The 72,089-nt window shown below is 38.7% G+C and overlaps 1 long non-coding RNA gene across 1 annotated transcript; it reads left to right on the top strand.

Moving 5' to 3' along the window:
• Positions 1-26,613: 26,613 nt before the first annotated feature.
• On the top strand, positions 26,614-61,394 carry LOC118239398. The gene is made up of 3 exons (XR_004771378.1): positions 26,614-26,773; positions 51,594-51,691; positions 61,300-61,394. It is a non-coding gene; the product is annotated as an uncharacterized LOC118239398 (long non-coding RNA).
• The last annotated feature ends 10,695 nt before the right edge of the window (positions 61,395-72,089 follow it).

Here is a 72,089-nt window from a genome sequence, read left to right as displayed (position 1 = left end):
AGAGCTAATACCAATACTCCTCAAATTTTTCCACAATAGAAGCAGAAGGGACATTGCCAAACTCATTTTACTAGGCTAAAATCACTTTGATACCCGAGCCACACAAAGATTCAACTAAAACAGAGAACTACAGACCCATATCCCTCATGAACATCAACGCACAAGTACTCAACAAAATATTGGCCAATCTAATCCAAGAACACATCAGAGAAATCATCCACTATGATCAAGTAGGCTTCATCCCAGGGATGCAAGGATGGTTTAACACATGAAAGTCCATCAATGTAATCCACCATATGAACAAACTGAAAAAGAAAAACCACAAGATCATCTCACTCGATTCTGAAAAAGCCTTTGGCAAAATCCAACATCCCTTCATGATAAAGATCTTGTCGAGAACAGGAATAACAGGAACATATCTAAACATGATAAAAGCAATATACACTAAACCAACAGCCACCATCAACCTAAATGGAGAGAACCCCAAAGCAATTCCTCTAAAACCAGGAACAAGACAAGGCTGTCCACTCTCTCATTATCACTTCAATATTGTACTTAAATTCCTAGCTAGAGCAATAAGACAAGAAAAGGAGGTTAAAGGGATACAAATTGGAAAGGAAGAAGTCAACTTTCACTATTCGCAGATGACATGATAGTCTACATTAGTGACCCAAAAAAACTCTACCAGGGAAGACCTATGTCTGATAAACACCTTCAGCAAGGTAGCAGGATGCAAAATTAACTCAAAAAAATCTGTAGCCCTACTGTATACAGATGATAAACCCAATGAGAAAGAAATCATGGAAACATCACCTTTCACAATATCCACAAGCAACATAAAATATCTGGGGGTAACACTAACCAAAAAAGTGAAAGACCTGTACAATAAGAACTTTGAGACTTTAAAGAAAGAAATTAAAGAAGATTCCAGAAAATGGAAAGATCTCCCATTCTCTTGGATAGGTAGAATCAACATAGTAAAAATGGAAATGTTGCCAAAAGTAATCTACAGATTCAACACAATCCCCATCAAAATCCCAACACAGTTCTTCACAGACCTTGAACGAACAATATTCAACTTTATATGGAAAAACAAAAAACCCAGGATAGCCAAAACAACTCTGTACAATAAAGGATCTTCTAGAGGCATCACCATTCATGACTTCAAGTGCTATTATAGAGTCATAGTTCTGAAAACAGCTTGGTATTGGCACAAAAATAGACAGATAGACAAATGGAATCGAATTGAAAACCCTGATATTAACCCACACAACTATGAACACCTTATTTTTGACAAAGATGCTAAATCTATACAATGGAAGAAAGATAGCATCTTTAACAAATGGTGCTGAAACAACTGGATTTGGACATGCAGAAGATTGCAGATAGATCCATATCTGTCACCATGCACAAAACTTAATTGGAAGTGGATCAAAGATCACAACATAAATCCAGCCACAACGAACCTTCTAGAAGAGAAAGTGGGAGATACCCTTGAACGAATTGGCACAGGAGACTACTTCCTGAACACCACAGCAGTAGCACAGACATTGAGATCTGCTTAATTAATAAATGGGACCTCCTGAAACTGAGAAGTTTCTGTAAGGCAAAGGAAACAGTCAGTAAGACAAAACGACCACCCACAGATCCCACATCTGAGAGAGGGCTGATTTCCAAAATATACAAGAAGCTAGCCACCAAAACACCAAACAATGAAAATAAAAAGTGAGGTGCAGAACTAAATACAGAATTATCAACAGAGGAATCTGAAATGGCTGAAAGACACTTAAAAAAGTGCTCAAAATCCTTGGCCATCAGAGAAAGACTCCAGGAAATAATCAAATTGAGGGCAGAAATCAATAAAATGGAAACTAGGAGAACAATACAAAGAATCAATATAACAAAATGTTGGTTCTTCGAGAAAATCAACAAGACAGACAAAACTTTATCCAAACTTGCCAAACAACCAAGAGTGAACCTGCAAATTAATAAAATCAGGAATGAAAAGGAGGACATAACAACAAACACAGAGGAAATCCAGAGACTCATCAAGTCATACTTTAAAAACATATATTCCTCAAAATTTGAAAATCTAAAGGAAATGGACAATTTTCTGGACATATTTCACTTACCAAAATTAAATCGAGAACAGATAAGCAACTTAAATGACCTATAACCTCTAATGAAATTGAAGCAGTCATTAGAAGTCTCCCAACCAAAAAAGGCCCAGGGCCAAATGGCTTCAATGCAGAATTCTACCAGAAATTCAAGGTACATCTAATACCAAATCTCCTCAAAGTATTCCACACAATAGAAGCAGAAGGGTCATTACCAAACTCTTTTTATGAGGCTTCAATAACCTTGATAACCTAACCACACAAAGACACAACTAAGAAAGAGAACTACAGACCAATATCCCTCATGAACATTGATGAAAAAATTCTCAATAAAATATTGGCAAATCGAATCCAAGAACACATCAGGAAATCATCCACTATGGTCAAGTAGGCTTCATCCCAGGGATGCAAGGATGGTTCAACATACAAAAATCCATCAATGTATTCCACCATATAAAGAGACCAAGGAAAAAAATTACATGATCATCCACTAGATTCGGAAAAAGGCTTTGACAAAATCCAACACCCCTTCATGATAAAGGTCCTGGAGAAATCAGGGATAACAGGAACATACCTCAACATAATAAAAGCAATATACAGCAAGCCTACAGACAACATCAAATTAAATGGAGAGAAACTCAAGGTGATTCCTCTAAAATCAGGAACAAGACAAGGATGTCCTCTCTCTCCATACCTCTTAAATATTGTCCTTGAAATTTTGGCTATAGTAACAAGACAACAAAAGGAGAACAGGGGGATACAAATCAGAAAGGAAGAAATCCAACTCTCACTATTTGGAGATGATATGATAGTCTACATAAGTGACCCGAAAAACTCAACCAGGGAAAGTGGCAGGATACAAGATTACCTCAAAAAAATCTGTAGCCCTACCATATATGGATGACACATTGGTGGAGAAAGAAATCAGAGAAGCATCACCCTTTACAATTGCCACAAACAATATAAAATACCTTGGGGTAACACTAACCAAAAAAGTGAAAGACCTGTACCGTAAGGATTTTGAGTCTCTAAAGAAGGAAATTAAAGGAGATAACCGAAATGGAAAGATATCCCATTCTCTAGGATCAACATAGTAAAAATGGCAATCTTGTCAAAAGCAATCTACAGATTCAATGCAATCCTCATCAAAATCCCAACAAAATTCTTCACTGACCTTGAAAGAACAATTCTCAACTTTATATGGAGAAACAAAAGACCCAGGATAGCCAAAACAACCCTGTACAACAAAGGAACTTCTGGAGGCATCACCATCCCTAACTTTAAGCTCTATTACAGAGTTATAGTCCTGAAAACATCTTGGTATTGGCACAAAAATAGACAGGTAGACCAATGGAATAGAGTTGAAAACCCTGATATTAACCCACACACCTATGAATACCTGATTTTTGACAAACAATCCAAATATATACGCTGGAACAAAGAGAACATCATCAACAAATGGTGCTGGCATAACTGGATGCAAACATGGAGAAGACTACAGATAGACCCAAGCCTTTCGCCCTGCACAAAACTTAAGTCAAAATGGATCAAAGACCTCAACATAAACCCAGCCACACTGAACCTACTAGAATATAAAGTGGGAAATACCCTTGGATTAATCGGTACAGGAGACAGCTTCCTGAACATAACACCAGTAGCACAGACACTGAGATCAACAATTAATAAATGGGACCTCCTGAAACTGAGAAGCTTCTGTAAGGCAAAGGACATAGTCAGCAAGACAAAACAACAGCCCACAGACTGGGAAAAGATATTCACCAACCCCACATCTGACAGAGGGCTGATCTCCAAAATATACAAAGAACTCAAGAAGCTTTCTCCAAAACACCAAATAATCCAATTAAAAAATGGGGTACAGAACTAAATAGACAATTCTCAATAGAGGAATCTAAAATGGCTGAAAGACACATAAGAAAGTGTTCAACATCCTTAGCCATCAGGGAAATGCAAATCAAAACAACTCTGAGATACCATCTTACTCCTGTCAGAATGGCTAAAATAAAAATGCCAATGACAGTTTATGCTGGAGAGGATGCAGAGAAAGAGGAACACTCCTCCACTGCTGGTGGGAGTGCCAACTTGTACAGCCACTTTGGAAATCAGTATGGCGACTCCTCAAGAAAATGGGAATGAGCCTACCACAAGATCCAGCAGTTCTACTCCTAGGCATATACCCAAAAGAAGCACATCCATACAACAAGGACATCTGTTCAACGATGTTCATAGCAGCATAATTTGTAATAGCCAGCAACTGGAAGCAGCCTAGATGCCCCTCAACCAAAGAATGGATAGAGAAAATGTGGTACATTTACACAATGGAGTACAACTCTGCAGAAAAAAATAATAGAATCTTGAAATTTGCAGGAAAATGGTTGGAACTCAAAAAAAGACAAACTGATATGTACTTACTCATATGTGGATTTTAGACATAGAGTAAGGGATTACCATCCTACAATCAACACTGCCAGAGATACTAGTAAACAAAGAAGACTCTAAAAGAGACAAACTTTGTTTCTTGGAGAAGGGAAAAGGGTCAACATCCCCTGAGCAAATTGAGAGCATGGGAAGAGGGGGAGGAAGCTACGAGAGTGAGAAGGGAAGAAAAGGAAGGATGCAGAGGTCATGAGGAAGCACCAATTTTGATTCAGGTATAGAATAGAAGAAAGGACATATAACAGGTAGGAGTTTAGTTGGGGGGGTGGTAGAGGAGGAAGGGAGAGGGAAGGGAACTGGAATCATCATGTAATTCAATATTGTTTGTAATTCAAATATAAAAATAGAAATATAGTCAACACATTAAAATTGTATAAATTCATTTGTAAAGTAAACAAAATTGTATATATATATAAAACAAAAACAAAACAACTTGAGATACCATCTTACACTAGGAAGAATTGCTAAAATAATAAACACCAATGATAATCTATGCTGGAGAGGTTGTGGAGAAAAAGGAACACTTCCATTGCTTGTGGGAGTTCAAACTTCTAAGACCACTTTGAAAATCAGTATGGAGGTTGCACAGAAAAATGGGAATCAGTCTAGCTCAAGATCTAGCAATTCCTGTCCTGGGAATATACCCAAATAATGCACGTCCATACAACAAGGACATTTGTTCAACCATGTTCATAGCAGCATTGTTTGTAATAGCCAGAATCTGGAAGCAAACCAGATGCCCCTCAACTGAAGAATGGATAGAGAAAATGTGGTACATTTTTACAGTGGAATACTACTCAGCAGAAAAAAAGCAATGAAATCTTGAAATTCGCAGGCAAATGGATGGAACTAGAAGAAACCATCCTGAGTGAGGTAACCCAGTCACAAAAAGACAAACATGGTATGTACTCACTCATATATGAATTTTAGACCTAGAGCAAAGGATTACCAGCCTACAGTCCTATTCACAAAAGAAACTAGGAATTAAGAAGGACTCTAAGGGAAAATGCATGTATCCCAGGAATGGGAAGGGGCAGGAAGTCCTGAGCTAATTGGGAGCATGTGGGTAGGGGAGAGGGAGCTGCCAGAATGAGAGGAGGAGAAGAGGAGGGGAGAAAATGGAGGAGCAGAAATATTGAGTTGGGGGAAGAATAGGGGAGAGCAGGATGAGAGATATCACATTAGAGGGAGCCATCATAGTTCCGAGGAGAGATCTATCTGGCACTAGGGAGATTTCCAGAGACTTACAAGGATGACATGAATTGACAATCTAGGCAATTGTGGAGAGGCTACCCTATATGCCCTTCACCTATAATGAGACTGATGACTACTTTATATGCCATCCTAGAGCCCTCATCCAGTGGCTGATGTAATCAGAGGCAGACACCCACAGATATACACTGAACTGAACTCTGGAACCTAGATGCAGAGAGGGAGGAATGAAGATCAAATGGGTCGGTACCAGGCTAATGATACCCACAGAAACAGCTGGCCTCTAAAAGGGGGAGCACATGGACCTAAGACTGCTGTCTGGGAGGCCAGTACAGGCCTGATCCAGACCCCTGAACATGGATGTCAATTAAGAGGCCTCCACACTCTAGAGGATCCCTGGTAGTGGATTAGTATTTTTCCCTGGTTTAAGAAGGGACTTTGAGAGCCCACCCCACGTGAAGGGATGCACTCTCCAACTGGACACAATGGTGAGAAACTAGGCCCTGCCCAGGATGATGTGGTGGACTTTGGGGAGCCCCTGTGGAGGGCCCTACCCTGCCTGGGGAGTGGATTGTGTATGGGATGGGGGATAGGTAGGGGGTAAGGGTCGATGGGTGGGGGAAAGGGGAGGGAGAGGAGAAGGGATTGCCATGTGAAGCAAGTCTGTTCCTAATTTGAACTAATAAAAATACAAAAAATAAGTCATAAATAATATATTACAACACTTAGCCACTAGACATATTGTTTTCTCACTACTGTTAGTGACCAAAGTCAGAACAGTTTTCTACGCAAGGGTGTTTGACTAAAGTTTCATTTCAAATGTGTGGGAATATACTTGGGTTTTGAAGTTCTTCAATCGCTTTAGAAGTAGTGATAGCTAGGTTCCAGTGCTGACTTTCTGTGTGACTTCTGTCATGCTTTTAACTTCCAAGCTTCCATTTCTACTTCTAAAAGTAACTAATGACCTATGTCTCACTCATGTGCCTGAGCTGTGAGAAGATAGGAAATAAATTCTTTCGATAGTACTTTTTTCATTCAAAATCTGTTTCTATTCAATTTCTGACTCAGGATTGAGGTGTATCAAATATTAGGTGGTGGCAGAGGTAGAACAGTATAAGCTTTAAGTTAAAAGGAAGTTCAGGTTAGAGGATGGAGACAGAAGGCTGACCTCTGCACACACCAACGGGACCCTGCAAGCTGGAGAGTAGGCTGTCAAGTCAAGGTCAGAAGAACAAAGAGGATAGGCAGCTTTGAGAGTGAGCAGGCTCTTTTCTTGTTGATCTTAGTGGTTTGTCTTTGCCTAGAAGAATAGTATCCTTTGAAGGGAGAAAGAATGGAGATAAAAATCAGAGTGCATCATGCATGAGGGTGTAAAGGAATGTAACACTCACCACATAAGGCTACAGACACTCTCAGGAGCTCCCATTCAAAGGCATCACACCCAGTGAGATAGCTCCCCTTAATGCATGGATTTTCTGATGGAGAAACAGGCATGGCATTTCACTGCTGTGGGAAAGAATTAGAGTCATCCAGAAACAGTGAGGGGCACCATGGAATCAGAGGAATGTGCTTCATTAAAATTGTTTTGTCTTACAGAAAATTCTTGTATTCAAACAGTAGTCTTAAAACATTTTTAGGGGGCTCAATATCCACTAGAGGAACCACAGTGTGCTTTGACTCATTGGAAATTTTGTTACTCACTACTTTCATCATAGTTTCCTAACAACAAAGTAACTTTACTAATGTTTTCAGAAAACATGCTTCTAATGATACAGAATGTATTGATGCTCTTGATGTCTTATTTCTCTTACACACAACAGTCTTAAAAGGTCAGAGCTAATACTATTCTAAATCTCTAAAGAAGACCAACCATCTTAGTGACTTGCCACCTATTCAAATCTTTCTTAGAAGCTTAATATCTAAAAGAGATCACTCATCAATCCATGTTTCTAGATCTCACCTTCTTTCCTCTCAAGGGCATTACTAATAAATATCTGAAGTGAACTTGTGTATGCTTCCTGATTGATTGCCCCTCTCCTTTGTTAAGATGAAAGCGTGATGGTGGAGATTTTGATAAATATATCAGTGTTGCACTTTAACATAGCACAATCCTAGACATATACTGAGGATCTGTTGCATATAGCTGTTGAATGAATGATGAAGTGTCAGACATGAGGACTTGTAACTGATAACATTTTTCCAAAGCCTCTAGAAGTAGCAAGTCTCTGCTTTAAACCTCTGCTCACTCTTTCCAAGTGATAACAGTGCAAGCAAATCTTAGCGGTGTTATTTATTTATTTATTTATTTATTTATTTACTTTTGAGGCAGGGTCCTTATGTATAGCTCTGGCTGTTCTGGATCTCACTCTGTAGACCAGGCTGTCCTTGAACTCAGAGATCGATCTGCTTCTGCCTCCTGAATGCCAGGATTAAAGGCATGTGGCACCACCTCCCACCTCCCAGCTGTTTTTTTTTCCTACTTAATCTAACACGAAACCAAACAATACTGTTTCTCTAACAGAAAGAAATCTCCAAGAAGCAATGGCGATATAATAAATGAAAATGTCAAAATAGAAATATGAAATACAGGAAATAGGAGACATGAACCCTTCAAGAGTTGTTTTTTAGTTCAAATTAGGAACAAGCTTGCTTCATACGTCAATCCCTTCTCTCTCTCCCTCCCCTCATACACGCCCCACCAGCCCCCCATCTCCCCTCCACTCCGCAGGGACGGTAGGGCCCTCCATGGGGGCTCCCCAAAATCCACCACATTATCCTGGGCTAGGCCTAGGCCCTCCCCCATGTGTCCAGGCCGAGAGAGAGCATCCCTTCACGTGGGATGGGCTCTTAGAGTCCCTTCTTACACCAGGGAAAAATACTGATCCACTACCAGGGGCCCCATAGTTTGCCTAGGCCTCCTCATTGACATCCACATTCAGGAGTCTGGATCAGTCGTGTGCTGGCCTCCCAGACAGCAGTCTCCTGTGCTCCTTCTTGTTGAGGCCAGCTGGTTCTGTGGGTTTCAACAGCCTGGTAACGACCCCTTTGATCTTCATTCCTCCCTCTCTGCAACTGGGTTCCAGAGTTCACTACAGTGTATATTTGTGGGTGTCTGCATCTGCTTCCATCAGCCATGGGATGAGGGCTCTAGGATGGCATATAAAGTAGTAATCAGTCTCATTATAGGTAAAGGGCATATAAGGTAGCCTCTCCACCATTGCCTAGATTGTCAGTTCATGTCATCCTTGTAGGTCTCTAGAAATCTCCCTAGTGCCAGATCTCGCCTCAGACCTATAATAGCTCCCTCTAATATGGTATTTGTCATCCCACTCTCCTCTATTCATCTCTCAACTCAACCTTTCTGCTCCTCCATTTCCTACTATCCCCTCCTCTTCTCCTCCTCTCATTCTGCCAGTTTCCTCTCCCCTACCATCATGCTACCAATTAGCTCAGGAGATCCTGCTCCTTCCCATTCTCTGGGGTCCATTTTTTGAAATAACCCCTGGTACCTTGTCAGACCACCATGCTTTAAAATTAGAATTCAACAGCAATACAACTTCCAGAAAACCTACAAACTCATGGAAATTGAATAACATCCAACTGCACCATTCCCAGGCCGGAGAAGACATAAAAAAAGAAATTAAAGACTTTGTAAAATTTAATGAAAATGAAGATACATCATACCTAAACTTATGGGACACTCTAAAAGCAGTGATAAGAGGAAAGTTCATAGCACAAGTGCTCACATGAAGAAACTGGAGAAAAGTCACACTAGAGAATTGACAGAAAAAATGGAAGCTTTAGAGCAAAAAGAAGCAAACCCACCACAGAGGAGTACACACCAGGAAATAATCAAACTGAGGGCTGAAATAAATAAAGTAGAAACTAGGAAAACATTACAAAGAATCAATGAAACAAAGAGTTGGTTCTTTGAGAGGATCAATAAGGTAGACAAACCTCTATCCAAACTAACCAAAAGGCAGAGAGAGAACATGCTAATTAACAAAATCAGAAATGAAAAGGGGATATAACAACAGACATTGAGGAAGTCCAGAGAATCTTCAGGTCATACTTTGAAAACCTGTGCTCCACAAAATTTGAAAATCTAAAGGAAATGGACAGTTTTCTGGCTAGATATCACTTACCAAAATTAAACCAAGAACAGATAAGCAGTTTAAATCGACCTATAACCCCTAATGAAATAGAAGCAGTCATCAGAAGCCTCCCAACCAAAAAAAGCCCAGGGCCAGATGGCTTCACTGCAGAATTCTACCAGAAATTCAAATAAGAGCTAATACCAATACTCCTCAAAGTTTTCCACAATAGAAGCAGAAGGGACATTAACAAACTCATTTTACAAGGCTACAATCACTTTGATACCCAAGCCACACAATGATTCAACTAAAACAGAGAACTACAGACCCATATCCCTCATGAACATCAACGCACAAGTACTCAACAAAATATTGGCCAATCTAATCCAAGAACACATCAGAGAAATCATCCACTATGATCAAGTAGGCTTCATCCCAGGGATGCAAGGATGGTTTAACACATGAAAGTCCATCAATGTAATCCACCATATGAACAAACTGAAAAAGAAAAACCACAAGATCATCTCACTCGATTCTGAAAAAGCCTTTGGCAAAATCCAACATCCCTTCATGATAAAGATCTTGTCGAGAACAGGAATAACAGGAACATATCTAAACATGATAAAAGCAATATACACTAAACCAACAGCCAACATCAACCTAAATGGAGAGAAACTCAAAGTGATTACTCTAAAACCAGGAACAAGACAAGGCTGTCCACTCTCTGCATATCTCTTCAATATTGTACTTGATGTCCTAGCTAGAGCAACAAGACAAGAAAAGGAGATCAAAAGGATGCAGATTGGAAAGGAAGAAGTCAAACTTTCACTATTTGCAGATGATATGATAGTCTACATAAATGACCTGATAAACTTTAACAGGGAACTCCTACAGCTGATAAACACTTCAGCAAGGTAGCAGGATACAAAATTAACTGAAAAAAATCAATAGCCCTACTATATACAGATGATAAATGCAATGAGAATGAAATAACCTCACCCTTCACAATATCCACAAGCAACATAAAATATCTTGGGTAACTCTAACCAAAAAATGAAAGACCTGTACAGTAAGAACCTTGAGTCTTTAAAGAAAGAAGTTAAAGAAGATACCAGAAAATGGAAAGACCTTCCATGCTCTTGGACAGGTAGAATCAACATAGTAAAAATGGAAATCTTGCTAAAATTAATCTATAGATTCAATGCAATCCCCAACAAAATCCCAACACATTTCTTCACAGACCTTGAACGAACAATACTCAACTGTATATGGAAAAACAAAAAACACAGGATAGCCAAAAAAAAAAAAAACCTGTATGAAAAGTGAACTTCTGGAGGCATCACCATCAGTGACTTCAAGCTCTATTATAGAGCCATAGTCCTGAAAACAGCTTGGTATTGGCACAAAAATAGACAGACCAATGGAATCAAATTGAAAACCCTGATATTAACCCGCACACCTATCAATGACTGATTTTTGACAAAGAATCTAAATCTATACAATGGAATAAAGAAAGCATCTTCAACAAATGGTGCTAGCACAAACTGGAATCAGAAACGCAGATGGTTGCAGATAGATCCATATTTATCACCATGCCCAAACTTACGTCCAAATAGATCAAAGATCACAACATAAATCCAGCCACACCGAACCTTCTAGAAGAGAAAGTGGGAGATACCCTTGAACGAATTGGTACTGGAGACCACTTCCTGAACATTACATCAGTAGCATAGACATTGAGATCTACAATTAATAAATGGACGGCCTGAAACTTAGAAGCTTCTGTAAGGCAAAAGACAGTGTAAGACAAAAACGACAGCCCACAGAATGGGAAAAGATCTTCACTAACTGCACATCTGACAGAATGCTGATTTCCAAAATATACAATGAACTCAAGAAGCTAGCCACCAAAACACTAATCAATGACATTAAAAAGTGGGGTGCTGAACTATATAGAGAATTCTCAACAGAGGAATCTGACATGGCTGAAAGACACTTAATAAAGTGCTCAAAATCCTTAGCCATCAGAGAAATGCAACTCAAAACAACTCTGAGATACCATATTACACCAGACAGAATGGCTAAAATCAAAAACAACAGTGACATTCTATGCTGGAGAGGATGTGGAGAAATCGGAACACTCCTCCATTGCTGGTGAGAGTGCAAACTTGTAAGACCACTTTGGAAATCATTATGGCGATTGCTCAGGAAAATTGGAACCAGTCTACCTCAAGATCCAGCAATTCCTCTCTTGGACATATATCCACATAATGCACATTCATACAACAAGGACATATCTTCAATCATGTTCATAGAAGTATTGTGTGTAATAGCTAGAACCTGGAAGCAACCTAGATGCCCCTTAACTGAAGAATGGATAGAGAAAATGTGGTACATTTACACAATGGAGTACTACTCAGCAGAAAAAAAGCAATGGAATCTTGAAATTCGAAGACAAATGAATGGAACTAGAAGAAACCTTCCTGAGTGAGGAAACCCAGTCACAAAAAGACAAGGATGGAGTATATTCACTCATATAAGAAATTTAGACACAGAACAAAGGATTACCTGCCTATAATCCTCATCAGCAAAGGAACTAGGAAACAAGAATGACTGTAAGAGAAAAATGCATGGACCCCTTTAAGATTTGTATTTGCTATTATTGCTATTATTTGTAGAGAGGGGTGGGGGTGTCAGATTTATTTTCCATTCTAATCAATAGGTGGCAGCAGCAATTTTCTTAGACAGAAGATAAGCTCACCAGTTAAGAATACCTAGCAAGTCTAGGCCAGATGTTGATAGAGGCCAGTTTCTTTCAGAAGCCAAACATGCTTGCAGTCATCTTTCCTGAAGAATTGTTAACTTCTAACTGAGCTATAAACTTTGAAAATGACATCTGTTGAACAGAAGTCCAGTGCAGATGAATTTCTAATGATTGCATTCATCAACTTTAGTAACCATGTTGTGTCTCCTGTAATTTACACAATTGTATCTTAATTACATGCAGCATAAATGGAATGCTATATATGGGACATTTGTGATCCACCCATGTAATTCCCAGACTCTACCTACACTTTATAAAAAATTGCTTAGTGTTACACAAGAACCTTTGTCTGTTTGTGGGATTTTTTTCTCTTTCTGTGGAAGGTATTCAGAAGTGAACACGGATACGTACAGTCTAAGTACACAAGGACTATGGTTGAATCCTATCTTCCCATTCCTCAATACGGCTTTCCTAGGCCCAGCTTTACTAGAAATGGCTGCTGGTCACTCACTCATTTGTCTACTATCTTCACTGATTGTAAACATGTTGAGAAAGTAAAATAAACCTTAATTTAATTTCCCTGTTTCTAGTACCTCACATGAGACTTAGACTACAATATGTACTCAATAAATGTTGATTCTTTGCAAGTTCCATAAAACTTTTTGAAACCTTACTCAACTTTGTAACTCCTAGTTGTTGTTTCTGACTTAGTGTTGGTTAGAGACATGCCTAAATAATATATGTCAATAGGTAATTCTGTTAAAAAACCTATGAAAGTGTATAACTTGGTCTGCTCAATTTTGTTCTTATTTCATAATTCCTGAGAGCCACGAAGGACACTTCGATATATTCATGTTCTGATCATCAATATCCATGGAGTTTAACTTTATACTTTACTGGTGATGGACAATGGAGATACAGTTGCTGCCTTACAAGTTAGGCTATATACATATGTGTGTAACCATGGCAGAAGGACCACGTATCACAGATTCTAGTGCCTAATGAACAATAAAGGGGAACCTCAGATAATAGTGAAAATTTTAGGGGTCAGTGAGATGCCTAAACAGGTGGGGCACTTTCTCTGGAGTTTGACCTCAGTTGGATGCCTGAAAAATGGATAAAGGAGAGAACAAATTTCTAGAAGTTGTTCTCAGACTTGCACAAACATGCTGTGATGGAAGCATGTCCACAAACATATACATACAGTCATTAAATAATCTTAAAATCTTAACAAAATTATTCTGCCAAAGTATATACAGCAGAAATCTCCAATCGCAAATTTTTACTTTTATTGAAATGTTTGTTGGTGCAGAAACATAGCCATGTTGCACTAGTTGCTGAATTTTTATTTCTCTTAAGTATATTCATTGTACAAATTAGCCCCAAAGAGACTAAAACCTAATGGCTTACTTTTTAAAAAGTATTTCTTTGCTGAATCAGTTATTTTTTTCATGTGCTAATAATAGGTGAAAGAACATACCCTGAATAGCTTCATAAAATGATTATAACTTTAGTTTTCATAGGTAATTTTAGCCTTGGCTGGTGGAATAGAAGTGAAAAGTTCCAATATCAAAACTATGGGTTTGATAAAAAGCAGTCATTTGATTATTTATATAAAGAATTTGCAAAAGAATAATGGCTCTGAAAGCAAATATAACTGTATTTCAAGAAAACAATTATTCCCATTTTGTTTTCTCCTAAAAAGTCCCCATACAAAATAGCAGAGTCTATAAATAGAAGATAGCAAGCAAGAATAATAATGTAATATAGTGATTAAAATACAGATTTGAGTGTAAGCCATCAAAAGGATGCTAAAGCCAAATAAGCTTCATCAAGTTTGAGTGAACAGACCATCTCTGAAAGGGCAAAAAAGGGTGTACTTATGGCTGAGTGGTGAAGGTGGTAGATTAGAGAAAGAAAAAGTGGTAGTAATTTTCATTGCTATTTTCAAATAACATTTGGTGGTGATCAATGCCTGGTGTGTTTTATAATGCAAGGGATTGATTTCATGCTGCTCTCTTACTTTCCCACCATTCTTAGATCTGGGACTTATCTAAGATGCATTGATTTCTCTATCAGTGATTTCTTCTCAATAGCTAACTCATTCTTTAGTCCTATAAGATTAACTGCTTCTCCAATTGCTGTGGCCAATTTCTGAAGTTTATGGTCCACTTCATAAAGTCTTGTAAATAAGCCCTTACTTCCTTTTAATTATGTGCCCCTGTAGAATGCATGTGCCAGCATTGCTTCAAATTTATATATTAGGCCAGGAACCAGACAACCTTATCATAGGATAATTGCTTTAAATCCTAAAGCCTTTTCTTTATTAAGTTGGATGAGGTTAAGAAGAGCAAAGAGATGAAAACCCTGATATTAACCCACACACCTAGGAACACCTGATTTTTGACAAACAATCCAAATATATACGCTGGAACAAAGAGAATATCTTCAACAAATGGTGCTGGCATAACTGGATGCAAACATGTAGAAGACTACAGATAGACCCAAGCCTTTCGCCCTGCACAAAACTTAAGTCAAAATGGATCAAAGACCTCAACATAAACCCAGCCACACTGAACCTACTAGAAGATAAAGTGGGAAATACCCTTGAATTAATCGGTACAGGAGACAGCTTCCTGAACATAACACCAGTAGCACAGACACTGAGATCAACAATTAATAAATGGGACCTCCTGAAACTGAGAAGCTTCTGTAAGGCAAAGGACATAGTCAGCAAGACAAAACAACAGCCCACAGACTGGGAAAAGATATTCACCAACCCCACATCTGACAGAGGGCTGATCTCCAAAATATACAAAGAACTCAAGAAGCTTTTCTCCAAAACACCAAATAATCCAATTAAAAAACTGGGGTACAGAACTAAATAGACAGTTCTCAATAGAGGAATCTAAAATGGCTGATAGACACATAAAAAAGTGTTCGACATCCTTAGCCATCAGGGAAATGCAAATCAAAACAACTCTGAGATACCATCTTACTCCTGTCAGAATGGCTAAAATAAAAAACACCAATGACAGTTTATGCTGGAGAGGATACAGAGAAAGAGGAACACTCCTCCACTGCTGGTGGGAGTGCCAACTTGTACAGCCACTTTGGAAATCAGTATGGCGACTCCTCAAGAAAATGGGAATGAGTCTACCACAAGATCCAGCAATTCCACTCCTAGGCATATACCCAAAAGAAGCACATTCATACAAGGACATCTGTTCAACGATGTTCATAGCAGCATAATTTGTAATAGCCAGAAACTGGAAGCAGCCTAGATGCCCCTCAACCAAAGAATGGATAGAGAAAATGTGGTACATTTACACAATGGAGTACTACTCAGCAGAAAAAACAATGGAATCTTGAAATTTGCAGGAAAATGGATAGAACTCGAAGAAACCATTCTGAGCGAGGTAACCCAATCACAAAAAGACAAATATGATATGTACTTACTCATATGTGGATTTTAGACATAGAGTAAGGGATTACCATCCTACTATCCACACTGCCAGCGATACTAGTAAACAAAGAAGACCCTAAAAGAGACAAACTTTGTCCCTTGGAGAAGGGAAAAGGGTCAACATCCCCTGAGCAAATTGAGAGCATGGGAAGAGGGGGAGGAAGCTACGAGAGTGAGAAGGGAAGAAAAGGAAGGATGCAGAGGTCATGAGGAAACAGAAATTTTGATTCAGGTATGGATTAGAAGAAAGTACATATGACAGGTTGGATTTTAGTTGGGGGGGTGGTAGAGGACGAAGGGAGGGAGAAGAGAACTGGGGTCATCATGTAATTCAATCTTGTTTGTAATTCAAATAATAAATAAATAAATAAATAAATAAATAAATAAATAAATAAAAACAAAGGCATCACTAGATTGAACTAAGCTATTCTGAAATGATAGAAACCATTTAAAGAAAGGAGAATATAAAAAAAGAACAGCAAGTCTGACAATCACTTATTCTCCTTTTCATTCAAGACCTGGCACAAGACTACTCTAAGAAGGATTCTCAGACCAACCACCTCTCTAAATATACTAATTGCCCCCTTGCACTCACAACCCAACATACCCCAGAATATTATCTTCTTTTGTGTGTAGGTGTCCTGGAATCCAAATAGAGTGCTAATTTTAATGATGTGTTTTATATACTTCCATTCTCTCCTCTGTCTCAGTGGTTAATAAGTCAAACTTTGAAGTCAGACTGTCAGGAGATAGCACCTGCTCTGTCATGTATTAGTGGTGTGATCTGGGAGTTTACTTAACCTATTCATGTCTCAGTTTCTCGATCTGAAAAGTATAGATAACAATAGCACCCTACTAATAGGATTACAAGGATCAAAAAGCTAGAGTGTGTGAAGTCACATGTACTTGTCTCACAGTGTTGTATATAAGGGCTAGCTATTTTATTATTATGTTGCTGGATGTTTCTCATTTCTGAATTATTAAGACTGTTTGAAGACAAGATACGCAAGATACATGTTCTCATTCACATACTTCTTTTGTTCAGAATGCAGTACATCAGGTACATAGGATTTCCTAAAACAATGAGTAAGACTGGGGGTACAGTTTAGTTGGTAGAGTATTGTGTAGGTCCCGAGTCCTATTAGTGTCACAGAGAACTGGGTCTGGTCCTCCCTGTTAGTAATTAAGCATTGTGGAAGTGGAAGCAGGAGGATTAAGAGTTCAAGCATATATATTTGGTGTACTTGAGTCCTTGTCTTAATTTTTTTTAAAAAAAGGATTGAATGAAGAGTTATAAGGGCTCAATGTTTGTATATTATGACTTTAATGTACCTAGTAAGTTCACAAAACTATGACCATGAAAATAATGGAAGAATAGGAAACGGCTATACCCTATTTGATTTAAGATTTGACCATGAAGAGAAGCCCCTGAAAAGTAATTTTAGAATTTATAGAGGCATAAAATTGTGTCCTGAGCCTGATGGCCCACATCTCTATTCCCAGTAGTGGGAGGTGGAGGCAGGAGGATCAGGTGTTCAGGGTTTCATACTTCAGTTACATAGTGAGTTAGAGGCTAGCCTGAGGTCTCTGAGACCATGTCTCAAAAATAAACTCTGTACTGAGAAGCAAGGAGGACAGATGTAAGGAAATTACTTTGCCAAAGTAGACATATTAACTGTCTTCTGTCACAGGGAAAGAATCAGCGTTGACTTACATTGCAGAAACTATTATGTAGAAATGACAGGGCAGACTATAAGAATCCAGCATAAAGAACCGCTTTCTAAGCACCTGGCCTGTCTGACAGTTAAGTCAGTGGCCATATAATGTGCTTTGGCTGGGCTCAGAGGAAGCTGTTTTTATTTTGCCCTCAATAAATGCAGAAGTGTCATTTTTGTAGTAGGTTGATGAATTACTTGCATGACCAATCTGCAGGCAAGATCATTTGTACATCCACACTGGGAAAAGAAAGGAATGTGCTCTCTCCTCCTTTCACTTCACAGGAATGAGGGAAAAAAGGTGGGCTGAAGTTATGGGTGTCATTGTACTTGTCAAGGTAATATGCTGTGAAAGCTTGGTGCCAGGAGAGTGGCATTTTCCTGGGCCTAGGTCATTGATTAATGTGTGAATCTTAAAACAGTTAAGTCTGAGATGGAAATGTAGCTCAGTTAGTAGAGTACATCCTTGGCATACAGAAATCCCAAGGCATTGCATAAATCTGGGAATGGTGGTATATACCTGTAGTCCCTGCACCCAGCTGATAGAGACAGGATAATCAAATGTTAAAAGCCCTCCTCAGCTGCATAGCTAGTTTGAGACCAATCTGGACTGCAAAAGACTCCACCCCCATCCCAAACCAAACCAATATAAGACCCCACTTAAATCATTGATTACCAAAGTTAGATTTAATTAATTAAAAATATTCCACACCTTATCAAATAGATTGTCACAGTGTTACCAACATGTTATCTTGTCATTGGCTTGTATTCTCATTTTATGAAAGAATCAATATTTTTAAAGAGGGAAACAGACCATCTGCTCACAATAAAATGTTGAACTATTTTAGAGTTATGAACACTACACATTTTCTAAATTCTTTTCATTTCACCTTGGTCAAATAAATCCCCAGCGTGAGTTGGCATGAATTCACTTGGGAAGGACTGTTTGGGCTTTAGTGATATTCTCTGATCATTCTACATGAGAGTCTTGTCCTCCATCCCTTCCAGGATCCTCATAAGTCTCTTATTATGGGATTGGTATTTTACCATTAATTCTCCAATGTTGCATTTTATCCCATAGATCTCCACATAACTCAAAATCTACAAAATAGCTCCAGAAGTAGATAGGTCTCAACCTAATTTAGTCATTTCGTGAGAATCTTATGAAGTTACTACTTATCCCATAAGCCTGTTTAGGGGCACTGTATGATTACTCTGAAGACCTTTAGAATAGTATGGCATAGCATTCATATTTTAAAGTATAGAAGACTTGAAGTTGTAGATGCTATTACTAAAATAATTTAATCCATGAAGAATAGGGACTTAAGGTCTTTGATGTGTCTCCTAAAAGCCCTTTGAACCTGTCTAGCATAATATATAAGATAAAATGCTATTTTTCCATTATGGATTATGTATTGAGGATGCTCCTGGGCAAAACAATTCTAAATACTTAGCACAACAAAAGAAGGACTCAAATCATGTTTTCAAACTTTAATTCCATTTGAGAAACAATGACATACAATTGCTTGCTACTGAACTGGAACTTGTCTACATGTGAAACCACTCTTTGAAGCATATTATCTACTAATAGAGTATTTTCTTGATGGGGGAAATGACTGATCTTTGGACTACATGGTCTGAAGAGCTATGATAAAAAAGCTAGGCAACTCCTGATGAGATCATTGTCTGGGGTACTGACAACACCCTCCTTCAGATGAATGCATCCAACTTTGAGCAGCGAACACATTTCATTTATGACCTATAGCTTGAGGATACTCCAGAAAGTTTCCCTTAGATATCTTTTTTTCTCCTTTTCTACCACCACCATCACCACCATCACACATCGCTACCACCACCACCACCCTGTTCTAGGCTGTCACTTGCATTATAACAAGGGGCACTTATGTGGTTTCTCAAAGTCCATTTTTATGTTCAGAAAATGTTTTGCTCACAAAGATGTTAAAGTTTTAAATGAAATTCTATTGCCTTGTATAAAATTTTGACGTGGCTTCTCATTACACATAAACTGAAATAAAAATTGTTAACTATTTCTGCAATATCCTTTTGGTATCTGAGCCCCATGTATGTAAAGACTAGCATGAAATGTGAGAAAAACAGATAAAAGTCTCTGCTCTGATAAATTGGACAATCTGTTGCAATGAGAGTGACAATAAACAAAGCCCAAAAGGTAAAAATGCATAACCTAAAGCCAGGTGGTCTTAAAGGGAACTCCACTATGTAACCCAAATGGTCATTTCTGGAGAGAAGAACAAAGTACAGTATGAAGGCTAGATTGTCTGAAGGGGAGAAAAGACAATCCAAACAAGGTGGCGACTATTGAGTGGGGTGATCAGGGAAGGAAGGCCTCTACCCAAAGTATCATTTTGTTCCTCTCGTTCCTTTGTTTGCCTGCACTGCCTGCCTTTGTACACTGAATTTTTGTCATGTCTCCTTCTGTCTGGCTTTAGGATCTTTGCATGTACTGATACTTCTACCTAAATGCTTTCCCTTTCCATCATCCCTTCAGGCATTACATGTTGGACTCCTGTTTCAGAGATAGATGCTCTAGGAAGCCTTGTCTGAGCCTTCAGATGAATCAGTTGTCCCTGCTATATACTATTTTTTTCTGTGCTTCTCTTGCACTATAAAGGTCTATATTTATCTGACTGCTATAATTAATGTTTTTCTGTTTATTCTACTTTAAGGAACATATGGATAGAGGGTATATCTCTTTTCTCCATTACATTCACAATGTCTGGAGCACAGTACTCACTAAATACATATTTGAGTGATTGAAGATTAGCAAATATGAAATAATAATCCTGAGAGATTTATTACTTTTTATCCACTACATTGTACTGGCTGTGATTTACACACACACATACACATACACACACACACACACACACACACACACACACACACACACACGCACGCACGCACGCGCGCGCGCGCGTGTGTGTGTGTGTGTGTGTGTGTGTGTGTGTGTGTAGTTTGGGTTATCAGAATTCTGAATTATCCAGGAAAATACTGGACTTCTTTTGGATTATTTTTCCCAGGGAGATGTACACAAACATCAGTGACAGACCAAAGAAATGATCTCTCCGTCTACGTTAGTGAACCATTGTGTTTATTGGAGTTACTTGCAGAAACATAGGTGACTCAAAGACATCTACATCATCAGAAAGACAACCACAGGCATAAGCAACAAAAGCTGCATCTCTGGGTCTTCCTGCACACCTTTCATGCAGTTCTCATGGAGAGAGTCACTTTTCCCCTGGCAATTGCTTACTGCTTATGTTACCCTGGGGAAGCGCATTGTGATTTTTGTAAGGGGTTATAGATTTCCTGAGACTCAAGTTTCTGAGCTCGCAGAGGTTTGGGGGCTTTCCCAGTTTAGAAAATAACTCCCAGCTTCTCTAGTCCATATTAATCTCTGGACTCAAGTGGATCACATGGTTAGCCACCAGAAGTGACAGCTTAAAGTCTGTACATTTTCTAGTATCTAAGTATACCTTATTAAAAATAGGAAGGGTTACTTAGCACATACATGTCAAAACATATTTTTAAAACAAAAAATTAAAGTTATTGCCTGTAGGGGAAAAGGTTGGAAATGGGCTAATACTTAATGAAGTAATTAATTGATAAAACTATTGAAAACATGGTCTAACTGTCTGTATCTCAAAGTTAAATGTATTAAATCACAAACGTATGTATACTCCCCACCCATAAAGGTCAATAGGACAGGGGCTTGGCAATTTGCATCATCCCTGAAAATTCTAGTGACACATCTCACCCCACATGTTGTTTAGTTGCTCAATACAACTTATTATTTACTTCCTTATTAGTAGAAACTTGAGAAGTGTATCAAATAAGCTGGACTTGTCAAGCTAAAAGATACATCAATGTTCTTGCTCAGCAGAATCGAAGATAATGGGACTATGGCATGTGTTTTTCACACACATTGTAGTGTGATTGGATCTCCCCTGAGGGAATCTGTTCGTAATCAAGATATTTCTGTGACAAGGTAGTTAGTATTTGTCTCAGATATATTCAGTTATGTCCTCCACTAAGATTGGCTTTTTACAAGAGCTGACATTTGTCTTCACAAGAATCCCATAAATCCTTTGCCCAGGGCAAGCCAAAGTGACTCTGTTATCTAGTTCCTTTTCATTGTTGTCACTTTTCCTTGCCCCTTTCTCTTCCAGTATTCCTCTTGGGATTTACTAAGTTGCTTGAATTTCCACACTAACCTACTTAGTAGATTTCTGACTATGTAAATATTGGCATCCTTGACTGCCTTTGTGCCCTGAATCTGGCCTGCTTAGCTGGTTCTCACTTTTTTTCTTGGACCTGGCCTTTGGCTTCTGGCTCCTGTTTACACTCCAGTTGTTGGACTCTTACATCAGCTTTCACATTGGCATTCAGGTCCTCCAGGTCCTTCCCTAGGACCACGTTACTCCTTGGCTGACTCTCCTCTGTCAAAATTGTATTTCACCTTTCCCTCTTGCATTCTCCACCTGCTGACATATATTCCTCGAAAGTGACAATCTAGAACTCCCTTACAGATCACATACCAACCACTAAGGACAGAGGTTTATATTTTGAAGCAGTGTCAGCATGATTCCATAAGTTGTTGAGAGGCTGACACACGATGTGGCCTCTTAGCCTAGATGAACAATATTGCCACTTACCAAATGGGAAATAATAACAATAATTACTAAGAAGGGGTTTTTATGAGTGCTTAGTGCCCCAGGGGCCAGAAGCCCTTGCTGTCACATGGGAGCCAGAAAGAGCACAGGATTTGGCTGAGAAAGAAGGTTTTAAAAGGTCGGGTCATACTGACAGTTCTCATTCTGAGCTTGGTCAAGGAGAAAGAACTGCATTGACTTTCATAATGAAAAATATATTTTCCCTTTGTCAAGGCAGTAGGATGAGGAAGAAGGGCAAGGCAGCGAATAAAAGGGAAATCAATTAGGAATCTCAGAGAGTTAATAGAATATGCCAATTGAAACCCTCTAAATTGCACATTTTTTCATTGATAGAGAAGATTTACACAGGTCCAGAATTCACATTAGCATTAATGAGGATTTTACATGTAAATTCCTTGAAAATCCAAAGAACCATTAATCCCTTACACCTGAATGCTGCTCTGTGCCATACATTTTTACCCTCAGCTTTTTATAACGCAATGGATATGAAAAAATCACAAATTTGGAACTTTCCTATCCAAATGACATAAGTTAAAATGAAGACATGGTGTTTACAAGAACCTCATTGCTTCTATGTGACAGAAGATGTACGAACACCAGCCTTGTTATTAGCTGCTTTCAGAGATAAGGTGTTATGTAAATCTGAAGTACAGTTATGCTATTATCACTATATGCTGTTGAATTTGTGAAATCATGCTGATTATTGGTCTGATGTCTCTGCAGAAAATTATAGCTATTATCAGCTCTTGGGATGAAAGAGGGGTTATCAGTTGCCTACTGCAATTCCTAGTCCACATGGAAAAATAATAAAGTATTTGAATATAATAAAGAGGACACTAAAATGCTTTCTTACTTCATTGGGAAGGATGAGTAGTGAAAAATATGAACCACAGGTGAAATTATAAGGAGGACCATTTCAGACCAGTATTAAGAAAGCATTTTAAAGTATTAGACCTGCTCTACATAGATAGGGTTGCTTTGGTCAGTAATGAATTTCCTGTTAATAAATGGTATTCAAATGGAATAATAATTTACTAACATGTTATACAAAGGATTTATATATTATCTAGAATAACTTCATTTTACTGGTATAAATTCATTGCACATATTTGTAGGGGAACATTTAGCCAGCCCCTAAGCAGGTGTGGCTACAGGTTCCCCTTACACAAATTAGATTGGCTTCATGGCAATTTTATACATACTCATGATGTACATTGACCATATTCACCATGTGTTCCGTTCTTACCCTCCTTTGATACCCCCTGCCCACTTCCATTGACACACTCATAATATTCCCATGCTACTTTCATGTCCCTTGACTCTGCCTGAAGATTGTACATATGAGCGAAAATATATGTTCTATTTGTTTGTGAAATTGGTTTATTTCACTCAATGTGTGGTGTGGGAGGCAGTTCTATCCATTTCCTCCAAATGTCAAATTTTACTCTTTATGACAGGTTGAATAAAAGTCTGCAGTATATATGCACTACATTTTCTTTATCCATTCATCCTCTCATGGGCTCATCCATAATCTGGCTATTGTCAATAGTGTCACTAACTTCTGAGGTTTCATTCAGATCTGATTTTTTTAAGAAAATAATTCAGGGGATTGGTTTGGAGAGAAGGAATAGGATTTTTACAGTTTTCACTGTTTATGCAAAACTTGGGAGGCCTAGGCAGGAAGATTATCAATTTGAGGCCACCCTGCACTACATAATGATACTTTGTACCATAAACCAAGGGTTGAGAATAAAAGGTCAATCCTAAATCACCTGCTTAACTTGGACAAGGTGTTAAACTCCATCCCCATAACTAAATGCCAAGAACCTCAGGACAATCACATTCTTTTCCATGTTTAAGAAACTTCATTTAGAAATAATTACAGGCTTTACAAAATGCTAGAGAAGTCCCATGTATCCTTGTCACAGTATCTCTCAATCGTCATATCATCCATAGTGGTAGTAAAGTGTAACAAGGATGAATCTTAAAGCATTTATTTTTTACTAAAACAAATACCTCCTTCAAAGAGTCTAGGCTCCTGAAGAATGTTTTGAATGTTTCTATTATTAAACATACTCACAGAAATGGGACCTGTTTCAGGGCTGGCTGCTGTGAGCTGTCTCTTTCTCTTCCTCCTTTCCACCCTCCTTCTCTCCCTCCCCCTCTTGTGTGTGTTACAGGGACTGAGAAAGAAACAATCTGTTACCTAGTAATCTAATATGGTGCATGCCTTTTCACCAATGCCTTTTCATTTTAGCCTCATAAAAACTCAGGTATAAAGACTTGATTATCATAAAAAGGTAACAAGTAAGTTTCAGAGGTCATACACAGGTCTAAATGACCTAACACCTCCCACTTCTGCTGAATTATTTCATTATTAATAGGCTTTTAAGTACAGATTTTTGTAAAGGTGGTGGTTAAAAAGAAACCTTCCTGTTCCTCAAGTTGATATTAATACTGGTAATGACTCAGATCCACTATATCAAGAACATATTTTTTACAATTGTATTTCTTTATTGTTAAAATGACGTTACCCATGTGCAGAAGGGACCTTGCTAAGGACAGTTGCAGTTTATATAAACCTATACTTATTTGAAAAGAATGAAATCACTAGTCTCTTTAAAGTTTTTTTTCTGTTTTTTTTCTAGACAGGATTTCTCTGTGTAATAGTTCCTGCTGTCCTGGAACTTGCTTTGTAGACAAGGCTAGCTTGGAACTCACAGACATGGGCCTGTCTCTACCTTCAGAGAGCATGGGTCACTACTATTGCCCATAATTAATGACTGCTTTTTTTTAAATTATAGATTCCTATACAGTTGTAAAAAGAATACAACATGTAACTTTTGTTGAATTTTATTTAAACATTTCTTGTAAAACTACATACAAGTATAATAGCACTACATACATAGTTTAGTTTAGCATCTAACCAGGAAGTTGAGATTTATATAATTCATCATTTCTATTTGGATTTTGCTGGTCTTATGTGTACTTATTTCTCTGTCTCTGTCTATGTGTCTCTTTCTGTGTATATATTTAATTCTGCATATTTTCCACACATACTCCTATGACTCTCAGCACACTCAATTTACAGAGTTGCATCATCACAGGTGTGTTTTTGCTGCCAAGTAATAGTTACCACATAGTCTTGTGCTCTGTGTTCATTACCTCCTGGCAATCACTATGATCTTTTCTGTCTCCATAATTCCATTTCCAGAGTGTCATTTAAATTAAATCATATTCCAGGAGTGGTAGTTCATGCCTTTAATCTCAGCAGTTGGGAGGTAGAGGTAGGCAGCTCTCTGTGAGTTTGAAGTCAGCCTGGTCTACAGAATGAGTTCCAGGATAGCCAGGACTGTTACACAGAGAAACCCTGTCTTGAAAAATAAAATAAAAAATAATTAATTAATTAAATCATATACTATTGGACATTTTGATATCAACTATTTTACTTGTAACATGTTCCCAGAGATTTAACTTATTGTTTATGAGTAGATTACATATTTTATTGTTGAGTAGAATTTCATAATATGGTTATAACATGGTAGACTTAATCATTTGAGCATTTAAGGAACTCTGGGTTGTTTTCTTTTAATTCTGTTCTCTAATTTTTTTTAGAAAATATATTTTATGTGTATGGTTGCTTTGCCTGCATGTATGTCTGTGTACCACATACTTACCTAGTGCCCATGGAGACCAAAATAGAATTTCAGAACTTCTGTAGTTGGGGTTACATATGGTTGTGAACCACCATGTAGATGCTGGTCCTGTGGAGAAGCAGCTTGTGGTATAAATCACCGATCCATCTCCCCAGCCCCCAATTTTATGTTTTTATGACAGTCAAAACTGTTGTAAGCATTAATGTACAGGATTTTTGAGTATATTTGTATGTATGAGGTATGTACATGTTCCTTATGAGTGTGTGTATGTGTGTGTGTGTGTGTGTGTGTGTGTGTGTGTGTGTGTGTGTGTACAGATTTCAGAAGTCAACCTTGGGTGTCATTCCTCATGTTTTGCCTAACAAATTCATTCATTCATTCATTCATTTATTCATTCATTCTCTTTTCTTGAAACAGGGTCTCTCACTGGCTTGGAGGTTACCAAGTAGGCTACAATTGTTGGCCACAGAGCCCTGTGGAGCCACTGTCTCTGTCTCCCCACTGTTGAGATTGCAAGCAGGTACTACCATGCCTAGCTTTTTAAAAGTATGGATTCTAAGACTTATTGCCTCATGCTGAAAAGGTAAGCACTTTATAGTTTAAGGTACTTTGCCAGTCTTTTTAACATGAACCTAACTATTTGTTTAAGACAAATGTCTAGAAGTTCATGTACTTAGTTATATGGGAGTTACACATTTAATTATGATAATCATTGAGACTTTGTTATATATCCTTTTCTGAAGTGACTCTGCCACCTGTATTAACAGTCTTTTTCTGAGTGATTCATCTCATGATAGCCACATTTCTGCTCCTGTGTTAAGTATTTTATAAGTATTACCTCATTGAGCCTTCAAAATATCCATTTTCACCTTGATAAAATTAGGGCCCTGTAACCATAACTCTTTCCACCAGCCACCTGAGTTTGGTCCACCAGGTTAGGACCCCCAAATAACACACAGAGTTTTATATTAATTACAGTACTGTTAGCCAATGACTAGGATTTCTTATATGCTAGCTCAGTCTTGAATATCAACCATAACCATTTATCTATATATTTTATAAAGACTTACCTTATCAAGGACACTGTTGGCATGAGTCCTCTCTTGCCGGTGATCATATGGTGACTCCATCCTTACTACAGTTCCCAGAATCCTCCTCGACGTCTAGCCCCACCTATCTTGCTTTCCTATTGGCCAACAGTGCTTTATTTATCAACCAATAAGACAAACATATACACAGAAGGACTTCCCCCATCATGGCCCAGACAATTTAAGTAGTGTTTAGTTAGAGAGTAGTAGAGATAGACTTGAACCAATGTCATTCTGATTCTAGACACCATGTAATGTTTACCAGTGATTTACCTTAACTGCTCATTTCTAGAAGAGTCCAAAAAATGCAGGTAACAAGCACATTTTAGAAAATGTATTTTATGTGTATTGGTGACACATAGCCAATAAGCAATACAGAAAGCATATAAGAAAGTACTAGTTTGATAGCCAGACTTTAAGAAATCTATTTGGATAATGATGGAAGGCTAAGGGGACAGTTTCTAAGTTGTTCATTGGAATATAGCCATTCTTGTTTTGATGAACTGGAATTTGTACTAGTAGTCTGGCTTAAGTAGGATGGAAAGCACAATGAATTGTGTTATTAAAATACCTGAGCTCAAATTCAGGCCTTATCTCCAGATTTGTGGCCAGTAGCAAGTCACTTCATCTCACTGCAACTCAATTATGTGCTTATCTGTGGAAAGTTTTATTAACACCTTTTCAGGGGGACTTTGTGAAGATAGACAAGCCAGTGTGTGTGTGTGTGTGTGTGTGTGTCTGTGTGTGTGTCTGTCTCTCTCTCTGTGTGTGTGTGTGTGTGTGTGTGTGTGTGTGTGTGTGTGTGTGCTTTATAAGCTATAAGCACTCTATAATTATAATGGGTTATTATTGTCACCAGCTGAAGTGATTTATTAGGGCTGTAGATATCACACTCACAGTAACTTGGATATGCAAAGAAATTCAGCTTGTCTCTACATTTAATCTTGACTTTTGTTTGAGACTACCCAACTCAACTGGGAGATGGTTAGAAGGATACCCAATTTTATTTAAAATTTTATTTAAAATTCAGTCTGATTTGGTAATGGAACCCAAGGACTGGCAATCTTTTACTGAAGAAAACTGGATAATAAATAGTTTAGATTTGTAGACCCTTTGTTCTTTGTTGCAAGCACTCAACTCCAAAAGCTATCATATATCTAGTGATGGTGTGTAAACAAAGGGAGTGGTCATGTTAGAATTACACTTTATTTACAAAAATGCATGACAGATTTGCCTCACAGGCCATAATTTCCCAAGGCCCCATTTAAGTGACCCCTTTAGTTTTTAGTTACTCTAGCATAAAAATTCTCTCAGGGAAATATCCCCAACTCATTTTATAAGATTGTACCTAGGTGTATAGGAAAAAGATAATGGGCTACTACTCGTTAAAAGAGATGGGGTTTATCTCATGTAGTAGTGTATAGTCTTCTTGCTATTCTGGTGGCTGTCTGATAACTCTTGGCATCTGTTTGCTGCTTGCTTTACTGGCATTCATAGTTGAACATTGCAGTTTCATAAGCCATGATTTGATTTCCTGCCCCTGCTTCCTCTCAGTCTGCACACCTCATGCACTCTGGCTTTTTAAGGTATGACTGGGCTGGTATATGCAGCAGGCTCCTTTATTTGAAACCGTGTTTCTCATAACAAACTCAGTGCTTTCATGGACAATTTACATTTCTCATGGAAGAAATAGATATAGAAAGCAGATATAGAAAGCAGAACTTGAGGTGTCTCTCACTAAAAAGACATCAATGTAGCTGATCCTACTGAGAATTTATGTTCTCAAGTGGCAAATGGTTTTACTTTCACTTATTTTCCTCTGTCTTTCCCTTTTCTATTCCTTCTACAGTTCCACAAGGCTGGGAAGATGTAATTCTTGTTTGCTTCCTTAAGATTGGATTTGCCTGTGTTTGCCTGCAAACATTTTATCCACCTCCCCAGCCCAAGAATTTTACATATAAGATTAATTTTAATTTTCCAAATGCTATATGCATATTAATGAGGTATAACATAACATATATACATATTTTACATAAAATTACATATAACTTGTTTGTATGTGTCTGTTAACCTTAACAAGAAACAGAAGAGTACAGTGATATTTAGGAAACAATATATTTTCTCAAACAGTTCTACTGTTGACACAGTCTCTAGACAGTAGCATACTTTGTAGAGTTATTGACATACTATATCTTTCTATATGTGTTAATAACAAATATTGCCTTGTTATTGGTTCATGTCTTCTGTCATATCTGATAATCTCTTTATTATAGCTTATGCCTTCAATCCTAAACCTACTGCTTAGGGCAAACTAATGTATATGCTAAACACTCAAGAAGGCTAAAGAAAGAAATGTAATTTTTTGATGATTGTTTAACATATTATCATGGTTGATGCGACTATTAGAGGCAGTTAAATTTAGTGATTAAAACATAAAATGTGAAGCCATACATATCTAGTTTTAAGTCTTCATATCACTGCTTGCTGGCTATAATGACTGGGTAGTTATATAACTCTTTAATGTTTCAGTGTCCAAAACTATACAATACAGATAATGGTAGCATTTAAAATAAGATTAGAATGAATATAAGATAGTGAGATTAAAGTGTAGGGAGCCGTCCCTGCATTCTCCATTACAATGATGGCGCCTGCAGGCACTGAATGTAAATTATTGCGCAGGCGCTGGGTAATTTTCCATTCCTTGATCTCTGCCTATTCCGTGGCGTCATATGGCCTGATGAGCTGAAGCCAATCATAGGGTGACACGTCCCAGGCGGCGGCTGCCAGCCTTTATTAGGGGACGGGATTCTTGGCTCGGGGTCTCCGCTCTGGTAAGCTTATGCTCTCCTCTCAAGATGCATTAAAGTTTTACTGCAGAAGGATCCGAATGTCCTGTGTGGTTCTTGCTGGCGAGGCGATAGCGCGGGACATTAAAGTGAATATATAATCAAAATATGGTAACTGTTAGTATTTAGGCATCTGTACTAGTCTGTCCTTGGGGTTCTGACAGGATACACCTTCAGCTGCAGCCACTAAGAGCACAACCTGTGAATATTCACTATGTTCCATTTTAAAAGGGCCCTGCCCACCACTCATCCTTCCCTCTCTCTTTCTCTGTTCCTCTCTCCCTCTCCCTTTCTCTCTTCCCCTTTCCCCTCTCTCCTGTCTCTGGAGGCCAGTCTTCCCCCTCCCCTTTCCCCTTTTTATGACCTCTTTCCCTAATTACGAAAAACCCTCTGCTTGAACCCTGTCTCATGGCATCTTTCTCTTGAATGCTGCTTTTCTTAAATTACAACAGTAACAATGTATTTTCTTGTCTGTAACCCAGGTATACCAGTTAAACAAATGGTCTCTTAATGCATCTGGATTATTATCTAAAGATTTAATCTTGGCATATGGACCCAAATTCATTTCCCCCAAGAGAAATAGAAGAGGAGGTATGCAAACCGCAGTTGGTTAATATTACTTGGTAGTTCAGAAAAAGCAAAGAAACAGGGAAGGGGGAAGTCTGAGTTTTTCTTCTTCCAGATGTTTACTTTATCTGCCACGAGGTAGAAAGGGAAAAGTCTAAGCAGAAAGGAAAGGCAGAAGAGGCAAGTTTGAGTCGCTCAAAAATAGGAGAATTCAACTGAACTGATGTGGAAGACAGATGTGTAGTTTCCCCACAACACTATCATGCATCCTGGTTCCACCTCAATTAGAGAAAACCACTGTGATTTTTGCTCAAAATCAAAGGAAATTGGAGGCTGTTGCCCATATGAAGTCCAGGCAGGATACTTATACATATCTATTCCATAGGAGCACATGAGAGAATTCCAGAGAAAGGAGTGTTTGATGATTTGCAAATAACTCTTTGCCTTGGGAGAGGTGTGAGGCAGGTCACCAAAGGAGAAAATCACATTGATTTCATTTGTTGTGTTACCTGCGTATATTGAAAGAAGGAGGAAGAATTGTTTTAAAGATTGAACACCAATCAAAATTTGTTACTTATGTACTGCCTTGAGTCTGCCCTTGTTACGGACAACCATTTTATAATAGGCAAAAATAGTGTCTGTATTTTTTCCCTTTTCCTTATACTCAGCATACTTATTTTCATTAAGATTGTTTCTGGGTCTTGTGAATTGTTGAACATATCTACTGCTCTCTGCAGCAAAGGTATGGGGGGCATGGGTATGAGAACTGGAAAAAATATGAGGTGAAAGGTCAAGTACCTAAGGTATTTCATTCTAACCTTGGACAGAAGCAAGCTACGGAATGTGGAAGGTAATAAGGCAAACTGCAGTGTGTTTTACAATACTTTGCCTTGCAAGCCTTGCTAACAGTGGGCTGTCCTTTCACAGTTCTACTTATCTATAGCCCTCCATCCCCAACCAAATGCTACTGAACAAGTATTCTGACAAGTTGGAATGAGAATACATCACACTGATTACAACTCATTCTAAAATGTCTGTCTTCTCTTAGTAGTTAGGTAAGGCATGGGATAATGGGAATTCTTTTAATGTCTACTGAGGTTTAGCAAGTAGTAGGGCAGATGAGCATGAAATACACAACTTGTGATGGTCTCATCAGTGTAGGAGAAATTTCAAGACTTAGAGTCTATAGCCAACACCCGACTTTAAGTAAATCTATTCTTCTGGCTAGTGTCTCCAGGCTCTCTAGTTCTTGCTGCTTTTGAGAATAGCTTTCCACTGTTTTTCTTAGAGAGTAATGCATTCTGGCCAAAATCAGACACATCTATACCTCTTACCCATTATTTCATTTAACAAAAGCTACTCCTTATATAAACAGATGGCACCACAGCAGATACACAAGGGTGCCTAACAGTTAGGGACAGCTACTTCAAGTAAATGGAGTTTGCAGCTGGTGAAGGAATGCCAGATTATAGCAATTTTCCTGAAGTGCTTTTGAAAGGCTTGTGGAAATGCAGACATCTCTGTTATGTTCTACAAACAAGCACAATGCCAAAGTAACAGACCTGAGTGGTCTCTCTACCCTCTTCTCTGTCACCCCACTTTTCTGACAATAGTCTTGGTGAATTTTGAATAATACCCACAAAGGCAAAATACACCTCAATTACAGAGGCAATCTGCTTGTTAATTCTGGATCTTCTTAAATAGTACCATGTTTTATGAACTTCAGGTACAAAACCATGGCAAAACACCCAAAAAGAAGCCAACATGGAGGACTATGAATTGTACTTTCAACTATCTGTGACTTTAACTCAGCACAATGATTTGGTTTCTGTACAGAGTCCCAAGGCACAAGTTCTATTCTTAGTTCAATCATTTCACTTTTGCACTTGAAGTGAAAAAGTTTGTTTAATGGGGGGCAGACAATTTCACAGAGGTAATGTTGAAGAATCAGGTAAATAAAAAAAGTGCTTTAAAGAAAATGTGACCTATCAGGCACTGGAGTTAGTCTTTTTAGTAAATTGTTTACTAGATCACCTTTTATTCTATTTTTTATTTAAATTAGAAACAAGCTTGTTTTACATGTCAATCCCAGTTCCCTCTCCCTCTCCTCCTCCCGTGCCCCCAAAATAACCCCCATCCCATCTCCTTTCTGTTTCCCAAGGAAGGTGAGGCCTTCCATGGGGAAATCTTCAAAGTCTGTCAAATCATTTGGAGCAGGGCCTAGGCCCTCTCCTAGGTGTCTAGGCTGAGAGAGTATCCCTCTGTGTGGAATGGGCTCCCAAAGCCCATTCATGTACTAGGGATAAATACTGATCTTCTGAGGCCTCCTCACTGACACCCAAGTTCAGGGGGGCTGGTTTCCCAGCTATCAGTTTGGGGTCCATGAGCTCCCCCTTGTTCAAGTCAGCTGTTTCTTTGGGTCTCTCCAGCCTTTTCTTGACCCTTTTGCTCATCAATCCTCCTTCTCTGAACTGGATTACAGGAGTTCAGTTCAGGGTTTAGCTGTTGGTGTCTGCTTCTGCTTTCATCAGCTACTGGATGAAGGCTCTAGGATGGCATATAAGTTAGTCATCAATCTCATTATTTCGGAAGGGCATTTAAGGTAACCTCTCCACTATTGCTTAGATTGTTATTTGGGGTCATCCTTGTAGATCTCTGGACATTCCCCCAGTCCTATATTTCTCTTTCAACATATAATGGCTCCTTCTATTATGGCATCTCTTATCTTGTTCTCCTCTATTCTTCTCCTGACTCAATCTTCCTGCTCCCTCATGTCCTCCTCTCCCCTCTTCTTCTTCCCTTCTCTTTCTCCTAACTCATCATTTCCTGTGTCCATTTCCCCTTCTCCAGGGGACCATGTATGTGACTCTTAGGGTCCTCCTTGTTTCCTAGCTTCTCTGGTGGTGTGGATTGTAGGCTGGTAATCATTTGCTCTATGTCTAAATTCCATATATGAGTGAGTACATACCATATTTGTTTTTTTGTGACTGGCTTACCTCACTCAGGATGGTTACTTCTAGTTCCATCCATTTGCCTGGGAAATTTAAGATTCCATTTTTTTTTCTGTTGACTAATACTCCATTGTGAAAGTGTACCACATTTTCTCTATTCATTCTTCAGTTGAAGGGCATTGGTTGCTTCCAGGCCTGGCTATTTGAATAAATAATGCTGCTATGTACATAGTTGAACAAATGTCCTTGTTCTATGAAAGTGCATCTTTTGGGTGTATATATAAGAGTGGAATTGCTGGATCTTGTGGTAGACTGATTCCCATTTCCCTGAGGAATCTCCATATACTGATTCTAAAGTGGCTGTAATAGTTGGCAATGCCATCAGCAGTGGAGGAGTGTTTCCCTTTCTCCACTTCCTTTCCAGCATAAACTGTCATTAGTGTTTTTGATTTTAGCCATTCTGACAGGAGTAAGATGGTATCTCAGAGTTGTTTTGATTTGTGTTTCCCTGATGGCTAATGATGTTTCTTACATGTCCATCAGCGACTTTAGACTTCTCTATTGAGAATTCCCTATTTAGTTCTGTACCCCACTTTTTAATTGAATTATTTGGTGTTTTGGAGACTAGCTTCTTGAGTTCTTCATAAATTTTGGAGCTCAACCCTCTGTCAGATGTGGGGTTAGTGAATATCTTTTGTCATTCTGTGGGCTGCTGTTTGGCCTGTTGACTGTGTCCTTTACCTTACAGAAGCTTCTCTAATGGGGAATGTACTGTATATGTTTATCTTATTGACTGTTAAATAAAATACTGTTTGGCCAATGAAACGGCAAGTTACGCAGGACTAGGAGTCAAAGAGGATTCTGGGAAATGCAGTAGAGAAGTGATGATCCAGACAGGAAATGACATAGCAAGGAGACTCATATTTAAGCGAAGGAGAAACAGGAAGGGCCCTCTTTTCCCCCCAACTCCTGCTCCAGCGGCACAATGTGATCCACTGGCAAGGAGGGACACCAATAAGGCATCTGATAAGATAAGTCTTATAAAATATATAGATTTATGATAATTAAGACTGAGCTAACAGATGAGGAATCCTAGTCATTGGCCAAGCAGCTTTAAACCTAATACAAGTTTCTGTGTATTCACTTGGGCCTAACTCGGGCGGGCGGCTGGCGTAAAGCGCACACGTGGCAGTGGGGCTCAGACGGCTTTTGGTGGAAAGATTTATCGTAACACTTCTCTGTTTCAGGAGGTATCATTTATTAATTTTGATTTCAGTGTCTGTGCTACTGGTGTTTTGTTCAAGAAGCAGTCTCCTATACTAACTCGCTCAAGAGTACTTCCCACTTTGTCTTTTAAGAGGTTCAGTGTGGCTGGATTTATGTTGAGCTCTTTGATCCATTTGGACTTAAGTTTTGTGCATGGAGATAGATATGTATCTATCTGCAGTCGTCTACATTCCAGCATCCAGTTATGCCAGCACCATTTTTGAAGATGTTTTAGCTTTTTTGTCAAAAATCAGGTGTTTGATTCCATTGGTCTACCTGTCTATTTTTGTGCCAATACCTTGCTGTTTTCAGGACTATAGCTCTATAATAGTGTTTGAAATCAGGGATGGTGATACCTCCAGAAGTTCCTTTATTTTATAGGGTTGTTTTGGCTATCCTGGGTCTTTTGTTTTTCCATATACAGTTTATTAAATCAGTAGCCCTACTATATACAGATGATAAATGGGCTGAGAAAGAAATCAGAGAAACATTACTCTTTACAGTAGCCCTAAACAACATAAAATATCTTGGGGTCATGCTAACCAAACAAGCCAAAGACCTGTGTACAAGAACTTTGATTCTTTAACGAAAGAAATTAAAGAAGATACCAGAAAATGGAAAGATCTCCCATGCTCTTGGATAGGTAGAATCAACACAGTAAAAATTTCAATCTTGCCAAAAGCAATCTACAGATTTAATGCAACCCCCACCAAAATAATGGCACAATTCTTTGCTAGATCTCCTTTTAAAAACCCTTAGATGGTATTTGCAAGACCATATGTTACTGTAATTATAGAATGCCAGACTTGTTACTCTGAGTATGTTATCTGAAATGTGTGACTGGATGCTTCCTTCTAGAGTTTACTGAAATTGTTAATTTGGTTACTTTCTGCTTGTTTGTGCTTCTTACAGTGTGGTTTCCCCACCACCTCTACTGAAGGTACTCTTTTACTGTGAGCTGTTGTTCTAAGATCCATATTTGGTGACGATAACAAAATTCAAATATGAATTTTTCTCATTAAGATCAAGACTGGGAATATTAAGTTTGTCTAGAGTAGAGGGAAAAATGGTGAATTCATTTTTTTGTGTGTGTAGAGAGGATCAGTCTGAATATAAGTGTCCAGAAAACATAAACATGCAAACCATTACATACACTTTCAAATTCCTCCCTCTTATCTCTTACTACAAGTGTGGACTACCTTATCCTCTGCAAATTTACCTTTGAAGAGGGAGAGAATATAGTTGTATATCTGTTTCCCTTCCACAGATTGTTACATGCAAACAGGTGTTTTCTTTACTTTCTTTCTCTGTTCACTGAAAGCTAGTTTTAAACTATGGCTTCAAACTCATAAACAGGTAGACATGTTTGCATCAACAATGATTCTCAAACTGTGGTATCCAGCCCAGTAGCATCAACATCACCTGGGAGTTTGTCAAATATGCAAATACTCAACACCCTGCATCCAGTATACCTACTGAATCACAACTTCTTGTCGGTTCAGCATTCTGTTTTAACAAGCTCCCGAGGGATTCTGATGTATGGTGAAGTTTAAAAACTATTGCCCGAAAGCATTTTCTAGCCCCAAACTGCATCCTCTCTAAGCCCAGAGGTGGCTGGAGCAGGAAAGTGGTGGTTGGTTTAAGTAGGAAAATAGGGGCATCACAATGTAGAAATAATTATTTAATTGTTAAAGTCTTATTTAGAGTATTTGTGCCTGAGGGAGATCAGACTTAAATAGCAATTCTCCCAAAATGACTATAAGTATTATACCTATACAATATGCACACACAATTTCAACGCCAATGGCTTATGTATATATGTATGCATTTAGACATACGCATCTACACATGCAATTAGAGTCATCATTTGTAAACAACAGGAAAAGATCAGAAACACTAAGCAATAATAAAATTGTAAGCAATAGCTATTGATGAAAATGAAGGAATGAGAACAAATATGAAATATATACCAATCAGCAAGTTCGCATGATATGCATTTTGGGATCTTGAGGGAATTCACTAATGATTTCAGTAGGACACTGACAACCAGAAAACACGAAAAAAAACCTCATTTGTGTATGTACCATGTGTTGCCTTGTCATCATTCTTCGTAATGCAAGTGTGTATTCACTAGATCCTTTCTACCCTACCACCATTCCTCCCTCCTACCCATGAAGGGAAACATTCTACTTTTAGATGTGTATGATACCATTGTCAACAGAGTATACCTTTAAAATGTGCTTTGAATAAATGCGATGCCCAGAACATTGCATTCTGTACCTTTGGCCCCTGATGTGTAACACCTGGCAAATGGGGTTCACCAAGCCTTCATGGGGCATCTGGGTTTGTATGGCCTTCAGTTGCTGAGATATACTGTCTTACTGTCTGGCAGAAGACTGTCAAGTGCAAATTGGGGGTCTTCTTACAGATAAGAAGCACCAGAGGAAGGCACATTGGAGAACAAAGGATCAAGTTGGGTTGATCTTGGGGCCAGACCCAAAACTGAGGAAAACAAGATATGAATTGGGAGGGCTCCTTTTACCAACTTGCTGAAGCCTCCACAGGCATTAATGACCACATTCCCAGTCCCAGCTCTATGCTATAATCTCATCGTCAGCCAGTCATTTCAGAAGTTCCTGGGAACAAGTAGGTGCTTTTGTGCACCTCACCCTGGAAGTTAAGTCCTTAAAGTGCATTTTAGTCACAAATTTGGTGGTGGGTAATTCCAGGAGGTTCTGGATAGGGATTTGAAGTAGTAATATTCTTGTCCTGGATACATTTATATACTTGTACCCAGATTTTCTTACATTTCAGTGAATGTCAGCCTTTAACTCCTCTCAATATGTTGTACTATTCAACTTTTTCAATCTATATTCACATATAAAACAATCCAAGTTATGTTTATATGGGCCACTTATTTCACAGTAAATGGAAATTAGTGAAAGATTATTAAAAATGATTACTGTTTAGGAGATAGTGGACCTGGGTCATTGTTTGTATTCTACTCATATCTGGTCTCATCATTTCGGGCATAGCACTTGAACAGAACTTATTTTAGTCAGTTTCTCACAAGTAAAATATAGTCATTGAATGATATGACCTGTATCTGTGTTGATCTCTCACATTTTATGATATGCTCGTAGTAGTTATTTTACATACAAGATTTTATCATTTGTTGTATTCACTAATTTTAAAGATTTATTTCAATTTCTCTCTGTGTGTGCGCATGTGTGCAGAAGTCAGAAGGGGGCATCTGATCTTCTGGAGCTGGAGTTGTAGATGGTTATGTGCTACCTGATGTGGGTATTGGGATCTCAACGGGGGGGGTGTTCTAGAAGAGTACTGGGTGTTATTAATGGTGAATTCATCTCCTGAGCCCATGATTTGACTCTTGAATAATGAACAATTCAGGCCTGTGATGGACAAACCACATTTTACTAAGTTATGGTGCTGAATTTCCTGTTCAAAGATGGAGTGTACAAAAGAATTGCTTCCAGAGTAAGCAAAACCACTCTCCTAGAACCTGTGTTGGAACAGAGTCCTTTTGTTCTTTACCTCTTAGAGTTTTATGCACAAAGTTAATTTAGACATTTGGAACATAATCTTTGTTTTTCATAAAAGGCCTATTTTTTATGCAGTATAAGTGAGACTGATTTCAATGCAGAGGAAAGCCAGTTTGATCTTACAATGCTTGTATCTTAACTTCCTTGTCTCTCAAATAAGAATACAGTCATCAAAGGGTTCTTTCTCATTCAAAATTTGTGTAGAAGGGAAGGATATGAATTTAAATTAACAATCATACTTGTACCTAATTGTATTATAATTTAAAGCTAAATAGTTACTAAAATGTGCTTTTAAGTACACATTGTTTGTAATATCTCTTTAGAAACTTGAAAATACAAAGCTTTCTCATGGCAGAATACTTTTACCTACCTCAGCACTCTGATACATCACTTCTGCTCTTAGTTCACTGTGTAGAGCCATAGAAAAACTCACCTCAATGTGAAAGGCTGCTGGGAAATATAAGGGACTACATACTGTCTGTTTGACACAAATACTTTTTACCCTAAGTTTCAATCACAATTTTTAAAGATCATGGTATCCCTGGCAGTGTTTCTCAGATTACTTTCCTCTACTGTCTTACAACTTTTTGCATATATTCAAGTAGCTGCCTGGTGTCATTTTTTTTTTTGCATGAAGAACTTATTTAGCATCTTTTGTACTTGTGCTAGCAACAATTTCTCTTAGCTTTGTCTGAATATGCCTTTATCTTGCATTTCTGAAAGATGTTGTAAGTGAATGTAGAATTATTGGTTGCTAGGGCATATTTTTATTTAAGTATTTCAATATCACTTCATTGTTTTCTCAATGGCATAGCACTTATAGTGTTTAAAATATGAATACAACATGCTTGAATCCACCTGCATTTGTAGCTAATATATTTTCAGTAGATGTCAATACCTTCATTTTGTTTTCCAGTGCAGTCTTGTCAAAGTATTTACATAATGAAATATCACTTATTATATTTTACATACTATCTGTCTCTTCTATATATCAATTATAGGTATATTTTCAATTTAGGCATATGAAGGAGTTATAATATCTTTGAATTTAATTTTGGCACATTAAAGTGAACATTATACATCTTGTTAGAAAATGGTGTTAATCTGGCATGTCGAAAATTGTGCTCATAAACAAATCATTAATTCAGAAAATTTAGTTTTAGTTATCCATTTGAATTCAGCAGCTTCTGGACTTATCTACTCTTTAACTCTTGTCAATCTTTATTGACAATAGCTACTTCTGGATTGGTATTATATTTTCTAATATTTTTACAAGTGATGAATATCACTTCCACAAATAATGAACTGAAACTTTAAAAAGGAAGACTTCAGCATTAGGCAAACCAAACAAGATAACAACAATTTCTCATGTCTTATTTGTAGGATTTTTGGTTTTATTTTTATTTTTTACTCGTCTATTTATTTTACATCTTAGCTGTATCATCTCCCTACATCCTTCCCTACCAGTTCGTCCCCCTATCCACCCCCCTATCCCCACCCCCCCAATCATCTTCTCTTCCATCTTCATCCAGGAAAGGCCAGACCTTCCATGAGTATCAATAAAACATTGTATATCAAGTTTCCATAAGGCAAAACACCACCCGATGTGTTAAGGCTGGGCAGGGTGACCCCAGTATGAGAACTAGGATCCCCAAAACTAGTAAAACAGTTGGAGACAGATCCTGTCCCCACTGTTGCAAGTCCTGTAAGAGGACCAAGCTACACAACTGTAACATATATGCAGAATGGCTAGGTCCATCCCATGCAGGCTCCTTGGTTGTTGGTTCAGTCTCTGTGAGACCCTGTGAGTCCAGGTTACTTGACTGTGTGAGGTTTTTTGTGGTTTCCATGACCCCTCTGGCTCTTACAATTCTTTCTCCTCCTCTTCCTCTGGAGGATTCCCAAACTCTGCCTAATGTTTGGCTGTGGATCTCCGCATCTTTCTCCACCAGTTGCTGGAATGCATCTCTCTGATGATAATTGGACCAGGCACAAATTTGGTAATAGGAGATGACCAGTTCAGGCTACTTATCCACTACTGCTAGGAGTCCAACCTGGGGTCCTCCCTGTAGACTCCTGGGAGATTCTCTTGTGCCAGGTTTTACCTGGCTTGGAAATGCTGTCCCTAGCAGTTCTCCTCAGCACTCTCCCCCTCCTGCTACCTGATTGCTCATGTTCCCATCCCAACAAACCCTCAGTCCACTCACAAAATCTCTTCTATTTCTCCTTTCCAGGGAGATCTGTATGTCCCCCCATGAACCCTCCTTGTTACCCAGTCTCTCTGTGGCTGTGAATTGTAGCATAGCTATCCTTTATTTACACCTAATATCCATTTATGAATGGACAAATACAATGTTTGTCTTTCTTGGTTTGGGTTACCTCACTCAGGATGATTTTTATCTAGTTCCATCCAATTTGCCTTCAAATTTCCTGGTCTCTTTTTTTTTTTACAGCTGTGTAATAGTCCATTGTGTAAATGCACCACATTTTCTTTATCCATTCCTCAGTTGAGGGACATCTAGGTTGTTTCCAGGTTCAGACTATTATGAATAAAGCTTCTATAAACATAGTTGAGCAAGTCCTTCAGGTATGTATCCAAGAGTAGTATAGCTGGGTCTTGAGGCAGATTGATTCCAAATTTTCTTTAGAAACCACCATACTGATTTCCAAAGTGGCTGTACAAGTTTGTATTCCCCAAAGCAATGGAAGGTGCTCTCCTTGCCCCACAGCCTCTCCAGCATGTGCTATCATTTGTGGATTTGATCTTAGTCATTCTTGCAGGTGTAAGATGGAATCTCAAAGTCATTTTAATTTGCATTTCCTCAATGGTTAAGAATGGTGAACATCTCCTTAAGGTCTACCTTTGTATGTTACATGGCCTTTTCCCCTTGCCACTTTTAATATTCCTTTTGTTCTGTATGTTTAGTGTTTTGATTATTATGTGGCAAGGAGATTTCTTTTCTGACCTAATCTAGTTGGTGTTCTGTGAGTTTCTTGTACCTTTATAGGCATGTCCTTATTTAGGTTTGGAAAATTTTCTTCTATGATTTTGTTAAATATATTCTCTAGTTTTCCTTCTATTCCTATCATGCTTTTTTGTTTTTAGAGACAGGGTTTCTTTGTATTGTTTTGGAGCCTGTCCCCTATTATTCTTATGTTTGATGTTTTCATAGTGTCCTAGATTTCCTGGATGTTTTGTGTTAGGATTTTTTTAGATTAAAAATTTTCTTTGGTGAATCTATTTCCTCTATTGTGTCTTCAGTGCCTGGAATTCTCTCTTCCATCTCTTGTATTCTGTTGGTGATGCTTGCATCTGTAGTTCCTGTTCACTTACCCAAATTTCGCATTTCCAGGATTCTGCTTGTGCTTTCTTTGTTGCTTCTATTTCCATTTTCAGGCCTTGAACAGTTTCCTTTATCTGCTTGTTTTTTTCTTGGTTTTCTTTTAGGAGTTTATTAATTTCTTCCAATGTTTTGCTTGTCATTTTCCTCAATTTCTTTAAGGGATTTGCTCATATCCTATTTAAGGACCTCTTTCATCTCCATAAAGTGATTTTTAAGGTCATTTTATTGTGCTTCAGTTGTGTTGGATTGTTCAGGTCTTGCTGTTGTAGAATAGCTGGGTTCTGGTGAGCGCATATTGCCTTTTGTGTTATTGATTGTGTTCTTACACTGGTGGTTATGCAGCTGGATTTTGGATGATGTTAGGTTAAGTTGTTCATTTCTGTGTTTGTCTGTGTTAGATTTTTTTTTTGTCTTTGTTGGGTGTTTTCCCCCTTAGTTTCTCTTTTCTCTTTGGTCTTTTTGTTTAAATCGCCAAGGGTTATGGTGACTAGTGTGTTGTCTTCAGGTTCAGTAGAGTGTCTCCTTTGGGTTTGTGTTTTGGGGGCTATGAGTCCCTAGATCCATCCTGGCCTATGGCAAGGCTGAAATCCTCTTCCAAAGTTGTAGACCAGGATATGGAGCCCAGGGGAGTGGGTGCAGACCAGGGTCCCTAGTACCAGCCTGTCTTCCAGTACAGCACTGGTGTTCCTAGGTCTGATCTGTGTTCCAGTAAAGCTGAAGTCTGCTTCTGAAGTTATAGACCTGGGGTCCCTAGATCTGACCATGCCTCTGGCAAAGCAGAAGTCTTCTTCTGAAATTGTAGACCAGTGTGTGTATGCAGTCTGGGTTTGTTGTGCAGGGTTTAAAGGGGTTTTGTGGATGGTGGACAATGTCTTACCTGGAGTTCCTAGGACCAACCTGGCTTCCTGTGAGGCTTCCTGGACTGTGGACCCTAATATGAAGCCAGGCAGAGAGGGTAAATTCTGGGGTTTCTGGATGGGCTTTTCTTGTACAAATTTTTAAATGCAAATACTCTATGTAATTTAATTTATATGAATGTATTACAGACAAATAAAGAAATTATGCCCAAGATTCAAACCTTACCCAAATAAGACTTACAAAACATTTACGTATTGACTTTGAAAATTTTAGGGGTTATAGGGAAATTGTCTGAAGTAGGTAGAAGCTACATTAGTTGGAAGCTGCATTAGTTATCTACTGTTGCACTACAAATTTCCCCACAATTTAGCCACCTAAAGCAATATACACAGAAACCCAAAACTGAACAATATGTATAGTGAGAGACTTTGGAACATTCAGTCCTCAGGAATCTATGTGAAAGTGGAGGTGGAAAGATTGTAAGAGCCAGAGGTGGTGAATGGCTTCATGAAAACAGCATCTTCCAGACACAAACAGGGTTGGTTGATGATGAACATGTAGACACTATGGAATTATGAGCAAGACTTGCATATGTTTAAACCATACAAAGTCCCAACACTGGGAATCAGAAGTGGACACAAAGTCTCAATACTAATCAAGATGCTATTTTCAATTGATAACTGATTGGAAAGAGAAAATGAGTTTCTCCAATGGAGTGTCACTGGGTATATGAAATATACTCCAAAGCAGGAGTATGCTTTGGCCCTATGCTCAGGAGTAGTTGGCCAACTCAAAACAGACTCAATGTCTTTTTTGTGCGTGTAGGTGGGGTCTTTAGGGTGTTTTTTTCTTACTGGTTTTTGATTGTTTAATTTTTGGTGAGGGTTTTGTTGAGAGAGAGAGAGAGAGAGAGAGAGAGAGAGAGAGAGAGAGAGAGAGAGAGAGAGAGAGATATGAAGTTGGGTGGATAGGGGATGATCTGAGAGGAGTTTGGGGAGGGGAAAGAATATTATGAAAATATAATGTAGGAAAAATTGAAATAAAGAGAAAAAAATCAGTATCCTGAGGACTGGGGGAGATAAAAGCCATTTATTATCTCATATATCTAAGGGTTGGGACTCCAAAACCTCTTGAGTTGTGGTTTTCAGTTTCTGTATTCCTCATAAAATTTCAGTCAAGCTACAGGGCTTACTTATAGGGTTATGGGTATTGGCAGCTCTTAGACATTTAGACCTTTATACATTTACACAGAGATCATAAAGTCATGGCAGATGGATGGCAGGAAAAGAGAGGGGTGGGGTGGGGAGAGTGATCCCAAATGTCTTTTATAACCTATATAAGAACTGTCATCACACACACACACATGCACACACACACACACACACACACACACACACACACACACATGCACACGCACACGCACACGCACACACACACACACACACACACGCGCGCACGTGTGTGTGTGTGTGTGTGTGTGTGTGTGCGAGTGCGTGTGTGTGTGTGTGTGTGTTTGTGTTTTTCAAGAGAGAGTTTCTCTGTGTAGCTTTAGAGTCTGTCCTAGAACTCACTCTGTCTTGATCTCATAGAGATCCTCCTGCCTCTGCCTCCAGAGTGCTGGAATTAAAGGCTTGCACCACCACCACCTGGTCTGTATTCGTTTTATAAGAATGTATTATTTTTATCAAATTCGATTTAGTTTAGTGAAATATAATCACATCATTTATGCATTCCTTTCCTCCTGCCAACCTCTCCCATAATTGTCCTGATCCCTCTCAAATTTATGGCACTTCCTTTAATTATTTCTGAGTCCATTTACAATTGCTTGTACATATATGTTTTTAGGGCTGGCTACCTGGTATTGTATAAACTTCCCTGGGAATTTTCCTCTCTCCATAGTCATTAATTTCCTATACCTCTTTATATAGAGATGGAACTCTGTGAGATTTCCCCCATGCAAGGTGATATATCAGCCAGTGTCATTGTTCATGTATTGTTTAGCCAGTCATATTGTTGAGAATTCATGGGTATAACTTTCTTGTCATGTAGAACAGGAAGTATCTCACATTGTATTTCCTGGTCCTCTGCCTCTTACAATTTTTTTCAGTCACTCTTTGACAATTCTCCCTTAGTGATAGGTATGGGTTGTAGTCTAAATGAATCAACTGGAGCTTGGAACCCCATGACCACTTATTCTCTGTATTTTGACCAGTTATGAATGTCTATAATAATTTCCATCTACTGCAAAAAGAAGCTTTGGTGAGATATGAGAGCTACACTTATCTTTGTATTGTAACATGAAAAATAAAGGATCCAGAGACAGATATTGGGGTTCAAGCTTCAAGCTGAAAATCAGAAAACCAAAGCAGCCAAGCCACTAGCTCTTACCTCTACTTCAGGCTGAAATGACTTGATCCTGTCTCCATGGACTCTCATCAACACTCAGACTTCTACTATTCTTCAGTGTGGCTGGAGAATCTCAATCCTTCCTATCTTCAATGTGGCTGGAGAATGAATGCCTGATACTGAATACTTAAGACCCTGCTCCTGTCTTTTATAACACTCTTAGTGCTGGGATTAAAGGTGTGTGATCCCAGGTGCTGAGATCACCTTTGTGTAAGCTGTTTCTTTTAGGACTGGATCAATTTTGAATAGTCAATGTGATCTTGAACTAACAGAGATCCGTCTACCTCTTGATCCTGAATCCTGGGTTTAAAGGTGTCACCATGGCCTGACCTCTATAGCTTGTGGCTTACTTTGATTTCTGAACCCTCAGCCAAGCTTTAATAAATAATATATTACCACAATGTATATAAAGATAGGACTTCAAAATGCAGTAGGGAAATCCATGACCTCACTAGTCAGGGATAGTTGGCTAGGTTTCTAGTACCAGGCATGGTTACCTTCCTGCTGAGTTGGTCTCAAGTCCAATTAGAAAGTTGTTGGTTACCACCAGGATATGAGTACCACTATTTTCATGTATTCTTTTATTCACATAGACTAAGTTTTGTACAATGTAAAAATGGTTATGTATACTGGGTATGAAACAAGATTCACTGGGGTTCATCTGAAAGATGGCCAATCATATTGGACCAATGAAACACCTTATCATGTTTTAGAACACTCACACAATATGTCGTACCAACTCTGCTATGTATGCATTTATGATTATTAACACATAGGCATACACACACACACACACACACACACACACACACACACACACACACACACACTATCCCAAAGATTGATTTCATAATAAAAATGACATTCTTTTCTGCTGCTATTTTGTCATTGATAATAGTGTTCATATATCTACTTTCTCTAATGTATAGTTGAAGAAGAGGTTAATAGCACCAGAAACAAATATGTATTTCTTGAGATAAACACTATTGTCTTATAGAGAAGCCAGAATGCAAATTTAGGACGAAACTACATGCTCTTGAATTATCATTTGGTTTATGTTGTAATATACACTCAGTGTTAATGTTAGAGAGTAGGACGCAGGATGTCAGAACTCCTTGGTTCAAGTGCTGGCATTGCTAGTAATTACTTTTGGGTCCTGAGAGAAATCAGTTTTCTGAATTTCAGTTTCTCCGATTGTGATATAAAGTAGAGATTAGCCTATAGCTTGCAGGATTTTGTGAGAAACTGTCAAGCTACTGCTTTTAAAATGGGATATTATAGAAATCATAGTTATTATGGTCACTATTTGTCACTTTTTTATTCTTTTATATCCCTTAGTCGGGTCCAGGCTATCATTTGCTCACTAGTTCTCCTCCATTGTGATTCCTATAAGGAACTCTTCCTAGGAGACAATATGACAGGAATAGGAGGGAAATGCAGGAGATGCTAAAATACACCAAAAAGCCCAAAACAAAACAAAAACAAAACAGGAAGAGTCATGAATGCTAGAATAGTTAGAGAAGACATAAACACACCCTAATCCGTTAAAAGAAAATGTTCAGGACTTGATAAGTGCATGTGCTTCTGTGTTAACTAAAAACAGAGTTTTAGTCTTCCTTGCTATGGGATGTATTACAAAAGTGCCTTACTTAGATAATCTTGGAAGAGTCTTCTCTTCAGCCTCAGCATGTTTGTCTCACAGCTGAATGTGGTACATTTCCTGTTGGTGCTTTCCACAGTTATTCCTCCCTTAGGATAGTGATGAGCACCAAGTGGGCATTTTGTAAGATAACCAGTTATCTTACCTTCAGTAATAGTGGTTGTGTGTCCTCCTTTAAAAATGTTCTCACTGAAAATAAAATTTTCTGTATGTAAATCACTCCTTTCCATAATGGGAGGGTACACATAATTCATGAACATCTTCAAGGCTTAGATACTATTCAGTGCCAACTTCAGATTTCATCATTAGAAACATATAGTACACTAGCAGAGTAGGAGGCCCTTGGACTTATCAGTGCCATAGTCTATATGCTCAGACTCCAAAGCTAGACATTATGTATGATGTGAGAAAAGTACACAAAGTAAATGTAATATTTTTATGTGGATGTGAATTGCCTTCTCATTTTCTAATCTGTTCTGTAATATTGCTTAAAAGTGATGTCTGACAGGAGGCCAGTCAAGAAAAATAATACCAAGTGTAGAAACAAACCCCAAATCTCTCATTAAGCTATTAGCAATGTAATAGAGCTCATTATTTTTCACCTTCTAATTACTGATTTTTTAATTAGAGAACACACTCAAACTTGAACTGTACCCAGAACTTTATGCAGAACTTTAAGCCAATTTAGTTATATTAAAATTGTACCTCGAGCCAGAGGCTTGTAGTATCTTCAAGCGGCTTACAAGGAATTTCATTCTTGTGCATCCATTGTTTGATTTATATGAAAAACATCATCATCTTATGTGATTGATAATGTTGGTAACTAAACACTCATCAGAGCTAAAAAAGCTTTTTACATCAGAGGGTGGAATTACCTTTTAATTTTTTTTGCTAACATTAACACTGGGAAACAATGGACAATAAAAAGTGTTCAAGGAATGGTAGCAAATGTGTTTTTGACCAGCATCTCAAGTATTTCTGGTGTACCCCTAATTAGATTATCCTGGATTATTGTGGATGCTTTCAAAATATTGGAAAATCCACATCAGTGAATTTGTTTTAAGGAAGGATTAAAATAGTAAACATAGATGAAAATGCATGAAATGTATGAGTGAATAAGATGCATGTTTAAACTTTAAGGCATGTGAGAAACATCTTTATCTGCTTATTGAAGGTTCACAGAGCCATCAAGAGGGCATTAATAAGATTTCTAATCTCAGGAAGTGGAAAACTAAATCATCATAGTACCAGTGATGATGATAATGATAATGATTATGATGATAAAAGTAGTGTCAACAATAAATCAGATATTAGTACATGCTTCTAATCTCAGGAAATTTAGAAGAAAGAAGAACATATGGATATTGGGTGAGTTGCATGAGTGATGAGCCTTAAAAAGATTGTCTGACATGGCAGTCTTAATTTCACCTGAGGGAACGAGAAAAGTCCTACCTATATAATGGATCCTTAATCAGAGCCCAGAAGGATACAAGAGGTAACTAGAGAGAAAGAGGCTAGAGTATTACAGGCAAAGGAAATGGGCATGTTCAAAGGTACATAATAGATGTGAAATGTTCAGTATGGCTATAGTGGAGAAAGTCAAAGTGTAGACACGAAGAATTCCCCCAATGTGCTTCCTGAAGATAATCACACTTTTCACCTCAGCTTATCTATATTTTTCCTTGGGACACTCCTCTGTCAGAAAATTGTTACTGCCTGTGATATCACCTTTCTTGATCATCAATTAACTTCCTCTTTTTACAGTATCAATTTTATTATACTTAGCAAGAAACAAATCCTTTTTATTTTTATTTGATTTTTTATTACATGTCTTCTCTTACTAGACTATAATCCCATGAAAGACAGACTACTTGTCTATCTCATTGCTGCCTTTATCTTCACTGTGTAGAATTGTGCTCAGCAGAGAATGCACATAACTCTTGTGTTTAGTGTTTAAAGATTTTATATTTAAAATGCTTTACATAATTATCAGATGCAGGATGAGTTTGGAAAGGAGTACACAAATATGAAGTCTCTTCTATAAACCTATGGGTTATTGTCAAGCAAGTCTTCCTGTCCTGTTATTATTTTTAATGATGATATTTAATATAGGATCTAACTTCTTAGAAAAGTATTCAACATGCAATTGAATACTATCAAATACAGGCACTATGTTGTGCTGTAGATCTCTAGGAGTTTCTTGTCCTTGTATGCAATAAACAGTAACATTTGATATTTGGTCACTGAACTGTTCACTGCTTCCTGCGGTATTTTATCTGGGTAGGATGATTGCTGGATGGCATTGGGAAGATCTTCAAAGCATTCAGAAAGGATCAAATATCAGATTTTAAAGATAAAAACCCTATCCAGGGCCGGGAGTTGGTGGCACACGCCTTTTGCCTTTAATCCTAGCACTCGGGAGGCAGAGGCAGGCAGATCTCTGTGAGTATGAGGCCAGCCTGGTCTCCAGAGCAAGTATCAGGATAAACTCCAAAGCTACACAGAGAAACCCTGTCTCGAAAAACCAAAAAAAAAAAAAAAACAAAAAAACAAAACAAAAACAAAAACAAAAACAAAAACCCTATCCGGAGTTAAATGCTGTCTTTGATTAGCAGTCTAGCCATTTACTTGTAAGGTTTAAAATTACTCCAAGAAATAGAGACACATGAAAAACTCTGTCTATACCCAGTAGTTGGAACAACATTTTCTATGATAATATTGATGCATTTGAATTGCTATCTTATTTACATTATCTACAAGATTTGGAGCCAACATCAGTACAATTAATGAATTGTCATTTTTACTCTTTCATAAGCAGGGATTCCTGGTGTGTATGTCCATTCTTTCTATTTCATTAGAGTGTCAATTACTGCAACTCCTTAATTACCTTCAGAGACATTTTATCTGTATTTTCCCATATTTTGTATGACACATACAACAAAGTGACTGTTCTTATTTTCTAGGAGTTCTACACAGAAGCATGTTGGCTGCTGTCTAGAATCTGGCACACTTCTAAGCAGTGGTGGAAACACATATCCCAATCTGTTCTAAGTATTAGGAGAGACTTGAAAGTGTGCAAGAAAGGATTCAACTCTAATGTTGCAGTTACTTAACAACCGATGGATAAATTAAGGCAACCTTTGGAAATTTGGGAGGATGTAATGTTTATTTTAGACTTGGTACTCATAAAAATGACCCTCTAAGGATTCACATTTGTCAGTTATCTAAAACGGCCTGTTGAGCATTTCCATTTCTTGCAAGACTGGGAAAGAATTTTGCTCAACTACTCCCACCTACTTTCCCCATTTATTTGAGTGCTATCATGTTCTACTTTTTAAAAAGTCTTATTAAGTCTTATCTAGTGTGATAAAGAAATGTTCTTTATGTTATCCTTTATGTGTCCTATTATTTCTTTCTGCTCATCCTTAGACATCTAGCCTGGTTTTAAGTTTTTTTTTAATTCTTTCCCTGTTCCCCCTTTAGGTCACTGTATTGTTCTGAACTTTGGCCAACTTGGCATCTAGTTACCTTTTTAAAAAGCTCTGAAATTTGATATTATAGTAGAATTATTTCACTCTGCTGTGCATTTTTATATGTCATTAAAATGAATTTCCAAACAACTTGTTCAATAGCCACCTAGGAGCTGGGTTTGTGCATGAAAATAGCCCTTTGGCTTTTCTTATGAACATTCATTCTACCTAGAGTCAGCATTTCAAGGGGACAGAATAATGAGGCATGCTTTTGTACTCTAGTTTTGGTCTATCTGTTTAGGTTGCGATAAAATATCATAAAACACATTCCTCAAATACCAGACACTTTCTTTCTCATATTTTTTGAGGACTTCACGTCCAAGATCAAGGTATGAGCATGGACAGTTTCTGTTGAGTGCTGTTTTCCTGATTTATATTAGACATCCCTCTCCCACTGTGTCTTCATGTAACAGGGAGTGGAAAAGAAAGATGAAAGAGGAGTAGAGAAGAGGCCAGGAAAGCAACTCTCTGGTGTTTTTGGCATAAAAGCACTAAGCCATCATGAGGGACCTCACCCTCATGACCTCTAACAAACCTATAGCTCATCAAAAAAAAAAAAAAAAACTTGAGAATTTTAGTATCAACCTAAGTGTTTTGGTAACAGGCGCACAATTTAGTCCATAGCATATCCCAGGTCTGTTTTTAAAACATATTGGGAAAGCATTGAAGCAAGTCTGTCCCTTTAAAATAAGATAATTGCCTGCAAACTTCAAGATTCCATTGTTTTTTTCTGCTGAGTAGTACTTCATTCTGTAAATGTACCACATTTTCTCTATCCATTCTTCAGTTGAGGGGCATCTAGGTTGCTTCCAGGTTCTGGCTATTATAAATAATGCTGCTATGAACATAGTTGAACATATGTCCTTATTGTATGAATGTGCATTCTTTGGATACATGCCCAAGAGAGGAATTGCTGGATCTTGAGGTAGGCTGATTCCCATTTTCCTGAGCAACTGCCATACTGATTTACAAAGTGGTTGCACAAGTTGGCACTCCCACCAGCAATGGAAGAGTGTTCCTCTTTCTCCACATCCTCTCCAGCATAGATTGTCATTGGTGTTATTGATTTTAGCCATTCTGATAGGAGTAAGATGGTATCTCAGAGTGGTTTTGAGCTGCTATCTTCAAAAGGGTAACCTTTTAATAAATAGCTCTACTATCGATCTGAGAACTGTACATGTCTTTTTATTAATCAAACTTATTTCTACCTGTCTCATGAAACAAAAATTCTTATTAATCTGTATTCAAATTTGGTATATTGTGATAAAGCACTGACAAAAAGCAACATGAGAAGGAATGTATTTATTTTATCTTACTCTTCCAGATCATGGTCCATCATTGAGAGAAGCCAGGACAGGAACTCAAGGCAAGAGCCTGAAGAGAGAACTGCTTGCTTTTCAGTGCAGCATTACCTTTAGCCAGGTAACTTACTCACAATCAAGGAAGTACACCGGGAACCCTGGAGGTTGCTACTTGTTAGATGGCTCACTTAAGTTCACTGCTGTTTTCCTTTCTTGTATGGTCCAGGACCACCTACATAGGGATGGTGCTGCCCATAGCAAGCTGAGCTCTCCTGCAAGAATTGATAGTTAAGATAAGTCCCCATAGACATGCCACAAACAAATATGATTTAGGCAATTCATCAGCTCAGACTTTCTTCTCGGTTGACTCTAGGCAATTTCAAGTTGACAGATAAAGCCAACAAGGACAATTGGATAATATGATATTTTGATAAATGTATATTTTGTAATTCTACAGTGTAGAATGTTCATGTCAGGTTAAATCTATCTGTTTCTCCAAACATTTATCATGTTCTCTCTCCCTCATCTCATTTCTTCATTACCATATTACTTGAGAAGAAAGCCAAGTCCATGAAATTTCTAGGTCATTCTCAGACCCTGTTTTTTTCTCACTCCACTTTTATTTAACTTAGAAACAAGATTATTTTACATGTCAATCCCGGTTCCCTCTGCTTCCCCTCCTGCCTTGCCTCCCCCCAACTAAAACCCTACCTAATCTATACCCTTTCTGTTCCCCAGGGAGGGTGAGGCTTTCCATAGTGGGTCTTTAGAGTCTGTCATATCCTTTGGGATAGGACCTAGGACCACCCCCTTGTGTCTAGGCTCAGGGAGTATCCTTCTATGTGGAATGGGCTCCCAAAGTCCATTCCTATGGTAGGGATAAGTCCTGATCTACTACCAAAGGCCCCATAGATTTCCGAGATCTCCTCAGTGACACCCACATTCATGGGCTCTGGATCAGTCCCATGCTGGTTTCCCAGCTATCAGTCTGGGAACCAAGAGCTCCCCCTTGTTCAGGTCAGCTGTTTCTGTGGGTTTCACCAGCCTGGTCTGGACCCCTCTGCTCATCACTCCTCCTTCTCTGCTTCTGGATTCCAGTTCAGTTCAGTGTTTAGCTGTGGGTGTCTGCTTCTACTTCCATCAGCTGCTGGATGAAGGCTATAGGATTGCATGTAAGTCAGTCATCAATCTCATTATCAGGGAGGGCATTTAAGGTAGCCTCTCCTCTGTTGCTTAGACTGTTAGTTGGTGTCATCGTTGTAGATCTACAGATAATTCCCTAGTATCTGATTTCTTTTTAAACCTATAATGGCCCCCTGTATTATGGCTTCTCTTATTTTGCTCTCCTCTATTCTTCTCCCAACTCAAACTTCCTGCTCCCTCATGTCCTCCTCACCCCTCCTCTTCTCCCCTTCTCATTCTCCTAGCTCCCTTTCTCCTCCCCTCTTGCTCCCAATTTGCTCAGGAGATCTTGTCCCTTTCCCCTTCTCCAGTGGAACATGTGTGTGTCTCTTAGACTCCTCCTTGTTTCCTAGCTTCTCTGTCGGTGTGGTTTGTGTGCTGGTAATCCTTTACTCTATGTCTAAAATCCATATATGAGTGAGTACATATCCTGTTTGTCTTTTTGTGACTGGGTTACCTCATTCAGAATGGTTTCTTCTAGTTCCATCCATTTGCCTGCAAATTTCAAGATTCCATTGTTTTTTTCTGCTGAGTAGTACTCCATTGTGTGAATATACCACATTTTCTCTATCTGTTCTTCAGTTGAGGGGAATCTAGGTTGCTTCCAGGTTCTGGCTATTACAAAAATGCTGCTATGAACATAGTTGAACAGATGTCAGACCCTGTTTACTTGAGTTGTGGTCTCTATATGTAGCTCAAGCTGGCTGTGTGCTTGCAATCCTCTTGCATATAACTTTCTAATGGTGATCTTACAGGCATGTGTCTCCCCACTTGGCTTATCATTTCTATGTTGCAAAAAAATAAATACTTCTATTTTTGAAATGCATAGTTACATTATTGTTGCTCATCTTTCCATTAATATGCAAGAGCACACCAGAAATTCCTCCTAATTGTAAATTACTACTCTTAAGTCAATTTTTTCTTGTCCCTTACCCTTTTTCTTCTCATCCTCTTGTAGCCACCATTCAATTCTCAGTTTCTATAATAGTAACCTTTTGGGATTCAACTGATGAGTGAGATCATATGATACTTATTATTTTGTATGTGATATATTCATTTTGATATAATGATCTTTAGATTCATACATGTTGTCACATTTTATGGATGTGCAATATTCAATCATGTTATACTATATTAGAATCCATTCATCAGCTCAAGGACATTCAAGTTGTTTTACTTTCTTGGCTATTGGTCCTCAGGGCTGAATGTCTCAATACATGAAGTTGTCCCATGAGTGCTATCTCTCATTGAGGGTTAATGGTTTGGCATTACTCTGTCCACAAGGAAGAGTGCCTCACTAGTCGAAATCTGATTCCAGAAGCCTGGAAAGTTCATGAAAAGCCACTTGCCCCTATTGCAGAAATGAAAGCTTGGAAATGTCCATTGTACTCTCAAGCAAACAATCAGCAGCGGCAGCAGCAATGACACAAATCAACCTGGTGACAGAGTCCAAAGGCCAAGAGGAAAGGCTAAGCAGTTAAATGCTGTGATAATCTTCCTTCTGAAATACTATGTTTTTCTCAAGCTGCTACATAAATGCACTGCCCACAATCAGGGTGTGTCTTCTCACATCAATCAAAGCAATCAGGAAAGTTCTTCAGGTGATTCTGATTTGTGGCAATTTGACATGAAAACCAATAATAATTGAAGTCTTCTTATGTACAGTGTCTACTTTGTATAAGGTCATTGCTATTTGTTTCAGATTTTTTATTTGAATTAGAAACAGGATTGTTTTACATGACAATCCCAGTTCCCTTCTCCCTCCCATCCTCCCCCACCACCCCCAACTTAAACCCTACCTATCACATATCCTTTCTGCTCCCCCTGGTTGGTGAGGCCTTCCATAGGGTGTCATCAGTGTCTATTGTATCCTTTGGGATAGGGCCTCGGCCCACCCCAGTGTGTCTTGGCTCAGGAAGTATTCCTCTATATGGAATGGGCACGCAAAGTCCACACCTATGCTAGGGATAAGTACTGAACTTTTACAGGAGGTCCCGTAGATTTCTGAGGTGTCCTCACTGAAACCCATGTTCCTGGGGTCTGGATCAGTCCCATGCTGGTATTCTAGCTATCAGTCTGGGAAGCAAGAGTTCCCCAATGTTCAGGTCAGCTGTTTCTTTGGGTTTTATCTGCCTGGTCTGGACCCCTTTGCTCTTCACTTGTCCTTCTCTGCATCTGGGTTCCAGTTTAAGTTCGGTGATTTGTTGTGGGTGTCTGCTTCTACTTCCATCAGCTGCTGGATGAGAGCTATCAGGTGGCCTATAAGTCAGTCATCAATCTCATTATCCAGGGAGGGCATTTAAGGTAAACTCTCCTCTGTTGCTTAGATTGTTAGCTGGTGTCATCTTTGTAGATCTCCAGACATTTCCTAGTGCCTGATTTCTCTGTAAACCTAAAATGGGCCTTCTATTATGGTATCTCCATTCTTGTTATCTTCTATTCTTTGCCTGACTCAAACTTTCTGCTCCCTCATGTCCTCTGCATCCCTCCTCTTCTCCCCTTCTCATTCTCCTAGCTCCCTCCCCCCTCTTCCCATGCTCTCACTTTGCTTAGGGGATCTTGACCCTTTCCCCTTCTACAGGGGACCATGTATGTCTCTCTTAGGGTCCTCCTTGTTTACTAGCTTCTCTGGCAGTGTGGATTGTAGGCTGGTAATCCTTTACTCTATGTCTAAAATCTGCATATGAGTGAGTACATACCATGTTTGTCTTTTTGTGACTGGGTTACCTGGCTCAGAATGGTTTCTTCTAGTTCCATACATTTTCCTGCAAATTTCAAGATTCCATTGTTTTTTCCCACTGAGTAGTACTCCATTGTGTAAATGTACCACATTTTCTCTATTCATTCTTCAGTTGAGGGGCATCTAGGCTGCTTCCAGTTGCTGGCTATTACAAATAGTGCTGCTATGAGCATCGTTGAACATATGTCCTTGTTGTATGAATGTGTTCCTTTTGGGTATATGCCTAGGAATGGAATTGCTGGATCTTGTAGTAGACTCATTCCCATTTTCTTGAGGAGTCTCCATACTGTTTCCAAAGTGACTGTAAAAGTTGGCACTCCCACCAGCGGTGGAGAAGTGTTCCCCTTTCTCCACATCCTCTCCAGCATAAACTATCATTGGTGTTTTTGATTTTGGCCATTCTGACAGGAGTGAGATGGTATCTCAGAGTTGTTTTGATTTGCATTTCCCTGATGGCTAAGGATGTTGAGGACTTTCTTAAGTGTCTTTCAGCCATTTTAGATTCCTCTATTGAGAACTGTCTATTTAGTTCTGTACCTCACTTTTTAATTGGATTGTTTGGTGTTTTGGAGACTAGATTCTTGAGTTCTTTGTATATTTTGGAGATTAGCCCTCTGTCAGATGTGGGGTTGGTGAATACCTTTTCCCAGTCTGTGGTCTGCCATTTTGTCTTGCTGACTGTGTCCTTTTCCTTACAGAAGCTTCTCAGTTTCAGGAGGTCCCATTGATCAATTGTTGATCTCAGTGTCTGTGCTATCGGTGTAATGTTCAGGAAGCGGTCTCCTGTACCAATTAATTCAAGGGTGTTTCCCACTTTTTCTTCTAATAGGTTCAGTGTAGCTGGATTTATGTTGAGGTCTTTGCTAAGTTTAACCAGTTCATTATTGTTACTATTAACTATTAAGTTTTAAAATTCTTTAAATGATCTGGATATCAGTATTTTATTGAGTGCATAGTTACTAGCTATAATTCCCATTTTGAAATTTAATTCATCTCTTCACTTACCTGATTCTTTTTCTGTGCAAAGCATTTTGATCAATGATATCACTTCCTTTTGTTTTCTGGTCAACATCTGCCTATTCCAGTGTCCCAAAGTATTTCTCCTATGTTTTCTTTTAGTAGTTTCTAGTCTTTAGTCAATTTTGAGTTGATTATTATAACTGGTGAGTTATAGTGTCTTATTTAGGGTTACTAGTGCTGTGATAAAACACCATGACCAAAGGTATTTGAAGAGGAAATGGTTATTTGGCTTCCACTTCCATACTGTAGTCCATCATTGAAGAAAGTCAGGACAGGTACTAAGACATGGCAGAAACTTGGAGGCGGGAGCTGATGCAGAGATCATTGAGAAGTACTTCTTAGTGGCTTGCGCCTCATGGCTTGCTCAACATGTTTTCTTACAGAACCCAGCCCAGGGGTGACCCTACCCACAATGGATTTTGCCTCCCCATCAATCACTAATTATGAAAATGCCTTATAGGTTTGCTTACAACTTGATCTTATGGAGGAATTTTCTTAATTGAGGTTCCCTCCTCTCAGATCACTTTCTTTTGTATCAGTTTGGCATGAAACTACCCAGCATAGATAGGAACCTAGTTTCATTTATGTCTGTGTGGCTATCAAATTTTCCTTCTATCCACTGAAAAACGTCACAATTTTCTAATGTATGTACTTAGTGACTTTGTAAAAACCAATTGCCTGTAATTGCATAGGCTTATTTCTAGGTTCTTTATTTTGTCCTAATGATCAATATGTTTGTAGTTATTCCAGCAGTATAATGTGAAGACTGGTATTGTAAGAGTTCCTGATTTGCTTTTTTTTAGTTCCTTTTCCACAAATGGCATTTGTGATTCAGTTTCTTTTGTACTTGATCATAAATTTTAGATTTTTTCCTACATATTAAAGTAATGCCATTTTTTAGTTCATTTGTGAATAGGAAAAGTGTTATTTCAGTTTTAGAAATGAATAAACTGTGAATATAAGAAATGAATGAATTGGGCGGTAGATAGAATGAATGCGATACATATCTTGTAGTTATTTGAATAAGAATGGGTCCCATCGGCTAATATATTTGAACAAGTGCACCTTAGGTGATGGAACTATTTAGGAAGGATTAGGAGGTGTGGAATTGTTTGAGGAGGTATATCACTGGGGGTTGGCTTTATTGGGAATCACTCTCATGGAGGTCTACAGTGAAAAAGAGCAAACGACAGAAATAAATACAAAATTTACAGTTTGAGGAGAAAAAGAATACCAGGAAATTTAATATTGGAGTCAAGGCCTGTGTTGAAAAAGAGGCCTGATTTGAAGTGGAATAAAGGGAGAGATGTCTTCAGAATAAGACATCATCCAGATGATCTTAAAACTTGTGAAAGGAAAAGGCTTAATAGATTTTCCCTTCTTAAAAAGTAAGAACAAATCAAAACATAATCAAATGTAAATCAAGGAGGGAACCAGGCTCTATCCCTAGTGGGTAGCCAAATCTGGCATCATCAGCCAGGTGGTTCTGGCTCTAGAGACATAATGAATGCATGAAGAAAAGGGGTTGCGGAATCTTCCTCTGTGGGTAGAAAGCTTCTGAGGCCAGTAAGCCCTTTGGAATCAGCCATAGATTTGGAATTTGTCCTACTGGGTTTTGGACTTGGTTTGGTTCAATATTTTTGTTCCCATTCCTGCCTTTTGGAATGTAATGTTTAGCTTGTTGGAGATTTAGATGGTATGGCCTTATTGGAGAAGGTGTGCCATTGAACACTGGATTTGAGGTTTCAAAAGCCCATACAATTCTGTTGGCTCTTTCTACCTCATGCTTATGACAATCCTGTTACCTCTCTGTCTCCTGCTTGTGGATCAAGATGTAAACTCTCAGCTACTGCTCCACCAACATGTCTGCCTACCTACTGCCATACTCTCCACCATGACACTCATGGACTCAACCTTTGAAACTGTGAGCTCCAAATAAATTCTTCCTTCTATAAGTTGTTTTAATCATGGGATCTTCACAGCAATAGAAAAGTAACTAAGACACATCAGCAGGCATTGCTGAACTTTGTGACTATATATAATGTAGGACATATAAATGAAGAGTCAAGTGAGGTTTCTAGCTTGACGTGGACAGTTTATTGGAGGATTGTGTTAGGATTAGTCTTGAAAGGAGGGCAGAAAAATTGTTTGGAAAATGTGCCTGAGATGCCTATGAAATGCTTGCATCCAAATCATCAAGAGCAGTGGTTCTGAACCTTCCTAATTCTGGGACCTTTATATTATGGTTATCTCCAACCATAAAATTATTTCATAGCTACTTCATAACTGTAATTTTATACTGTTATGAGTTATAATTTAAATATCTTATATTCCGGATATCTGATATGTGAACCTTGTGAAAGGGTTGTTAAACCCACAGGTTCACAAACCACAGGGTCACAACCTACATGTTGAGAACCATGGATCTAGTGTGTGTGTTGCAAAGAGATTAAATGTGTACCTTATGTGTGCTGACCTTTGGCAGATTGAAGACTTGGCCTGCTCTAGACATAAAATTTGCTATTACAACTAACAACTTCCTTGTCCTAGTTTAGTAACTCTTCCTTATAGATTTGTGAGTTACAAACACTAGAAAACATACATGAGCAAACATTTTAAAGATGCTTAAGCCTAGGAGTGTGGTTTAGTGTTAGAGTACTTCTCTCCACAACAAAAATCAGATTTTAAAAATATTTAAATAATGAATTCCTGAGGGATTAGGAAGGTCAAGTTGGGGGAAGGACAGAGAAGGAGAGCAAGGAAAGAGATTCTTTGATAGATGGAGCCATTATGGGGTTAATGAGAAATCTGTAGAAGGGGAGGAGTGATGAGCAAAGCGATTAAGACCATGTTGCAGAAACCCAAAGAAATAGCTGACCTGAGCAAGTGGGAGCTCACTGACTCTAGACTGATATCTGGGGAACCTGTATAAGACCAAAATAGGGCTGATGAATGTGGATGTCAGTTGGGGGGCTTGGACAGTCTATGGGGCTGCTGACAGTGGAACCAGTATTTATCCCTAGTTCATGAACTGGCGTTTTGGAGCCCATTACCTATGGAGACATACTTTGCTCAGCCTAGATACATGAGGGAGGGCCTTGATCCTGCCCCAAATAATATGACAAACTTTGATGATACCCCATGGGAAGCCTCACCCTCTCTCAGGAGTATATGGGGTATGGGATGGGGGAATTGTTGGGAGGAATGGGAGAATGGGAGGGACGGGGAATTGGGATTGGTATATAAAATAAGATTATTTTAAAAATATAAAAAATAAATATATAATAAGTTCAAAGGTACTGATTCAAGTCTGGAAGGAGGCTCAGAACCTCATTTTGTTTCATCTTGTATTGTGGTGAATAGACAGAACATAATATAAAATTTACCATGCTAGCCATTATTCAGTGCACACAATTGTATCATGTCCACTTGTGCTGTTATTGTGCTGGTCTTGGCTAGACAACCATGTTGTTACGATTACACAGACTTAGTAGCTTCCCTGTCATGTATAGCAGACACTATCTCACAATAGAGCACTTAGTTCTTTAAGCTCTTAAGTTTTTCTGCCACCTCTTCCACAATGTTCCTTGATCCTTAGGTATAGGGCTTATGTTATAAATATATCAGCTGATCAGTTGAGTTTGGGCACCTCATAGTCAGTTGTTTTCTGCAATTCGACCAGTTTTTTTTTGTAACAGTATTGCAGCCTTGGTCCAAGAATAAGTTTCTTTAAGAGATCTGAGAGATATACTTTTCTGTAGGTATAAGAACAAGTATTTAGAATGTAGCTTTGAACTTTATAGGTTTAAGAAAGTGGCAGTAATAAGTCCTTCTCTAGGGTCTATGACCTCACCAGTGGCTATGTTTATATAGCACTAGCCATAAATTCCCTCCTATTGAGCAAACCTTAACTTCAATTAAATAGTTGTTAGCTACCTCCAAGATATTAAGTGCCACAATTGCATCCTTGGGGACATTTTGCCATGATGGTCATTGTTGTGTTATTGCATTGTGTATGGAAAATATAATTGAAAGAATTTCAATTAAAATGGCAATTGTTTTGTGGCATATCATTTGGTCTACCTTGGGGAATATTTCTTGTGTTGATTGGAAGAATGTGTATCTTATATGTGTTGGTTAGTTGTTGTATAGATGCCTGAAAGTGCATTTGCTCTAGGCGACAATATAATTTGGTTGATTTTCTATCTGAATCCTCTGTACACTGCAGAAAGCAATGGTAATAAAATACCCAGCTATTATTATATGTTGGAGTTGCTCTCTTTGTCCTGTATATGTTTAGTTAGGTTTACATATATTTATAAAACTGCTATTTCTTCTTGCATGTTCAAGACTTCACTATTACATAATGACTCCTCTTTTCTGTTTTTAGCACTGTTTATCAGGAGTTTGTTTTCTCTGAAATTAGTATAGCAGGGCTGATTTTGCTTCCTTTTGTCTTAGTTTGTGTGGAATATCTTACTTTCAGTCTGCTAAATGTGTGTCCTTAGAGGCTAAGTGAGATTCTAGTAAGCAAAATTTAAAAATATACTCATTCTTTCTGTGATATTTAGTTGAAGAATTTCATCCATTTACAAATATGATAAGTATTGATATGGTAAAGTGTTACTATAACTATTTCATAATCTTTTCTGATTTTTAAATTATAGTTCTTTGCTTTCTTTTTCCTTCTGATACAGTAGTCCTTGTAGTTAAATCATTTACTCAAGTATTGTGCTGTAATTCCTTATTATGTTTTGGTTTATCTGTTACATTTTTTTACTTTGTAGTTCCCATCAAGTTTATAAAAACAACCAAGTTGAGACTCTTCCTTCCCCCTCCACCGGCCCGACCTCTCCTAAGGTGAGTGTACCCTCTGCTCCTTACCAACTCCCGCCATCACCCCTGAATATCTCTGGGCCTGAGCCTGGCATAGAGTGGACCCGCCCAGACAGGGAGGATCTCCCTGAGTCTGGAAACACCTCATTCTTCCTTCCCCCTCTGAGCCCCGACCCTGCTGAGTGAAGAGTCTACCAGGAGAGGCAAGACCATCTAGAGCTGCAGATATTGAAGTCTTGGCCCCCACACACCACCAGGTGACAAGAGGAGATAGAGAGATCCCACTTGCACCCACTGGAAGAAGAGATGGGAAGAAGACAGAATAAGAACACACTCAACAACAGAAAGACCAATATGATACCACCAGAATCTAGGGACTCCACACCAGCAAGATCTGAAAAGCACAACACAGAGGAGGAAGAAGAAGAGACAGATCTAAAAATCTACTTTATGAAGATGTTCGAGACCTTAAAGAGGAAACAAGAAAATCTCTTAAAGAAATAGAAGAAAAATAAACAAAAATTCAAGAAATAAGTAATTTTCATAAAGAATCTAAAGAAAGCCAAGAAAAAACAACCAAACAAGTGAAGGAAGCACTGGAAACAGTTCAAGGCATGAAAGCTGAAATAGAAACAATAAAGAAAACACAGAATGAGGGCATGCTGGAAATAGAAAGACTGGATAAGTGATCAGGAACTAAGGATGTGAGTATAACCAATAGATGGGAGAGAGAATCTCAGTTGTTGAAGACTCGCTAAAGGACATACAGTCATTGAAAGAAAATCTCAAGTCCAACAAATCCCTAGCATAAAATATCCCGGAAATATGGGACACCATGAAAAGGCTGAACCTAAGAATAATAGGTATAGAAGAAGGTGAAAAAATGCAGCTCAAAGGTACAGAAAACTTATTTAACAAAATCATAGAAGAAAACTTCCCCAACTTACAGAAGGATATGCCTATGAAAGTACAAGAAGCTTACAGAACACCAAATAGACCGGACCACCTACCAGCTAGACATTTAAGGAACATGGATTCCATTACATAAACACATCTGATGTTCCTTGAACTTAATTATGTTGGTTGACTCACTCTCAGACGTTACATGATACTTTCTCCCCTTATAATTTCCCCTTCACTTTTATTCCCAGCCAAATTTATGATTAATGTTCTCTCCGCTCTCCTTGAATTCTGAAGAAAATTCCAGTTATGCTCTACCTCTTAGTGTAAATGTTTTTTTTTTTTTAAATACTCTCTATACTGTCATCTAAGCAGCTTCTGAATGATGCTTTCCTGGTGCCTTACTTTTGGGGATTTTTCTGCAGGGAGCCTTGCTGCTAATGGATCTGACACCCTAGGATGGATATGTTAAGTCAGCACAACAAAGAAACTGTCACCACCTGTTTCAAACAAGTAGCCACAGATAGCCTGGGCTGTTTTCATTCATATGATTTCAATGGTTTGCATGGACAGTTTTACAATCAGATTTGTTTTGTTAAGTCTCTACAAATGGTTACAATAATTACTGTTTTGTTCCTTGCTTCTTTCCCCTTCTGTCTCCCAACTTTCACACTATTAACCATTACCTATTTGATCCACACTTTTAATGTTAGAAGCATAAGCAGTATTGCAAGAGATAAAGGAAATTTTCTAAGTAGGCACACCTACAGGTAGGACAGGGTGCTCAGTTTTCAGCATATGCGGTTACAGCTTCATGTAGAATGAGAGATCATTTTGCCTCTAGCGGTTAACATTTACATCTGGTAAGGCCTAGGTTCTCACAATCAACTCACCAGCCAAAGCTGGATCAATTCATTTTACATTCTGCACTACTGCTTTTCCTCTGGGGATATAGCAAGCTTCTTCCCTTTATCATGTAAGCACCATAACTTAGAAACTTACTCTTAATAGTTGGCACGGTTTATCCCTTGTTCCCATGTCCTTCTCCTCTCAACATCTTACAGTATTGGCACAGCTATTAGAAATGAGGGCACTGTGGATTTCTATGATTCTCCTTCATTCCCTGTTCCTAGACTGTTGCCATTAACTCTTGATATCATCTATTTATTGGCATTTCTTCTAGACTCTTGTGCTTCAAATCATTCTTTCCAGAAGAGGTTATGCAAATATGTAATACTAAACTTTGAGCTACAGTGACTGTTTCAGGCTAGTTACAGGGTACATTGGAAAGGTAACATCCTGTTCTTGAGAAGCCTGAATTCATGGTCACACTTGAAACATCAAAGGCTTTAGGGGCTGAATCAGGTCCACTGTGTATTTTTAACAACATCCCCTCTGGTTCACTCAGAGGAGAGTCATCGGGGAAAGTTTTCCTTTTGTAATATCCATTTTATCTGTAACTCTGAGAAAGTGAAACTAGAGGCAAACCAGCACTATGGCTTGTATGGCAAAGGTAAGGAGAGCAGGAAGCACAGATGCTCAGGGGATCATGCCCAGAATTCAGCAGGGAACTATACACAGACTTGGTAAAATGGGTCAGGGTCTCTCAGGGGCCTTAGCACAAGGAGAGCTTGCTCATGCTATTCTCAGTCCTTGTCCCCTGAAGAAGTCACACGGTTCCTGCGACTTTTCCTAACAGGTCACTGTCCCTGTACATAGCCCTTGGATGTGCCCACTGGCTGCTAGGCTAGCTTTCTGGTATCATTATTCATAGTATCTATTTTAGGTACCTGTTTTACTCATTCTTTTTCATATGCTTTTATATACCAGGCCTTTGACATACATAGAATTTACTAATATCTTAGCTCATTATGTAACTTTTTAAAATCCTTTGTCTTTGGAGAAAAGCCTTCAGTCTTAATTTGTGTGTGTGTGTGTGTGTTTATTCTTTTCCATATTTTATTTCATTTTACATTCCAACCACAGTTCTCCCTCCCACCCCTCCTCCAACCCCTCCTCAACTCCTTCCACCGTCCCTTACCTCCTCCTAGCCCACCCCCAGTCTACATCTCCTCATGGGTAAAGGCTCCCATGAGGAGTCAACATAGTCTGATACAATAGGTTGGTACAGAGCCCGATCCCTCTCCCATGCATTAAGACTGAGCATGGCATCCCACCATAGGGAATGGGCTCCAACAAGCTAGCTCATGTACCAGGTTTGTATCATAGTCCTATTGCCAGAGGCCTCTCAGATAATTCAAGTTTCACAACTGTCTCCCAAATACGGAAGGTCTAGTTCAGTTCCCTAGTCTCCATAGTTGTAGGTCTAGAGTTCATGAGTTTCCATGAGCTTGGTTCAGGTGTCTCTGTAGATTTCTCCGTTATGATCTTGACCTCCCTTGCTCATATGTTCCCTCCTCCCTCTCTTTGTCTGGATTCTCAGAGTGTGACCTGGTTCTTGGTTGTTGATCTCTGCACCTGGTTCCATCAATTACTGGATGAGGGCTCTATGGTGATAGATGGATTATTCATCAATCTGATTACAGGGGTAGGCCAGTTCAGGCATCCTCTCTGCTATTGCTAGGAGTCTTAGTTGGGTCCTCCTTGTGGATTCTTGGGAGTTACCCTAGCACTGGGTTTCTCTCTAAGCCCATAGTGGCTCTCTAAAGATAACTTTTGTTGTTGCTCTTCCACTACATCCCTCTCTGCCTAGGCCATCTCTTTCCCTCCTGTTCTCACCCCCTCTCCGCTCCCCCTTACCACCTCCACTCTCAGTTTTCCCTGTAGATATCATCTAATTTCTCTTCCCAGGGTGGCCCATGTGTCCCTCTTAGGGTCCTCCTTGTTACCTAGTTTCTCTGTAACTGTGGATGTTAGTCTGGTTACCCTTTGCTTTACATCTAATATCTACTTATGAGTGAATACATACTGTGTTTGTCTTAATGTTTAATATTTGCTGTTTATCATAGATGATTTTTATCAAGTTGAGCTGTTTCCAGTGTTTTTAGCTTGCTTATTTCTCCCTTCCTTACCCTTCCCCCTCTTATGAATGACCTTTATATTTTATCAAATAATTTTCTTCTTGTATTGATATGATAATTTATTTCTTCTTCAGACTTTTTTATGATTGAGTAAATTAACCTATTTCATGAGGAATCAGCATTATATGCCTGGAGTAAATTATCTTTGGTCATGGCATGCAATTGATTTATTGAATTACAGTATGTGATTTAATAGTATTTTGATAGAGACTTCTGTATATCTATTTATGAGACATAGTGGTCTGTTAATTTTTTCATTTATTTTAATGTTTTATGTGGTTTCAGTAGAGAATGAGTTAGAAAACATTACCTCTGATTGTGTTTGCATTTGCAATCTATTTAATAGTTTCATTTTCCTGTTGCTTGGAGTAGCTTTACTCATCACAAGGCCACTTAGTTTTCCTTTGTTTCAGAGTTAATATTCCCTTTAAAACCAAAAGATGCTTTTTGCTTTACAATTGCAATTGGAAATTATTTCACTATGGTATAACGTGTTTCTAGTGTCTTTGATTTCTGATGATAAGTCTACTACACTTGTTTATGTTTCCCCCTGATAGTTTTTTTTCTGTCTGCCTATAAAATTTCTTGTCATTCATATACAGAAGTAAGTTATGAATACTTTGACCTCACTTTCTTTGGGCTAATGATATTTAGAATTTACTTCATTTCTTTAATATGTATATGCATTTCTGCCAGATTTCAAAAGTTTTAATTTATTAGTTTAATTTTTCCCCTTTTAAATTTTTTTCTTTTTAGTTTTGATGCCTTGGATGAATTTGTGCACATGACTATAATTCCCACACAGGCCTGAAGAAGGTGTCAGGACCATGATGTGGTTAGGAAGAAACCTAGTGCTAGTCAAACTCCTAGGAATCCACAAGGAGGACCCCAGCTAAGATTCTTAGCATAGTGGAGAGGGTTATTGAACTGGCCTTCCCCTGTAATCGAATGGTGACCACCCTAACTCCCATCACAGAATCAACACCCAGTAACTAACGGTAGAAGATGCAGTGATCTACAGCCAAGCACTGGACTTAGCTCCTGGAGATCAGTTAAAGAGAGGGAGGAGAGCAAGGGGTTTCAAGATCATGATGGGGAAAACCACAGAGACAGCCAATCTGAGCTAGTAGGATATCATGGACTCTGAACTGACAGCTGGGGAACTTGCACAGGACGGAACTAGGCCCTCTGAATGTGGGTGATATTTATATGGCTTGATCTGTTGGGGTCAGGAGCTATCAGTGGGACCAGAACTTATCTTGGGTACACAAACTGACTTTTTGAAGCCCATTACTTATGGTGGGATACCTTGTGCACCCTGACTGGGGGGAGGGGCTTGATCATGCCTCAACTTTGGTGACTCCCCAAGGGAGGCCTTATGCCATCTGAAGAGTGCATGAGGGTGGGATGGAAGGAAGTGAAGAGGTAGGAGAAGTGGAGGGAGGGGTAACTGGGGTTGGAATGTAAAAATAATAATGCAAAAAGAAACTAAAATAAAACAACAAAAGTACCACATGATTCAGGAAAAAAAGAGGGTGTCAGATCCCCCAGAACTGGAGTTACAGACTGTTGTGGGCAGTATGATATGGATTCTGGGAAGCCAAGTAGTAAGTACTCCTCACCACAGAGTGATCTCTCTAGTTCTGTATGATTTTTTTGGAAATGTTTTCTCAGTCTCTTCCATTCTCACTCCTGATGACAGAGGCATTGGTTCTTTTTTTTTTCATTCCACATATCTCCAGATTATTCCTTTTTCTTGCTGTTCTATGTTCTCTTTGTTGATTAAATTGGAGAAATGTTATTGCTCTATGCTCAGGTTCAATGACTCTATCCTCTCATTTCTAGTCTACCCTGGAGCTCATCAGTGACATTTTAGTTTCAGATACTGCATTTTTCATTTCTATAATTTCCATTTGGTTCCTTGTTATTCCTTCTATGTATTTGTAGACATGTTGTACCTTTTTACTTATTTCAGACAATTTGTAATTTATTGTTGAATCACTTTTATAATGGTAGCTTTGAAATATTTTTAAAAACGTTATGTGAGGTGAAACTCAGCTGTAATCCCAGCACCCAGGATGTAGAAATTGGAATATAGGAATGCATGGCATCCTTGGTTTCATAGTGAGTTAGATGTTTGGCTGAGTTACATTAAAGCCTGTTTAAAAAGTAACTGAATTAATAAACAAATCAATGAATAAATTAATTCATTTTCTTTCTTTCTTTCTAATAGTTGATTTTCTTGACATTGGCATCTGTTGACAGGATCTTCTCACCTATACCATACTTTCCTTTGAGGTTGGCATGAAAAGTGATTTTCTATTTTATACTAGATATTTCTAATATTATAAGATTCTGGAACTTAATGTTTTGATGTGTTAAGTAGATATGTATATTCCAGTTCTTATTTGACTCCACTAATCAATCCAGCAAGCATGCGCTATTAGCTCATGTTCCTTCACTACAGACGGCTGGGGTGGAAGATCAGCTAATCTTGGCCTTGCTGATATTTTGCAGTGAAAGTGGGACACACATTGCTGGCTGGTTGGAGTATTAGGTCATTTCCCTGTTGGGCCCCTCTGCTTCCCAGTGCTGGGGGTGGTAGGCTGACTCATACTTCTTTGTTGCTGCAGCACTGGGGGCAGAACGTTAGCTCCACTTGGCCCTACTGGCACCAACAGAGGAGGAAGGGAGAGAAGAATATCAACTAGCTCAGCCTAACACTGCAACATTTAGCCTCATTAAGGCCTAGTAAGTGTTGAGTGTTTGTTCACCACTAGATTCTCTAAGAGGAGAGGTAAATAGAAAGCCAGCTCACTCTGTTTTAAATTTTCTCATTATTGTTGTCACAAGAAAAACTTGCTGGGATTGGGGAAAGGGGAAAGAAGAGCATTTACTACTCTGAAATTTCACTGTCTCATTCACTTTCATTGATGACTGATCTGTCCACTAGACCTAATAATGGTAAACTGGCTAGAGAATAAGAGCACCATATGGTGCATATGCTTCCTTTTGGTGAATTATAGACAATATGCTTCCTACTCTGCTTACCAATGTCACAAGGTAGAGAAATCTGAAATCTGCCTGATTTCTCAGGAAAGGAGATAGAACATTAGTTCCTCATTCTGCCCCATAAATTAGCATATATGAGGGAACCAAAGTCCTCCATTCTTACATTCTGAGACTACTAACATTGTTGAAGACATGGTCTGGAAATAAACTCAAGGATGCATATAAATGAAATTGTAATATGTATTATGAAGGAAAAGCACAGAGCCATAGGCCTTCCCTAGAAGTGACATTTCAGGCCTTAAAAGATGAAGGATCAATAATGTGAAGGTGTAGAGTGTTTCAAACAGAAGAAATAGCAACTGAGGTGGCAGGCACTGTGGTGACAATGGACCTGTGTGTTCAACAAAGTAATTACGAGTCTAGAGTAGTGACACTAAGAGAGCAAAGTAGTGTCAGAGCAATCACAGAGCATTAATATGCTCCAGTGAGATGTCTCAGTGCCTAAAACTGCTTGCCACAAAACCATGACAACCTGAATTTCATTGCTAAATGACATGGTGGAAGGAGTGAAACTATTCTAGAAAAGAAATTGTTCTCTGACCACAACATGTGTGCTGTTGCATACATGTGCCCAATTCTTGACTAAAGAAGAATAAAATAAAATAATTAAAGAGGATTAACAGCTACTTGGCCATCCAGGTTTTTTTTATTAGTTCAAATTAGGAACAACCTTGCTTCACATGTCAATCCCTTCTTCCTCCCCTCCCCAACCCTCCCCTCAGCGCCCTACCTGCTCCAACCTCGTCCATCCTCCACTCCCCAGGCAGGGTAGGGCCTTTGATGGGGCTCCCCAAAGACCACCGCATCATCCTGGGCCGGGCCTAGGCCCTCCCCCATGTGTTCAGGCCGAGAGTGCATCCCTTCACGTGGGGTGGGCTCTCAAAGTCCCTTCTTATACCAGGGAAAAATACTAATCCACTACCAGGGGCCCCCTAGAGTGCAGAGGCCTCCTCATTGACATCCATGTTCAGGGGTCTGATTCAGTCCTGTGCTGGCCTCCCAGACAGGAGTCTGGGGTCCATGCGCTCCCCCTTGTTCAAGACAGCTGTTTCTGTGGGTTTCACCAGCCTAATACCGACCCCTTTGATATTCATTCCTCCCTCTCTGCAACTGGGTTCCAGAGTTCAGTTCAGTGTATATCTGTGGGTGTCTGCCTCTGATTACATCAGTGAATGGATGAGGGCTCTAGGATGGCATAATAAGTAGTAATCAGTCTCATTATAGGGGAGGGGAATTTAGGTTATCCTATCCACCATTGCCTAGATTGTCAGTTCATGTCATCCTTGTAGGTCTCTGGAAATCTCCCTAGTACCAGATCTCTCCTTGGACTTATAATGGATTCCTCTGATATGGTATCTCTCATCCTGCTCTCCTCTATTCTTCCTCCAACTCAACATTTCTGGTCCTCCATTTCCTCCTCCCACCTCCTCTTCTCCTCCCATTCTGGCAGCTCCCTTTCCCCTACCCTCATGCTCCCAATTAGCTCATGAGATCTGGCCCCTTCCCACTCTCTGTGGTCCATGCAATTTTCGCTTAGAGTCCTTCTTGTTTCCTAGTTTCTTTGGTGAAGAGGATTGTAGGCTGGTAATCCTTTACTCTATGTCTAAAATTCATATATGAGTAAGTACATACCATGTTTGTCTTTTTGTGACTGGATTACCTCACTCAGGATGGTTTCTTCTAGTTCCATCCATTTGCCTGCGAATTTCAAGATTCCCTTTCTTTTTTCTGCTGAGTAGTATTCCATTGTATAAAGGTACCACATTTTCTCTATCCATTCTTCAGTTGAGGGGCATCTAGGTTGCTTCCAGGTTCTGGCTATTACAAACAGTGCAGCTATGAGCATAGTTGAACATATGTCCTCGTTGTATGAAGTGCATTATTTGGGGATATGCCCAAGAGAGTAATTGCTGGATCTTGAGGTAGACTGATTCCCATTTTCCTGAGCAACCGCCATACTGATTTCCAAAGTGGTCTTACAAGTTTGCACTCCCACCAGCAATGGAGGAATGTTTCTCCACATCCTCTCCAGCATAGATTGTCATTGGTGTTTTTGATTTTAGCCATTCTGGCTGGTGTAAGACGGTATCTCAGAGTTGTTTTGAGTTGCATTTCTCTGATGGGCAAGGATTTTGAGTACTTTCTTAAGTGTCTTTTAGCCATTTCAGATTCCTCTGTTGAAAATTCTTTATTTAGTTCTGCACGCCTCTTTTTAATTTCATTGTTTGGTGTTTTGGTGGCTAGCTTCTTGAATTCCTTGTATATTTTGGAAATCACCCCTCTGTCAGATGTGGGGTTGGTAAAGATCTTTTCCCATTCTGTGGGCTGTGGTTTTGTCTTACTGACTGTGTCCTTTGCCTTACAGAAGCTGCCCCCAGATTCAGGGGGGTCCCATTTATTAATTATAGATCTCAATGTCTGTGTTACTGGTGTAATGTTCAGGAAGCAATCTCCTATGCCAATTAGTTCAAGGATATCTCCCACTTTCTCTTCTAGAAGATTCAGTGTGGCTGGATTTATGTTGAGATTTTTAATCCATTTGCACTTAAGTTTTTTGAATGGTGACAGATATGGATCTATCTGCAATCTTCTCCATGTCCAAATCCATTTGTGCCAGCACCATTTGTTGAAGATGCCATCTTTCTTACATAGTATAGATTTAGCACCTTTGTCAAAAATAAGGTGTTCATAAGTGTGTGGGTTAATATCAGGGTTTTCAGTTCAATCCCATTGGTCTATTTGTCTATTTTTACACAAATACCAAGCTGTTTTCAGGACTATGGCTCTATAATAGGTTTGTCTGTCTTGTTCATCTTCTCAAAGAAACAACTCTTGGTTTCATAGATTCTTTGTAATGTTTTCGTAGTTTCTACTTTATTGATTTCAGCACTCAGTTTGATTATTTCCTGGCATCTACTCCTCCGTGGTGAGTTTGCTTCTTTTTGTTCTAAAGCTTTCATTTGTTCTGTCAATTCTCTAGTGTGACTATTCTCCACTTTCTTCATGTGGGCACTTAGTGCTATGAACTTTCCTCTTAGCACTGCTTTCAGAGTGTGCCATAAGTTTGGGTATGTTGTGTCTACATTCTCATTAAATTCTAGGAAGTTTTAAATTTCACTTTTTATTTCTTCCTTGACCCAGGGATGGTGCAATTGGGTGTTATTCACTTTCCACGAGTTTGTAGGTTTTCAGCAATTTGTATTGCTGTTGAATTCTAGCTTTAAAGCATGGCGATCTGATAAGATACAGGGTGTTATTTCAATTCTTTTGTATCTGTGCAGGTTTGCTTTGTTGCCAACTATATGGTCAATTTTAGAGAAGGTGCCATGTGGTGCTGAGAAGAAGGTATATTCTTTTGTGTTTAGATGGAATGTTCTATAGATATGTGTTAAACCCAGTTGGGTCATAAGTTCTGTTAGATCCTTTGTTTCTTTGTTAATTTTCTGTCTGGTGGTCCTGTCTGGTGGTGAGAGTGGGGTGTTGAAGTCTCCTACTGTAAGTGTGTGTGGTTTTATGTGTGGTTTGAGCTTTAGTAATGTTTCTTTTACAAATGTTGGTGCCTTCATATTTGGGGCATAGATGTTTAGGATTGAGACTTCATCTTGATCGACTTTTCCTGTGATGAGTATGAAATTCCCTTCTCCATCTCTTTTTATTGATTTTAGTTTAAAGTCTAATTTGTTAGATATTAGGATTGCTACACCAGCTTGTTTCTTGGGTCCTTTTGA

This window comes from Cricetulus griseus, chromosome X, assembly GCF_003668045.3.
Source record: "Cricetulus griseus strain 17A/GY chromosome X, alternate assembly CriGri-PICRH-1.0, whole genome shotgun sequence".
NCBI lineage: Eukaryota > Metazoa > Chordata > Mammalia > Rodentia > Cricetidae > Cricetulus > Cricetulus griseus.
Note: the sequence above shows the minus strand (reverse complement) of the source record. Positions and strands in the feature narration are given on the sequence as shown.